The 71,879-nt window shown below is 39.0% G+C and overlaps 4 protein-coding genes across 4 annotated transcripts in view; 2 read left to right on the top strand and 2 right to left on the bottom strand.

The window, feature by feature from the left end:
- The window catches only part of LOC118563188 (gamma-adducin-like), a 109,259-nt gene extending 99,556 nt beyond the window's left edge, over positions 1-9,703 (bottom strand). The window contains exon 1 of the mRNA XM_036137328.1: positions 9,518-9,703. The gene's annotated coding sequence lies outside the window, so the exon portion shown is untranslated. The remainder of the gene's footprint in view (positions 1-9,517) is intronic.
- A 26,272-nt stretch (positions 9,704-35,975) lies between these two features.
- Positions 35,976-47,794, top strand: cusr (Copper-only SOD repeat protein). Its single transcript, XM_036137324.1, has 10 exons — positions 35,976-36,150; positions 39,168-41,238; positions 41,795-41,894; positions 42,810-42,881; positions 43,498-43,602; positions 44,190-44,322; positions 44,518-44,632; positions 45,685-45,809; positions 46,835-46,915; positions 47,316-47,794. Exons 1-10 carry the CDS (start codon positions 36,111-36,113, stop codon positions 47,408-47,410), a joined length of 2,937 nt encoding a protein of 978 aa, XP_035993217.1. The 5' UTR covers positions 35,976-36,110; the 3' UTR covers positions 47,411-47,794.
- A 3,033-nt stretch (positions 47,795-50,827) lies between these two features.
- Positions 50,828-64,870, top strand: xpnpep1 (X-prolyl aminopeptidase (aminopeptidase P) 1, soluble). The gene is made up of 20 exons (XM_036137323.1): positions 50,828-50,966; positions 52,781-52,905; positions 53,767-53,830; positions 54,231-54,335; positions 54,575-54,667; positions 56,989-57,132; positions 57,372-57,467; positions 57,859-57,940; positions 58,175-58,385; positions 59,250-59,339; positions 59,463-59,513; positions 59,869-59,927; positions 60,474-60,551; positions 60,638-60,709; positions 60,816-60,876; positions 60,999-61,068; positions 61,262-61,435; positions 62,714-62,790; positions 62,925-63,023; positions 64,490-64,870. The coding sequence occupies exons 2-20, from the start codon at positions 52,789-52,791 to the stop codon at positions 64,607-64,609; spliced, it is 1,863 nt and encodes a 620-aa protein (XP_035993216.1). The 5' UTR covers positions 50,828-50,966; positions 52,781-52,788; the 3' UTR covers positions 64,610-64,870.
- A 3,610-nt stretch (positions 64,871-68,480) lies between these two features.
- On the bottom strand, positions 68,481-70,821 carry si:dkey-246e1.3. The gene is made up of 3 exons (XM_036137322.1): positions 70,551-70,821; positions 70,354-70,450; positions 68,481-69,195 (listed from the first exon to the last, which is right to left on the bottom strand). The coding sequence occupies exons 1-3, from the start codon at positions 70,654-70,656 to the stop codon at positions 68,838-68,840; spliced, it is 561 nt and encodes a 186-aa protein (XP_035993215.1). The 5' UTR covers positions 70,657-70,821; the 3' UTR covers positions 68,481-68,837.
- Between the last annotated feature and the right edge of the window lie 1,058 nt (positions 70,822-71,879).

The raw sequence follows: 71,879 nt of genomic DNA, 5'->3' as shown, positions 1-71,879 counted from the left end.
TCACATCACATCTAAAAAAGAAAAGAAAAAATACAGTGAAGGTTTTGGTTATCATAAGGTAAAATGTAACAAAGTTCACAGATTTTGAATATTTTTGCAAGGTACTGTACATCCCACCTGTTCTTGGCTAATTTTCTCTACTTTTAGATTTTGGCAAACAAACTGACAGATGAGATATTTGAAACATTTCTAACAACAAATAACTCCAAACTAAAACTCCTGAGAGTCTTGGAAAAAGGACTAACAAGGAGAACTGAGCTCATTATACTAACAAACAAACTGTACTGAACAATTTTAGGGTGGATCTCTCTTGTAACAAACTGCTTTGTTGCGATCTGAATGCACAGGATGTAATGCAATGTTGCTCCTTGAGTAACTGGAACTTGTAACACATTGGCAACACTGGGTGTGGCAGCTTGAAATATGCTTCAGCTTGTTTATTTCTGCTTAATCTCACCAGGTTCCTATCTGTAATGAGGGGGGAAAAAAACGATGTGAGGGCAGAGTAGAGGAGGGTGAGAGGTAACCTGTGGGAATTGTGACAGATGGAGGTTCTGTATGTGAGCTCAGTACACTGTAACTAGCATTTGGCTGACATTTCAATACATGTTTTTTTTTAAGATTATTTGGAGAAAATAGATGGCTTTAGTGTGATCATGTAAAATATAACTATAAAATCAATTAGGTTTCTAATGCCAATACGACAACCAATGTAAGCCTAACAAGCACTATCGCATTGTAAATAACAGAGTGTAAAATTTTCAACAGCCACGAGGGAAATACACTCGGGCCTAATCAAAAGTCAACAGTCCAGTTAAATAAGCATGCAAATGTATTTATCATACACACACTATACAAAAAACACACACACACACACTATAGACATATATAGATTTGCATGCCAGGGGGCATTGCAAATGCAACATGCGGAACTAATAACCTGCAGCAAGCCTCTAGCAGGGGACATGCACAGCAATAAAATTACAACGCAGAGGCAGATGGCGCATACGCCTATACAATGTTACTGCTACAGGAACATTTATGTCAACACGAAACTAAGGCTTAAGCACAATGTGAGTTTGGTCATGGTTTTGAATTTTAGGCAGCACCAGATGCCACACACCTCAAAATAGCAGAATACAATATGGAGTAAAGCTGGAAATGGGAGGAAAGTTGACGATGATTGATGGCATTATGGATCAAGACTATTCAACTTGTTGTAAATTTGACTCTGTAAAGGCCTTTCGTCGTGTTGAAGATGACATGCTGTGATTCCTAATACACCTTTGACACTATGGAGTGTCTGTCCTGCATATCAATGGTGTGAAACAAAAGCTGCTTTCACAAAAATAATGCTTCAGCACTGTCTTTCTACCCTTCTCACACTCCAACATCTATAATGAGATCTCCAGCTAAGTGAGGCTGTCAAGGATTTTTCGGACCTGTTGAAACATTCCTTCACATATGTGTTGCAACTAAGAGACAGCAATGATGTTTCTTTATCTCATGCTATACTGTGCAGACGTTCTGTCTGCACTTACGAACATTCACTGACCTCGACATAACGAATGTTCTATTTGGAGACATGGCAAGAGACCTGGATTTATTTCCAACTAAACTTGGTGACTATTTGTGCACCCACAGCGTACATTAAAAAATTATCTGGGTTGGAACACTTGAGTATAAATATTAAGATTCAGGGTATATCATTACTAATCAGCGGTAGACAATTCCCAATGTGTCTAAAATTCCACATGAAGGCAAAGTGGACACAGCAAGCATAAAGTCCATTAACAGTTCACAGGCAGTAGTGTGTTTTGTTAAGGACTGAAGTAGATTTGCTTTAATCCTTTTCAGTTGGGTTTTATTTGTACATGTCCTTCTGTCCAATAACTTGGTGGGTTTATTGTATCTGCAAGGTCTCAATAACGCTGAGGGAGACAGTTCTGTAATGTCGAGCTGTTTCTAAGAAACTGTTTTATTTAACATCAACATGTAACCGTGGAGAATTCTGAATTTAAGTTTAACCATAAAGTAGAGAATACATTAAGAAATAAAAAAGGGGCTTAAAACCGACATCGCCACTTGACCATATTACTAACCTTAAATGAAACCTATCGTTTAAGGGCAGATGTTCCTACTTAATAAACAACAATACAAATGAGTAAGAAGTGATGTCTTAGAACCAGAAGATCAATGATAGCAGAGTGATGAGTCATGACGAAATTACCACTTTCATTGCAACCTAAATGTCAGCACTGACTTAAAAGATGACATTCAGGTTCACATCTCGTCAAATATCAGATGCAAATCCAGCTCACTGAACCGATGAAGCTCTTCACTGAGTCAGTCGGGACAACAAATAAATGCCAAAACGTCAAGGCTCAGCAGTGCTGACCCAGCAACTCATCTTTGTGGGGGGCATGATAATATCTCTGTAAACAAGCCGACCCAGGACAGTAAAGACAAGCAAATACAGTAGATATCCACAGTGACATCAGGACTCGGCACCTAGCTGAGCTCAGCGCTGCCAGCTGGGATTTGTTGCAGAGTGAGTGATTTAACAATAGCTTGGTGTGTGTGTATGCATGTGTGTTCATGCACACAAGCCGGAACAGATACAGGGGTGTGCCTGCCAGATGATTTGGTAAATGGAGGTGTTTGGACACGGAGGCAGCAGAGAGTGTTTCCTGGACACATGGAAGGTGAAAAAGAGTTCACAGAAAAAGCACTCACAAATTTTCATTTCCTCTTTTATAAGTATTTCTTGATGTTGTTTCCGGAGCTAACAGAAAAAACGTTCTGTCAAGCAGCTGAACACTAAACCGTTTTACTAAAATTACAAACATTGAATGCCTAACTAACTTTACTTTAAATAAACGTGACAATAACCAAAACTGTTTTATGTAACTACCCAGGCTAAGTATTAAAATAATGTGAGACAGGAGACGTATTTAAAGCACAAGACCATATTTTTGCTACAGTGTTAGAAATAAGTATTTGCTTGGATCTGTTATTTCAGGGTTGTCTAATTTAAATGTTTTAGGTCAAAAGGTGTCTTTTTGTCACGTCGGCAAAAACTGTCAAGTTAAAAGTACCCCAGGACCATACAAAAATTATAAGTAAAAAAATTAACTTCCCTAAAATTGTATTGACATTTAAAAAAGTTCTGAGTTCAATTCCCACAGACTCCCTGCCACTCTGTGCCCCTGAGCAAGACCCTTAGCCTCAGAATGCTCCCTAGACACTGCACAGCGGCAGCCCACTGCTCCCCAAGGGGATGGGTTAAATGTGGAGAAATTTTTTTTATTGTAATGTATGTTGTAATGGCAATAAAGAATATTGTTATTTTAGGCTGTATTGCTTTTTGGCTAAATTGGGAAACTTTTTGGTTAAAGCTATTTTGCTAAACCTTTGTTGTTTCTAAATCTACTATACAAATAAATTTAACATCGATGTTAGGTGTGAATATAAGGGGTGCTGTGTAAGGATTGCTGAACGTTTCCTTTTGTACTGCTTTGCCAAGAGTGGAAATTTCATTTGCTTTTAGTCAAATGTTTTTTTTTCCCCCCTTCAAAATAAACGTGTGATTCTCTGGTTCATGTTGTGACTCAACATGCCAGGCTGTTGTGCAATGGCGAAATGAGACTAGAGTATTCAAATATCATGCGTATGCATCCATGTAGTTGGACCTTTCTATGAATTGCAAAAATACAAACCCTACATGCATTCCCACACAGCGAGTGGAATAACACCCAGAAGCCAGACATCCATGAAATCTTCTCACAGGTCCAAAAATGCACCCAAACACGAAGCACAAGTGAACACTCCATGAAGAATGAACTCTTGACTAATGAGTCTCTCGTTTCGCAGACTTTACATGCAAGTAATTTAGCTCTGCTGGTAAATATGTGAAATGACAGGCAAATGAATGGAGTTGGTGACCTGGAAGTTTTCATCTAATCTGCATATTAATGGAGGCCCTCGGGGCACAGTAAAAGGCAAGGACACTCACCAACATGACAGGCAAGAAGCCCAGGCAAAACAGCACAGAGTCAGTGCCATTCCCTTCTCATTCAGGGTATTTTTTCATAATGATTCAACTGATCAAAGACTCAAGTTGTTATGGATCTAACCTTATAAAGAATGTGTAGATGGTTATATAATCCCAACCGTCTGAGCTTAAAAAAAAAAACAGACTGTTGGAGTTTTGACAAGAAAAAAAACTCCTGACTTTTAACCCATAATAGCTCAAGTTAATAAAGTATGCTGACTTGATAATAACTATAATTACAGATAAGATGCAATCAATCGTGACCACTCCACAAGATTAGGAAAAGTATAGCCTGGCCGAGTCAACATTCCCAAGTCAGCTTTTCATGATGAGAAATGTTTGAGTCATAGAGACACTTTAATAAGAAGACAACAGGGGAAGGGTGGGGGATGAAAAGAACCACTGTTTGTCTGAAAACCTCGTTTGGCCAAAAATCTGTCACCTCTCCCTCTTGCGTAGTAAGAAGTTGACCCTGTTTACCCCGGCTGCTCCACTCTTGTATTTATGCAAGACCCTCTAAGATGCATGGGAGGATCTGCTGACGTCTTGCGTACATTCATGTTAAATGTGACCTGTTTACATTTTAACTAGTGCATATGATAGAAGGGCAATCTTCTTCAGACAGGACAGCAGACCACTTCAGGAAGTCCGCTATCAAATGATAAGTTAGTAAGGTTTTAGACTTTGGCAGGACTGGACGATATAAGGAAAACAAAAAAGTTGCAATATTATTGTTGAATATTGTAATTATAATAAAACTGTCACTGCAAACACTAAACCCTATCCACCACTATTTTCCTTCGTCGTCTCCACCGAACTTATCAGATATTTCTAATCAGATCTCTATCTTTAGCCAGAAACAAAATAAATCGACCTTTAATACCTTTGATGCTCTTTGTTGGTTGATTTATCCTTTCACTGCCTTGTCCTGGTTTTTAATAGGGTGGCAGTGTCATAAACGGCACTTGTCTGCCACCTAATTTCTGTGTCTTGTTACAATCTGCCCTAGCCACTAACCTGTCCTAGTATTCAGTGGTTTCCTGCCTCCTACCAGTTTATTATTTAAAAAAAAAAACTGTAAAATGTACTCCTGGTCTGTTTGTCCTTTGAGTCTCTTGCTTAGTACATTACACTCCGGATCAGCAAGCCAAGGACCCAACCCTTGTCTTCCATCCAGCTCCCATTGAACAAGACCTTATGTCCTCTCCCCACAAGTGGCTAGCAAAGCCCTCGGACAACACGTCTCTCAGGACCACATTGGTGGTGAAATCCCTCGACTGCACTAAGGTGGTGATATAGGTCTTCTATGTTTAAGGACATGATTCTCAGCCATGAAAATGCTCATTATGCCCTTCACATTGAGGGTCAGGGATTTCTTCAGGTGGAATAGTTTAAGCATCTTGGTTTCTTGTTAATAAATGATGGTTGAAGAAAAATATGAACAGACAGAAGAGGGTGATAATACCGCCTTTCCTCTGTCTGTCTGGCATTAGAGCTGAGGTGAAAAGCTTCCCATATGGTCATGAGGTATGGATCGTGGCCCTACCTGCAATAATCGTTGCTAAATTTCATATGTTATATCACAATCACAAAGGAATGCTTAGAAGCAGCAATTGGTTGAGTATCAACTGTGATGCATTCCCACTCTGCTAGCAAATATTAATACTGGCTAGCGAGATGGTCAAAATGGATGGTATCTGCTCTTGTTTCACATCAAGAGTATTTGACTTTCAGTGGTTGAGATACAAAAGCTCACAGAAAGAGGTGGAGAAAATGTAATGATGAAAAAGAAGTTTGAAAACGTTTGTTAATTGTAATGGATATTGGTATAATTTCAAGTTTTAGCAATTGTCTGACAAGTACACATGTCCCTGTTATCCTACAGCTCTAGTTGCAATGCCCACCTTTATTTCAAATTATGGACAATGACGGTGGACAAAAAACAAAACACGAAAGATTCATCAGTACTGTCTGACCTCTTCAACCAAAAAGAACCACAACATTAAAAACAGTCAACAGACATGGACCATGATGCAAGTATTAAGGTATACCAAGATTTTAAAAAGGTAAGAGTTCAAAGACTGTGCTATCGTATAGAATTGCACAGCAGTAACCCTCATCCACTTGTCGTTGACCGAGGTAGGCTGAAAGAAGGCTCCTATGCTTTACGTCGTTTATTATTATTTTTAATATCACAAGTACTCTTTGAAACTTTTGAGATTCTGGAGTACAAGATGTTGTTGGGAGTATTACATGTGCAGATTTTGTAGCCATGAAGATGATATTATGTTAGTATTTTTGTTTAATATAAAAGAAAAACACCCTGAAAGCCACCATATGAGTGTTGAATCTGAAATGTCCAGACTGTGCTATTTCAGATCTAAAGCATTCCCCTGATCTTCATTTGGTCTTTTGGGTGTAAGAGGCAGTTAAACACATGTTTAACTCATTCCTCTCCTTTACTATCAGACTAAACCAAGAAAAATCTGACAAAATACACATGGTGAGCTAAGAACAGAGACAGGCAAGAATACGCAAGTCCGCTTGTTTGTGAACTCATGTCCTCTAACAAAGAAAACAGAGTCCAAGGCTTCATTAAATTGCACTGGGCAGGGAGAATGGAGCCACATGTTTTTGATAAGTCCTCTAACAGAGCAGGATGAGGTAATGATGAAGTCATCTGAGTCCTCTGGACAGGTTCAAATTCACAGTGTTGGGCGTATGTTAAATAGTTTTAGGCACACAGGCACACACATGCCTTTTTCTGTGGAATTATACTTAATGTAAAACAGTCTACAAATGTAGATTGCTCATCAATATAAGCCCCTTTACATCCCAGCTGATGGGATAAATCTTCTGTTCATTGGGTTGTAGTGTCTAAGTTGGGTACAACCAATCAGACCAGTTGATTGATACTGAAAGACCATATGCGATGCTGGCTACGTTGACATTTTATGATGTTCTTATTTTCGTATGAAGGCTGCACCTCTTGTTGATATGATATAGGATTTTTAGGCTATAAAACCTACCTGTTTGTCTGCTCTTTACAGAGTAGTAAAAGCTCATCTATTAGTTGAACTGTCTGCTCAGGTAGCCAGCCTACCATCAGCTGCTTAACAGATTATATAGGATATATAACTTATGTTATATATCTGTTGAAACTCTCTTCTTTAAAGGGGTTTTAAACCACAGGAACTCTTTGGTGAGACGTTTTATTGGTTTTAAAAGATTAAGAATTTGCCTCGAGGGTAGTATCTGAATATTTCTCGGTTTGTGATATGAAGAGTAATTTATCATTTGCCCAGCAAATGACCTCCTTTGGAACATTTTTCCAAATAAATACTGTTTAGATTTTTTTTTTTTTTTTGTTTGCTTATTTAATAGGAGTGTATTAGGTTTATTTTCAGAATGTTGTATTGTTTATTGGTAAAGGCTGTGTATGATAAAAGTTAAAAGGACCTCAAAGTAGAAAGACAGGGGTTTCGTTCTTTTAATAATCCAAGCAAAGCATAGAGAGGAGAGGTAAGTAAGGTGAGCAGGGACTGTGGCAATAGAACACGATTTAATATTAGACTAATCAAAGAAAAAAGTAGACATATTGAGAAAGGTGAATAGTGAGTGAAAGCAGGAGGTCTGATTACTGAGGACATCTAGAGGCAAATACAGTAATAACAACCAAATAACAAAACAATTCAGAATCTATTATAAGCTATAACAATAACAAAGATCAACAGAACAGATACAAAGACTGCCCCCCACAAAAAAACAAAAACAATAACCAACACAACACTGTTTTTGTATTTCCCACATCCAACTCCATAAATGTATCAAAACCTGACTAATCCCATGAAGCTCTTTCTACCCCCCGAGAATAAACATTGCCAGAGTTCCCTGAGATTTGAAACACTAAAAATATTCAAAAACAAAGCACAGCAAACCTTCTCGCTGTTTCTTGTCACTTGGCTGGCTAAGGCATCTAGCTTTTGTTTCAGTCTTCATCCTCCAGCTAAAGAGAAAACTTTTTAGGTCCTGCAGCCACATGTAGCATAGCCAATTCCCATGATTTTATTGACATGACTTTGATTCCCCACATCTGGATTTGCTTTGTGGATACCCGGAGACTAAAAGCACTGTGTCTACTGAGAATGGATATTTAGAAAAGTTTACTTTAACTTGTTAATAAAATCTCAGCACACATACTTGAAGCTGTGTAGCAAGACATTAGGTAATAAACCACAGATCTATTTGTCTTAGTGAAGACACTGGCAAGTAGGATTGCTTTACAAGAGTAAATTAACATTTTTCAAAACTTGCCTGAAAAGTATTTTTTCTCTGCAAACTCTAAACAAGCCTTCAAATCAGGAAAAAAATGAGTATATATATTTTTTCTTTTGTACTTTTTGAAACTGGAGTTGGGAACAGTCTGATCTGGACGTCATTCTTGGATCACATATTCGGCTGAGGCCACAGGTCCAGACTCAATGGCTCCAGGTAAAAAAAAAAAAAAAATGTCCATGTTAAACTATACATTGTAATTGTAAATAAACATAGACTTTATGTGCTGGAGATGTCATTTTCTCACATCCAAAGCAAAGTATTTTGCCGCTACTTTAAGCCAAGTTAAATTGTCTGACTAAAGTATTTTTTTTTTCATCAAATGCAATCCATCTAGTCTGCCTATTGCACTGTATTAAACCTTGTATTGTATGCCTTTAGGTCTAATTCAACACATGGACATTTGACAGCTATGTTTGAACATGTATTTGAAGATACAAAAACTGTTATGAGCTGCCTTAAATTCTTTAGAAAATTTGCTTATGCATAACTAATGCAGATGATTTGAGAATAGACCTTGAAATATCATTAAGGAAACTAAAGACTACCCAGATTAATAAATCTCGTCTCCAATAATTTGCCAAACCCTTTGTAAGGTCACAGTTTAGCTTCAGATTGCATTTCAAGCCGCAACTCATGAAAACATCTGAAAAAGCTAATTTTCTGATGATAATTGCCATGAACTGAGCAGTCAGTGGATTTAAATCTAAACCTGACCAACTGGAAGCCTTAATTGCAATGGTATTGGAATAAATTGGAACAAACTAGACTTCATGCAACAGGGTGTAATTGTTTTTTTTTTTTGTTGTTTGTTTGTTTTTGTTTTTTTGGCAGTCTGCAAAGTGCCTTTCCACAAATGACTTAAAACAAAAACCAAGGTTCTGTAGATACATTCAGTGTTCATGTCCAGGCTGACAATGCGTCTTTACATTTAAGTATTGACCAACTGCGACGGTTCCATCCTATTGATCACAGCTGTTATGATACTAAAGGTTCAATAAGATATTACTGAGTACAATGGCCAACCAAGCTTCCCCTGATATACCTTTAGACAACCTTCAGATTGCATGGATCCAGCTTCATGTTATCAAAACAGCAAAATTACATGATCATAACATTATTGATTACCTGCTGCAGTAGGCGGTCTTTGGAGGCGCACGCCAGCTGATGTGGACACTTTTTGCTGGGCCTTGTTTTAGTTAGAACCTGGTGTTTTTTTTTCCCCCTCACACCTATCACTGATATTCACTGAAAACTGTGGATTAAAGCAGCTGCCAGCGGGGCTCTGCAGCCCGTGAACATGCTGTAGAGATCTGCTGCACCAGCTGCAGAGGAATCGCTGGCTCACTATATGGCAGGAAGTAGCGTGGCTGTCGCACAAAGCGGCGGTGCACTATTTCGCAAATCCCTCGTTTCAAACGGCGTACACGTGATTCGGGCGGCATGCCAAAGTGCGGTTATTTGTGTTTGTCCTGATTGAGCCACATGGAGAACATAAAAACAGCCAAGTGGTTCAAGTTCACTCTTTGCATGCAATACACGTAAAATGACGTCAGAGACACGCTACAGCAAATGGCACAGTACGCAACGTTTACGTCGTTCTTACAAATACATTTTTTATTAATTGTGTACGCAGCAATAATATTGTTGAAATTTTAGCTTTAGTCTTATCAAAAACAATAGAAATATATATTTTGCACTGAGCTATATTATACACTGGAGTGCTGATTTTGCCAAAGAACTGAAGTCACTGGCCGCCATCTTGCTACTCCCTACTCTCACAGAATCCCATAGGATTTGGTTGCAACAACAAGCAGTTTTCTGGCTGAGTGACAAACGTTTCACAGGTAATTCTACAGTCAGTGGATGTACTAACACTGTCAACTACTAGGAAATTAGGTGCTGAGATATTTTACATGTTATTCATATTAAATATATATATGTATATATAAGTATGTGTATATGTATATATGTATATATATGTATACACATATGTAAATATATGTTTTTGTATATTGTTATGTATATATTTATAAATGTTAAACATATATATTTAAATGAATTAAATGCAAAATATTTCATCACATGACTTTCTCAGTACTTGATATTTTTTAGAACATAACATAAAACTATTTGGCATTTGACATTTTAAAAGTCTTAAGTCCCCCCTGAACATGAGAAAATCCTCGTTATTCGATGCTGTAGCGCACATCTTCCCTAGTTACTGAGGGGAAATAGGGAGTACCAATATGGCGGCTGGTGGCTTCAAAGCGACTCGTTCAAACAGACGGTGATTAGCACTCCAGTGTATTATATAGCTCAGTGATATTTTGACTACTGCAGATTCAAGAGGAAACTTGTGTGAATTGGTTAGGTTTATGCTGTGGTACGATGGCTCCATCTAGTGGTTAGGAAGATTTATGGGTTTTCCTGAGGCTTAGTCCTTTACCTAATTTATTTTCTGGGTTTTTTTGGGGGGGTTTTCCTGCAAAGCGCAGTTTTGGTCAGAATTGTTGTTCTTTATGGTATGGAACACAGTATCAGTTTATTATAACATTGTTTCTAGAAAAGAAAAATAACACACAAACTAATAGGCAAAGGCGGGCAGCAACTAGTTACATTTACTCAGTTACATTAACTTGAGTAACTTTTGGAATAACATGTACTTTTAAGAGTAGTTATACGGCACTGTACATTCCCCTTTTAGTTGAGTCATATTATTAAAAAATATCACTAATCTTACTTGAGAAAAAATTCTGTCTGCACCCTGGTCAATTCATTGAACAAAGAACATACTTGTTTAACCAGAAATGCACCAGATAGCGACACACCTGCAGTTTCTGTTAAAGTGATACTTCTAGTTTGAACACAAGCTTTGTTGTTTTAATGTTATTATCTATCTGCTGAGAGCATTGTGCCATTTGGAGGTCAAGTGAACATACAGTAGATGTTGTCATAGGAAGTAAGAAAAACAATCAGAATGGTGTGTGATTTTTAAAAAGTATTTAATAGTTATTTTTTGTGGGAATATTTTTTATTTCAATCTTTAAAATACTAAAATGTTTACTTTATATTTATCTATGTCCGATTACATCACTTCTAAATAGTAAATCAGATGTTATGATTAGGTACTCAGTATTTCAGTAGCCTTCCTACCAAATACTGTTTTGCTCTTACTTGAGTAACTTCTTGGTTGGCTACTTTTTACCTAAGTAAAAATATGTTGAAGTAGTGCTACTCTTACTTGAGTACAGTTTTTGTCTACTCTACCCACCTCTGCCACTGATGTACCTATTTAATGACTGATGCTCTCCAGACTTGAGACTTGACTTGGACATCTTTGTGTGTCCATTCCCAACACTGTATAGAGGTAAACATGTCAAGATGGCGTTGGGTCTCACATGAAAATGCACTTGCAAGAGATAAGTAAATGTCTGATTTAGTTATCATAAGTAAGTAATTTGAACAAATATGTAATTTAATCAGACAAATGATAATTTTGAGACTTTGAATTTTAAAATTAAATTAAAAGGTGTTTTTGCTTGCCAGAACATAGTGAATAAAACAATTCATACAAAAAAAGAGGTCCTTCACCAACTTTGATTCATCATTTGTTGTGTACGTGGTAATGCCTAAAGGAAGTTAAATGTTGTTGCCCTTCTGCTTTAGTTTTCAGGCCACATGTTGTCTTACCTCATATTCATTTCTCTTTGATCACTCTGCAGTCTGTGCAAGCGAAATAAATGATGAGCAATGTTTCTCCCTTCTCTTGTTAGATGTTGGGATTATGAAAATATACTAATAAATACTGTCTGGAAATGAATAAATCTTACTTAACCTGATTTAAGAAATGCATACGTGTCGCGTTATAAAGTACAGAGGATCATATGCAAAAATCTGGTTACATTACAGGCAATTGGCATCTCATAAATTTGCATGTGGAAAAACAAAACAGTTTTTAGCATAGTAGGGTTATTAAATCCAACTGAATAATTGCAGGCATTCTATTTTTTACACGATAATGAATGAATGAATTGAATTGAACTAAAATACTTTCCTCTCTCCAAGGGGCAATTCATTTGGAACAGAGTCCACAAAATTAACACACAATGAGCACTCGCCCTACTAAACCAAGATATTAAAACATTCAAACAACATTTACAGGATAATATCAGAACTCCAGGTAACACGATTTATCAGGAATGATTTAAAAATCAAATAGCTAAGGGAATAAAAGACTTTAGGTTGGATCTCTCCTAATGGGCATAAGTAAACCTCCTTCTTGACAGCAAGAGCCTAAACTCAACCAGCACACCCTTCCAAAAGTTAAAACAGATTCAATAAAAAAAAAAAAAAAATGTTTTAAGACTTTGATATACATGAAAACTATTGTCCAGGATAATGGCCAAATACCTATACTGGCTGACTATCTCAACAGCTGTAACATTAAGTCTTGGTAAAATTGTAGGCTGATTCTACGGAAATTAATCAGCATCTCTTTCGTTTCAGAAACATTTGGGTGCAACAATGAGTTGTTGTTGTGACGATTGAATGATCTCATCTAAAACTAGTCCAAGGCTAACAATCACAGAGTCATCTGCAAATTTAATGATGAACCTTCACTCCATCTGACTCTGACACTCGTTAGCGTAGAGCAGGGGTCACCAACATGGTGACCACGGGCACCGGGTAACCCCTAAGCACCGCATGCAGTGCCTTCAAGCCTGTTCAAAAAAATAGCACAATCATCCAGTAATCTGCATTTAAAATGCTATTTTATTCCTTTTTAATCATACTTGTATTTACATAGATTTAAAAATGACAAAAGCATTAAAAACATATTTATATAATGTATATAAATATGCTAAGACAAACCAGATGAGCACACTAGCGCCTTGGAAAAAGTGTTATTAACTTTTTTCTCTGAGACTTTCACGTCAGAAAGTCCACCATCCAACAAATGATGCCAAAGTCAACTAGTGACAAATCACCCAGGCTCCTGGCCAGGATTCATCAGTTAAATGGAACAGGTTTATTTGGTTTCACTACCACGGACTTGGAGCAACACACGGCATTTTGCAAAATATGTTTAAAAGCCAGCAATGCTGCATTTACGTCAAAGAAAATGTACTGTCGAAAAACTCTGAAGGGGGTAAGGTGTTTACCCCAAGATGAGGCACTTTTATTTATTCATTCAGTTATCAAGTTAGTTTGAAGTTACACCAGTAAAGGGAAGTCTGTTCTTAGATTCATGATAAAAACTAGCTCATTCTGTAATGCCACTAGCAGCAAACATTTAGAGTTATATTTTCATGGTTTACAATGGCAGGAACTGCCATCTTGTTTTACAAGCATGTTTCAGAGCTTTTATTTAGTTGCACTTTGAATTCAGGTTAACTCCCAGCTGGGATGATGGAAATAAAAGCTAATTAAAAATGATTTATGTGATTTGTTATTATGAAACAAAAGGGAGAAAAAAATGATTCATTGAATTTATTTTTTAAACCATATCACCCAGCCCTATTCTGACTCTTATTCCACTGCTCAGTAACACATCCCAAATGCACACCTTGTATAAGGAAACCACAACAACAAGAATATAGACCCCCAGAGAAAGAATGGCTGTTCTGTGGGTGAGCTACCTGTTTGACATTAAGAACAGGAAGGGATATTAAAACATATATTTTTTTGTTTTGTTTTATTATCATTGTTTTATTTGTTTTATTTTTTGTAAGACAAAAAAAAATCCTTATTTATTTGGGGAAGACACTGGGTTGATAATCCAGCACAAAGGTCACTAACCGTAGTGTCCATACAGCTTCTGGCAGCACTCATGTCACTGTCTCCAGGTCTGCAACCAATAACTGGTCTAAAATACTAACTTTGTGATGATTTAAAATCTTATTGACAGTGCCTGGATATTACAGTACTGAGTTATACTGCATAATAACCTATTCATTGTTTGTAGGATGAGGATGATGACTCAAAGGACAACAAAAGGCTTCAACAAAAGGAGAAAATATTGGCAAATGGCTGGAGGGTGCATAGCCAATTGGCTCAACGTCAGGTTAAATACCAACTGAACCATGCCAAACAGGTTTTTCCTTTGTAACACACTTTGTGTTCGGTGTATGATATCAAATCATTTGATGGCAAAGGAGGTCAAGTTGAAGTGAAGTCATGACTCATTAGTGTGAAAAGTCCAGGTCAAGTCCAAGGTCTTTTATGACTTTACCAAGTCAAGTCAAAAGTCATTACATTTGTTACTTGCGTCTGACTCGATTCTACGTCACACGACTCAAGTCTAAACCTTTGCTGATCCCTAATAAAAGTTGTTAAAAATGGTTTAAAACACTCACAATTGTGAGCTTTTGGCTTTGTTTCAACAAATGAGTTTAGCTACTTATATTTGAATGTTCTGTTTGCTGTTATCTTATTTCATTGGTCATGCACAAATATAGTGCAGCATCACCTCTACTCATGAATAAAAAGAGTTAACTCAGCATTTGTAATTTATAGGCAATTATAGTAATCATAGTAATTACACTAAGTAATTTCCCTCTGGGATTATTAAAGTATGTCTGATTCTGATTTGATTTGAAAGCATCAATATCAGTATGTCTTTGACAACCTGGGAATATCTCAAGATAATGCCTGTGCAAATTCTCAGTTCTCTGGGTCATCGCAACAGAAAACAGGCTTATATCGGAGGCAACCGCTCAGTTCTTTCTGAAAACATTTCGACACCTATCCAGGAGTCTTTGTCAGTTCTGGTGGCTTGTATTTGAGCAACCTGCAGTTGGTGCACTGCTGTTTTTTAAAAGACTTGGAGGCCCATCCTCCTAGGCACATTCTAAGTTAGATGATCTCAAGATAATGGGGAAATCCTACAAAATAGAAGGGCTTGAAGGCAGAGTTGCACTTGCAAGGGCCTGCAGTTCCTGGGGTTGTGGTTGGGTTAGGGGTCTCTGGGTCCTGGGCTGCTGGCATGAAAAAAAGAGACCATCCATGATGGCGCAGCAGAGGCCAGCCTCTGTACTTCACACTCTTGAACTTTGTGTGATTTTGTGCCTTTATTCTCGTCTCTGCCACCGTGCTGTGGTCACTTTCACTAGAGAGGAGTTCTTACACATCACACCGTCTACGACCCTCTGTTTCACAAAAACTTGGCTCAGTGAGCACAGTCTGGACTGGGCACTTACAGCGCAGTGCCCTCTGGGAAAAGGGGAGGAGGTAGAATCTGCTTTTACATAAATACATGTTGGTATATTGATGATTTTCATACATGGTTTTAGATTACAGTTTACATTGTGGTAAGATTATTGTGCATATGCCATCACACAGATGAAGGTACTGTATGCTAGAGTCCAGCTGAAGCTACTCCATCAAGCAGGCTAACTGGTAAAGGGGGCCAGAAACCACTGCCTTCTTTTGCTTGCAACGGACTCTACAAAATCATGGTGGATCCAGTGCAGAGCTGGTTGAAAATAAGTAGCAGTTAAGAGTGAGTGCACTTTCTCGCAGTGAGATAAATGCTTTTAGACAAATAAGGCGGAAAAGAGGCCACCACTGTCCAAGAAAATATCAAGGACAAGCTGACATTTCACAGGAAGTACAAGGATGGAAGCCAGACAACTAGTCTAAAGTGAATGTGTCTGATTCATTCTTCTTTTAAACCAAGAGCAAATTCCTCCAACAGTTCACACATAATTTGAGATAGTCTGCATATTTCATGCTGTATTAGAGGATAAGGCCTCAAGACCCCAGTGGTAACAATACAGCTAAAAGATGAGGACACAAACTGCGCACTCCACAAAGCAGTGCAGTCTCTTGCATTTATTGCGGCGGTTTTGCACACGCTATTTGATTTATTCAACTTTGGATTCCCAAAGCGGATAGCACCAAAAACACGTGGCCACACACAAAGTTATTGGAGCTTTTAGCAGCCATCTGGGCATCACGTAGCAGTTGTACTACATTCAGTCACAAAGACAGTAGATACGATAAAATGATAATAGATAAGAAAAAAAAAAGAAGGTCAAACTCCTGACCTGACCTGTCAAGGCACTGCTTAAACCTTTAAGAGTAACATCTGACTCTGGAAATCATGTTACATGATTACAAGTAATATTACATATTACATTATTACATTACATATTACATGTCAAATTTAAAAAAACCAACACGGGAATGATGCCTCCTTTTAACTGGTCCATTCAAAGATAAAAGACAAATTTAGTCAATAAAAATTTACTGTGCCAATTTGTACAAGGATAAATTTTATTACCACAAAAAATAAGAACAAACAAAGAAATAACCCCCACACGTCTGACAACTAAACTGGAAAGTTGGGAATCATACCTTTTGCCAAGGTTAATATATATACCAGAAACCATTTGCCCACGTTTGCATCAAGTGCAGGATATACCAAGGATTGCTCTGACTCTGCCACTGTTCTGCCAAGGTCTGTACCCCCTTAGTCAAATCATCATAAAGAGCAAATATGAATACCGATTTAAAGGTGGAGGCTCCATCAATCACATCCTCTACATGGATGACTTGTGGCTGCATGCTAATAATGAGTGAGACCTTGATCCACCTTACCAAGATAAGGCATTCGGAATGTCATTCAGATTAATTTATAGTGGATCTGCCAGAAAAGCAACATCAAATGTATTTTACCGAGATTGATCTTAAAGTTAGTTCCAAGAAGGAAGCAGGAAGCTGAAGCCTGTTCCAAGAACAGATAAAACAGCAATCGTTTCAATCAACACAGACAGGTTTTCATTGGCCGTTGCTCTGGGTTTGTTAGTTCAGTGGATACATAAAAACATGCTGAACTTCATACTTGAATACCTCTCTGTTTCCTGAAACGTTGTATTGTTTCAGAAACGCCCAGCAGTCAATGGAGACTTTATTTATTGTGAACAAATCAGGCATAAGTTTCCAGTCAGCATCCTGGCTTTAAAATGCTATCTTACCTGTCCTCGTAGGTGGGGTTGAAGCAGAGGTGTGTTGTTTAGGCCTCTCTTTAAAGAATGAACTTAGCAAAGAAAAAAGTAAATCAGCTATTCTAAATCCATCCATCCATCCATTGTCTAAATGTGTTTTTCCGTGCAGATGGCAGGGAGGCTGGTGCCCATCTCCAGTAGTCATTGGGCAAGGGGCATGGTACAATCACAGACCTATTGTAATTATATATAGAGAAATTATGTTTGTGTAGTTTTCAGTTTATACTCAATGTAAAAAGTAGTCTTTATCGAACGTACTGCCAAAAAATATATATAATTTTTAACAAATCACTTTCTTTTTTTAATTTTTGATCAGAAACTCTTCAATACTCTTAATTTAGTGATTTGGGCTTTTGACTTGCGATAATATGGGGGTTGCAAAAGTGTCAGATAAAATTTCTTCTGCAGCCTTAAATAATTTAACTGTACTACACAAGGTGATGTGAGTTAGAAAAGCCAGAGGGATCCTAACGAATTCAGATCACCCACAGCACCATTAGTTCAAGTCAAATCAGCTGCCAAGATGTAGGACTAATAAGACTGAAAAACAAATTTGTTCCTTGGATTTTTGAATGAGATGTTGTGATTTCTTGTAAAATGTTTTTTTTTTTTTTTTTACATGTTGTTTTTGTTTCTAAACCTTTGCTGTGAAATCAAATACCTTTAGTGGATAATGGGGATTGTTAAACTTCTTGAAAGGCTGGAGAACACATAGAAAGAAAATCCCATGCAGTTTTCAGCTCAACTCAGATGTTTTTTCTAGACGTTAAGAACTACAGAGTGCTGTGAACTGATCAAGTCTTGGAACAAGATTGACTCAAATCTGGTGAAACCTTTTTTTTTTTTTTTTTAACCAATTTGACCATATTTTTTGGGTCATGATCCATCCTAAAGACCTATGACACATTTTCGGTTTACTGCAGAGGTCACCTGATTTTCATTTAGAAAGTGCTGGCATTCCTAAGGGACCATGATGCTTTGTATTTTAGGTGTTCTCTGGGCCTTTAAAATGGGAAACAGCCCCATAGTATCAAAAATCTCCCACCAGAGTTAAATTGAGGCATTAAGTGTTTTCCCTGAAATCACTTGTGAAAGAGATTCTAATTCTGAACAGTATTTTATGCCAAAGAGATCAATCTTTGTCTCAAGCAGTTTATTTTTTGTGATGGAAGGACAGAGATTTTTTTCTAACATTTAGATAACGTCTAAATTGTTTTGGCACCATGATGACCCCAAGATGTCACTGTATGAATATGAGGTATGAATAAAGTCTGTAAAACAGGCCTTATTCGTACCTCCCAGGTCAATTTAAAGTCCACCCAACAGAAAAGCCGGTAGGATGAAAAAGTCCTCATTTGTGCCCCCAACAATGTTCTGCTAGGGATCAGATGACAGCATACAGGCTTGGGTTTTGTGACCATGTTGCTTGTGCGTGCCAACAGGTAATACGCAATGTCAGAAATTGGTGCCAAACACAATCTGATGAAAACAATTGTCAGATCATTAACTGGAAAATAACAACAACGCTTTTTTTCTTTGGCCAGATATGCTGTTTTCCGACTGAGTATCATTTTCTCCGGGGGTCAAAGGCAAACAAAAATGGGGCTGATTATGTTGAGAAATTAAATTTTTTCTGGTTCTTTTCTTCCTTTCCTTTTTGGTGTAGACTGTACTCAAAACCAATCCATTGTCACTTCCTTAGGGGGTTTATATGTCCGAGTGAAAGGCAGTCGCTAAGATGCACTAAACATAAATAGGAATAGGCCCTTGTCTATGAAGTCCAAGAGGCTCCCAAACAAGGACACGGAGGGGTATTTCAAGACCTTAACACTAAGGTTCAGATATTCTCTTGCGTCTCGTATAACCCTATTTACTGTGACTAGTTTCAAGATAAACCTGGGTTCACATTCAGCCTTGTGGCTTAGACTATGTGAAATGGACCCCTGTGTCTCGACATTTTTACATTCAGGGGCAGCATGTGGTCAAAGACGACTAATTAGAAGAACTTAGAAATTAAAATCTACTGTATTATTGTGGAATCCCTCTCAACCCCAACTAAACAAATATGCTTAATTTAAAGGTTAAAATCTTTTATAAATGTTCAGTAACATTTTATACTACTCCCAGCAGCTGCTAACCGTCACTGCTCTCAAAACCCTCAATAAGTGTTTATCAATCCTGTCGTTTTTGCAGTTTTTTGATTCTTGTAAACAGTCTTTCTGTGTTTATGCATAAATGCTCATACTTATTTTGCACATCTGAAAACAAAATCCCTCTACTCAGTGGCACACTTCTTTGATTTTACGGTATTGTATGGTATTCTATTCTATTATATTCTAAAATCTTAATTTAATTCAACAGATTAAAAATATGATAAATATGGAGGGCTCTTTATGCAACTAAATGATCGCTAATGATTTCTTGCAAATTCTTGTTATTTAAATTGCCTATAACATAAAATGTAGAGCTAAAACTTATCCCTATAATTAAAACATTTTTCCTATTCAGACGTCTCTGCAAATGCTTTAGCAGCGTGTAATGATCTTCACAAGGGCATGACTCATCTAAACTTCTCTTTCATGACTCATTGTTTTTCCACTTCCTAAGTCATATGTGTCAATTTCTTTCTTTATAGGTTGGATTCATAAGGGTCCATATTGTTTTCTTAGAATGCTCAACATTTTTATCAACGTAACACTGTGTAGTAATCCAAAAAGAGCCCTAGCCTAATATGCGATCCAAGTAAGACTATTTTTATTATTAAAAAGACTACTCAAGTACTAAGTAAACTGCAAAAACATGACAAAAAATAATTAAAGCTTTCTTGAAATGAGTATGTCTGTGCTTTATGTGAGCAGGCAAGTTTAAATGATCTGCCATTGGAATAAGATTTTTAAACTTAAAATAGGAACAACTCATCTCCATCATCTTATTTCAAGTGCTTTATATCTAATTATCTTATTTTAGGGGTCAAAATATTCATTCCATTGGCAGATAATCCTATTTACCTGCTGAAATTAAGGCAAGGCAAGCCAAGTCAAATGCAAGTTTATTTATAAAGCACTTTTCAGTAGTAAAAAAGTTCAAACTGTTGTACATAAACAAAAAGATTAAACAAAAGACAAACAGAGGAAAGAAAACATTACATTGACAGAAAAAAACATAGCAGAGGCAAGCACTTTGCAGTGGAACAGTAGCAGTAGGTCAGATATATAAGACAGGTTGGACTATAAACCTCAACATTAATATTTAAAGACTACTCTAAACAAATGTTTTTTTAACCTTGATTTAAAAGAACACAGGTTTTCAGCACTTTTACAGTTTTCTGGAAGTTTGTTCCAGATAAGTGGACCATAAAAACTAAATGCTGCTTCTCCATGTTTGGTTCTGGTTCTGGGTATGCAGGGTAGGTCAGATATATGAGACAATAAAGATCTTAGGAGAAGACCGTTTATAGCGAAGGTTGTTGTAATATCTTTGATTGCTGTCAGGAGAAGGATTATTTTCCAGGATGCAACATTGAAGTGGAGCAGATCTGTCATGGAGTGGAATTCGAACGTTTCCAGCTGGTTCACTCCTGATAACGGCACATTTTTCCTTTTCCCTGGGACAACGGGAGCATTTCTCTGTAATATTGGCCAGTTCTTTGACTAGTTGTGGGGTTCTTCCCTGATTCCTTGGCCTTATACCCAGGGTGTTCCACGGTGGGCTGCAGGTGGGTTTAATCCCATTTCCATTGGTGATCAGTAAATTGGGGTTGCTGGGCTGGTTGTCACTGTTCAGAATCATGGGCAGAGAGAGTTGTGTCATTACCAAATCCATTTACCTCCAAATTTACTTCAAGTTGAAGAATTTTCGTTTCCATTACAGCAATTTTTGTATAAGATTGTTATAAAGTCCTCTCAGGTGAAGGAAGGCATCTTGTGCTGATTGGCTGGTATCAACTGGCCTTTCCCAGAGTCCAAAAAGGAAAAATAAACAAATAAATAAATAAAATACATAAATCCTTGAGTTACTTATCTGAAATAGTTTGTCCAACTTTTCCGTAGTTTTGGCTAGGAGATAAAAGTTAAAGGTAACAAAAAATCCAAGCGAACAAGCAGCTGCAGTTTGTTTCCAAGATGTTATAATACCACTCACAGTTGACTGTGGATTATTTGGGAGCAAGAAAATCTCACAACTCCTTTTCACAAAGATGGCATCCTATCACAGTATCACACTGGGATTCACTGAGCTCCAGAGGGCAATGCACTCTTTCACAGGTAGTTTGCAGAAACAATCTACGTGTCCGGATTTTATTCACTTGTGGCAATGGAAGTGATTGGAACACATGGTTTTGATTATTTGGATGAGTTAGACAATGTATACTCTTTATTGTGTATTCACGTCCCTCCAAACGGCAAAGCAGGCTAAGCAGATAAAGTAACATTGCAATAAAATGAAGCTTCTTGCACAAACAAGAAGTCTTTAGTATAAGCATTACAGGTTTGCATCTGGTGTATCTATGGTTAAAACATTCTTCCTATTTATTCAGTAACGTAACGAAAGGGAGTAGAAATTGCATCCAGTTAAAAATAAGACATATGGAGCAGTAAAATTACTGACAGAAGTAGTTTTTTTTTTTCTTCAGCTAAATGTAATGTAAATGTAACTGCACAACCGTAACTAGTAACTACATACCTCTGGTTAATACAGTTTATTGAGCTCAGTCTTAATTTGCTTTTGAACTCAAAGCTCTAATTAGGACATGGACAAAGAAAATGGTAAATGGCTTGTACTTGTACAGCACTTTTAACTAGTCTTGACGACCTCCAAAGCGCTTCACACTACAGTCTTAGTCATTCGCCCATTCACACACACATTCACACCCTGACGGTGGTGAGCTATGTTAGTAGCTACAGCTGTCCTGGGGCAGGCTGACAGAAAACACCGTTTGTGGTGTCCTGGTGTGTCAGTACCAGGTCTGAGTCGAAGTGGATTGGAGCCGCTATTAAACTCACATACATAAATGGAGAATACTACCTGGAAACATGTTCGAAGTGGCAGAATCAGTTTTTAAGATTTCAATGTGTATATTTACCAATGTTAATTATTGTATCCCATAAACCAAACACACAGCAAAAAATATAAATCTGATTTGTTTCACTTTATCCTACTAAGTACGGCTAACTTAAACTCTTAAACGAGCATAATTGTGTTTCAAGCATTTTACAGACCTTTTTTGCAACATATAACCCCTAACATCCATGTTATTGAAAGTACCAACTCAAGTCTAAATAAACTGACTTTTACTGCTTCCAATAAAAGGACAGAATTGGTTATTAAATCTTGTCACTTATATTAAAGGATTTTAATTAGGTTAGAATGCTTGAAGGAAATGGAAGTTGGATGTTTGAAATATGAGCTCACATTTAGTCAACAGATCTTTTTCAATGCACTCAAGAAAGAAAGTAGCACAGGTATTTACAAACGGGTTTTTGATTTACGGTCACTGGGTGTTAATAATAACAACAGGCGTGAGTCCTTATCTTTACACTTTTGTTTCCTGGAGCTTCTGCTCTAGAAAACAGAGAAAACTTTCTTGCACAACCAAGATAAATAAAACAGCCCTGCATGTTTACATTAACACCCCATGCCCGTTTGGAGTGTCCGATTTACCTTTCAGGCTTGTTGTTTACAATACTGTTGTTTAAAGCCTATGTACCAAGATTTGAAAGCAAGGACGTTTTGTTGAGAGGAGTTAGAGCAGGGGTGTCAAACATACGGCCTACCCAACAATTTAGTCTGGCCCGGTGGATAAATGCATTGTCATTATAAAAACAAAACAAAAAAAACCAACTTTTTTTTCAGTGTCCTGTCTGACAATGTCGCAATCAGAATTGTTGTCTTAATGCCAAAAAGAGCTCATCAGATTTGACTTTCACAAGTGGAGCAGTACTGCTTTTGCCATAGTGCTCCACTTGATTTATGAATGTGAATAGTTTTATTATGATTCATGCGGGAATATCTCAAATGATATGGACACTACAATGGGAAAGTAGGAGAGGAAAAGAAGAACAAGAAGAAAAAAAGAAAAGATGAAAGAAAGAGTAGATAAAAGGAAGAGAATGATAAAACAATTATTGAAAAAAACATGTACTTTGTTTAATTGAAAATCTGCAGTTCCTATATTGTCCACGAGCTGTGTTTTAATCAGCAGATTAAGCTTCAGGTGTGGAAAAATTTAAATCATTTCTTAATTTTTATCTGTTTGACGTATTTTGTCATGTAGGGCAGTGTTTTTAAAATGTGAATAAATGTTTTTCAACATTGTACAATCACTGTGATCAGTTCTTATGCATAATGCACAAGTAAATGTTTAACTGAGTAAAAGTATTGTTGAAATTGCACATACTTTTCTTAAAAACGCTGAGGTTATTCATTATATATTGTGTAAAAGTGAAATTAATTTAATATAAAAATCAACAACAAGTCCACATTTATTAGTTATATTTAATCTTGCAATGAGTTTACTCGTGTGGCCCTCTTAAAATCAGATTAAGCTGTATGCGGCCCATAAACCAAAATGAGTTTGACACCCCTGAGCTAGAGTGTCATGCAAAAGTGAACTTGTGCAGATGTTATGCTACGTTCCAACCGCAGATTTCAGTGCATTTTGTCGGGACTTTGTGAAACAGAACATCCCAAAGTTGTGTTTTTCATTGTAAACTGATACATTGTTTTCAAACTTTTTTTACAGATAAAAATCTGCAAAGTGTTGCATGCTAGCATTTTTATTCATCCTTGTTTTTTATGATACCACTTGACAAAAGGCCCAACCAAGACTTGTATTGAAAGGTCACCTCATTTGCAAACTGAGTCAAAACCGACAGACTTGGAAAGGACAGTTTTAATCAGAGAAGGAGCCATAGAGCCTGTGATAACCCTGGAGGAACAGCAGAAAGAACAGCTATTAGTGTACATGGCACAAATTGACCCCTTATGGAAGAGAAAGAAAGCTGAAGCTGAAAGAAAGCCATAAGAAGTTTTGCCTGCAGTTTGCAAATATTTAGAGAAGGATATTCTCTTCAACAAGATAAAAAAATATATACATTGTTTTTGACTTCCATGCACAACACTGTGTGTGGTTTAAATATAATCCTGCACATCACCCTGCATGAACCATACCCATGGTGAAACATAGTGGAAGCAGCATCACACTGTGGGATTGCTTTTTTCCAACAGGGGTAGAAGAACAGGTCAGAGTTGATGGGATGAAAGGAGATAAATACTTGGTTCTACTGGATGAAAACCTGTTAGAGGTGGCTCGGAATTTGAGGTGGTTCACTTTCCTGCAGGGCAACAACACTTGTCCTTCCACCTATGTGCCTCTCAAATGCACATTCCCGCTCAGGGTTTGAGCGCGTCGTGTGTCCCGATGCTCCAGAGAGGTCCTCCGTTCCGCCCCCTTTGGCGAAGTCCGGACTGATGCAGGCTTTCCCGAGCTGTATTACCCACAATTCATTACTGCATGTGACGTTTTGAGCAAAAAGAGGGGAAAATATGTCAATTATACAGGTTATAAAACAACATATTTTGGTTATATTTTAGAGTGTAAAAAGACATACTCTACATTTAAAGCACACTGCCACCTTAATTAATTGACTAATCAACAACTTTGGTCTCTTAAAATTAACATGGTAGTTATTTTTACTCATAACGAGTTTTATGTTAGTGAAGCAGCTGTAAACAATTTAAACATATTTTAGGCAAGCATATATATATATATATATATATATATATATATATATATATATATATATATATATATATATAGCAGTGAACTAATAAAAATTATGGAATTGGAGGGAAAAGGTAGAGAAACAGAGATGAGAGTGCAGAAAAGGACTTTAGGGAATGGTGAGGGAACGTGGAGAGGAAGCAAAAAGGGAAGGATGACCAGGACTGAGCCTGGCTGGACAATTCTCAGGGACAAATGGATCAAATGCTAAATCTGTTTGGGCAACTTGTTGACCACCTTATCAGGTAAAACGTTTTCACTATGTAGTAGCAGCCAGTTTAGTTTTATTCTATCTGCTTTATTGAATTAGTTTGATCTAATTGCCCTTTAAAATGAGTGAAAGCAGCAAGTAAAGTGTGTATATTAGTTGAATTTGTTTTATCTCAAAGTTGCTGTTTCCAAAAAAATTTAAACAACCAGTAGCAGCAGACATTCTTAAAAATACAATAATTATGTTATTATTATAATTTTCAAATTTTCTGCATCACAAGAAAACAATGTCACATCAAAGTGCTATCATTAATTAAAGGCACACAAGATATATGTTTTTGGGTATATGTTAGTTGAACTTTATTGATTTCACAATGGAGAGATTCACTTCTGCATTTTAACCATCCCCTTGGGGAGCAATCTGGGGTTAAGAGTCTTGCTCAGGGACCCAGAGTGGCAGTCTGTGGGACCGAAGCGCAGTGCTCTAACCACTAGGCCACCACTGCCCAACCAATCCTCTCAAATTTCAGTTCCTGCACTTTATTCAAAACAATCACTTGTTACAATTTCAATAACAAATTGTTGATGACATAACTCTTAGCTTCCCAATTCTTCCATTTTTCACACTTATAACCTGCGCACTCGAACCTTTCAGTGCACTTCCACCAGTTTCACACTTCATAAAGGAGTGTAGGGTGTAGTGTGAGCAGGGCTTTGAACCGATTCTTTCCCCCAATCGGTTCGTTCCGAACAGAAACGGAATTATAACGTTTCCGGTTATGAGTTCCACCAATAAATTGACGTTCCCGAACCGGTTAGAACAAAAAAAATACTGTTCCCGGAACGGTTAATGTCGTTCCTTTCGTTTGACAAATATAGCTATTGATATTGTGTTTGGAATGAGCGTTTTACTTAACGATGGATCGTAATTTACCTCTTATTTAAGATTTGTAGCTCTAGTGGAGACACCGCTCTCTCTCCATTCAGTCAGCGAATGTGTGATGTGATGTCACACAGGAAGTGAACCTCAGCCGTCATGAGCGACATACAGCTGGCGGAGTCAGGTTAAACGTGCGCAGGAAAATAATTACTTAATAATTACGAAATAAAACCAGTATTAACCGGTTACCATTATTTTTAAATAAGTGTTCCAGTTCCAGAACATAAAAAATAATAACGTTTCCGGTTTCGTTTCTGTTCCCTGTAAAGAACAAAAAGTTCCCGGTTTACGTTTTCGTTCCTTGAACCGGTTCAAAGCCCTGAGTGTGAGTACTGGGACAACGCCTAAGAGTACATCCAGAGGTACAATGGAAAGGTTCAGATCAAAATAAATGTATGTCTTAGAATAGCCCACTTAAATCCAATTGAAAACCAGTGACAGTAGTTTACAATAAGGAGAAGCTTTGAGTCTCTAAATGTGCAAAGGTATTCTTGTAGAATACACACAGACACAATAGTTAGAGTTTTGTCTCTGAAAAAGCAAATAAATAAAAGGAATGTGGTGTATCTTGCATGTAAGCACAAGGACAGGAGTAGAATGTGGAAAGAAGCTGTATTTTAATGTGAAAAAAATCTATTCAGTACTTACAGAAACTCTGAAAAAGACTTTAGAACCAGTAAAACAGAGATTAAAGCTGAAAATCCAGTAAGGACAGAAAGAAGCAAACGATCTGATAACTGCTGGGGAGTTGACTGTTAACATGGAAATCAAGAGACACTTAAAATGGAAATGTGGTGCAGCTGGGCGAGGGCAAAAACAGAGGAACTGAGGAAGAATCACTAACGGACACAGAAAAGAACACAGAGGGATCTAACAGGACACAAAAGTAATCCCACTAAAACAAAAGTAATGATTTACTCTAAAATAAGAAGCAAAGAAGGAACCAAGAATCTCAACACAAAGACTTCTGGCCCATTTTACCCAGGGTACCAATAAATGTGGATGACAGTACATCACCTTGTTCTCTTATTTAAAAATCTAATAGCAACAGATTGAGTCTTTTTATATTGCATGCATAAAACTATGCAGTAAATTCTTACACTTAAACACTTTAAAACCAACCAAAAATAATTCTAGTAAAGTATTCACAGTCATATCCAGTGAATTTGAATATGTGTTCCAACCTGACTCTTTTGTCAAATTAAATACTACCTGTTAAATATTTCAATCTTTAAACAAGTATTAAACACACTTTTTATTAAGCTCTCATTTCTCTATGCCTTGAGATGACATGTTTCATGATTTGGCGCTATATAAATAAAATTGAATTGAATTGAATTATCTAAAATATTTTTTTTATTGCTCTGATGTAATATTTTAATCTTAAATGCCATGTTTTCATTAGCTGAGAGCAGAAAATCTCCAGAATTAACAGAAATAAAGCCTTGAAAACAATCTCAACATGATGTCAGCAGTTTGTAACAAGATAGGGCAAAACCATATCATAAAGCCTTTCCCCTTGCAGAGAGTGATTTATTAGTCATCACAATAACAGCAACAAAAATAGATCCAAATAGTTTAGGAATCAGGAAACACTGAGGTGTGTTGTCAAACCTGTGAGAAAGTCTGAACATTTTAACATGTTCTAAATAAAGACGGGCGTTGACGTTCGGACTTGATGATCTGATGTCAGATCTTTCTGCTGAGTCACTTCTTAGGTTTACTGCATTCATTTTTTGAGAGTAAGTCTAAAGAAGATATAAATAAATTATCGAATGTGAGGAATCACCAAATTGGTCAAATTAAGTTTGTGGATTATTTCTGAGATAATCCTCTGTGATGATAGGTTTCAATTACCTCAGAACATAAGTCATTGATCCTCAGTATGTTTGTTTTGTTGTATTTATATTTTGTTTTGAATGCGAAAAGTACAAACTATGACGCATACGTGAATACTTGTATTTTAGAAAACAGCCTATTTTCTGGAGGAGTCTACATTTGAACTATTCTTTCTTTCCAGTGCATGCACTATAAGATCTAAAAGTAAAATAAAGATTGTAATCTTAGTTTATGAACTAGTTTGATGGATGTTATGTTCAAAAAAGAGAGGGTCTTGATATTTTGCTGCTTCTTTTTTTTTGCTCTTCTTGCATGTCAAGGGAATTAACAATTACTTTTCATGAATGATGCTCTACATCATCTTCTGATTAACACTTCAGCATCCATTGCCATTCTCCTGAGTATTTAAGTCCTCTGTTGGTCATTGTTCTCTGCTGGATCCTCCTGTTAACATGCCTGTGTTCCCTGTAACTCTCCCTTTGCTGTGCCTGTGACGCTGCCTGTGTTTCACGTCCTGTTCTCCTTGTGTTTCTGTAAGAGTTATCATCCATCCATCCATTTTCCGACACGTTTATCCCTTGTGGGGTCGCGAGGGGTGCTAGTTCCTATCTCCAGCTGTCAACGGGCGAAAGGCAAGGTAGAACCCTGGACAGGTCGCCAGTCCATTGCAGAAGAGTTATTATGAAATCCTCACAATGTTTTTTCTGTGTTTCTGTCTGTGCTTTGGACCTTCTCCAAGCCCGCACATCACGACAATTTTGTTTTGAGTCACTAAACTGGGCTGACAAATTAAAGCCCAGTTCACTCATTTGCGAGTGTTTCAGGAGCATTTTTTCTCAGGTCCAGTCTGGGTTTCTCTGGCTCTGCCAAACAGCAGGGTCAAACCGAGCGGACTCGAGAGGAGTTTTGAGTCAACACTCTGCTTTTCATTGATTGGCCCAAGGGTGAGGAGAAATTAGAAAGTTTTCTCCAAGTAAGTCCAGAAGAACCAAAGTGCGACACATTGATACTTAGGACTACTGTGAGCAGAGTGGGTCAAACCGAAATATCGTTTTATTATTCACAAACCATGAACCACACCTGAAAGGCTAGGTTCACATGGCAGGGAAATGTGACCCAAACCAACCTTTTTGCCCATATACAATCCGATCTCCCCCCCCCTGCCCCACCAAAAAAAAAAACAATCGGTGCCACTTCCATTTGTGTTACTAATTCGGATATGTGTCAGATTTTTTTTCAAACCGTCTGCAGTCTGAACGGTCTTGTCGCATGTTATCAGTCTTTCATGTCACTCTACTGTCTCTCCTTGAAGTCTCCATCCGTCCACCTCATGCGGTAGAAGGCAGCGGCTGTCTGCCTTTGAGTCTCAGAGCACCCGGCTGCTTTCGCAGGGTGCCCAATGAAAGCAGCTCGAGCACGGTCAAAGCCTGATGCTCTCTCCGCTGCCTGGGAGTCAGCACGAAATCAAACCTATGAAAATAATTTCACTGTGATTAAAAATCTTTCAAGTTATTAATGTCCTCTCCTCGCTCCTGACATGGCTGAGGAACTCCTGGACAGACCAGGAGTTCAGCTGGACGCCAACAAGCTAGGAGGAGCTTGGTTGACCGGAGTTCCAGGAAGGCTCAACGGATTCGGTACTTTCAGAGGACCGGAGTGAAGATGACTGGAGAGAGAATGGACTGAAGGGGTCTATGGAGGTAAGAAGAAGAGTTTGATGAGAGTAAAGGCATGGAACCAGGAACAACGAGGAGCAAGGTTCAAGTCAGGTACAGCTCAGGTGAGCTAATGTTCTGACGCCTTCCTTTTGTCTCCAGCTGCCTTAAATGCTCCTTGCGATTGGCGATGATGGAAAGGACCTGCTGCCAGCGTCCACCTGAACTTAACAACCACACCTGTGCTGCCCTGAACCACATACCTGACACATTATTGTTTTTTTATTCTCCTTTTATTTACGTTTCATAATTATGTAATTTATTGTCATTAATCATTTCTTGCAGATTATTTTAAAGTGTCATTGTCGCAAACAGGGCTTGGGGCGCATAGGACAGAGGCTAAAGCAACACCCAGGAGGCGTTTCCCTCTTCCAGGCATTTCTCAGCAGCCACCCAAATCACAAACTGCCCAAAGATAAACCCAGTAGAGAAGAGCCGAGCTGGGCGAGCTACAATGAATAGGGTCGGTGGAATGCGTCCAACCCGACTTGATGGCATGTAGTGTTGCTCCATGCCATGAAGTGTGAAGGGTGTGGTAGGAAGTTGCCTAGTTATGAACCCGAGTCATACTGAATACCATGAACTTCTCACAGACTTCATTTAGACAGGGATAATGTACAGCTCAAAGCTAAATGTCAACATTTGATGCCCCAAACCAGATTATTGCTTGCAGCTATTTCTGCAGCTCCTTGCCAGATCAAGATAGGAATGAAAAGATTAAGAAAAGCAATTAATCAGGGTAGGAATAATCAGTAAAATATACAGTAGAATCACTAAACACAAGTGTATTAATCAGAATCAGCTTCATTTGGCCATTCAAGAAATTTAACTTTGATTACAGCACTAGCAGCATACAGATATGAGGTAGAAATATATACACATGTTGGTTATTTATGTGTTTTGGTAATGTGTAAAAGAAAAACAATGTTTTAAGTTGTGATAAATAAACACAAACAAATATTTTGTTTCACAGCAGTGAAGCTAAGACTTGTTAGGTGTTCATTAGGTTCACAAGATAAACAGTCTGCAGGAGGAAACTGTTTCTGTAGCTGCTGCTTTTTGCAACTAGCGCTCTGTAGCAACGACCTGGAGGAAAAAGTTTAAACAGTTGGTGTGCTGGAGATGTGGGGTCTGTAGAGATGTCAGCTTCCCATTTTTCTTCTAATGTGCAGCAATAGAAGATGAATCCTGCTGTTATTTTACATTTTGTTATTTTTTTTTAACAACCTAAGGATTGTTTAAGTCTTGTCCGTATTGCATGTCCCCAGAGAAGAACAGGTGATATAAGATAATGGAAGAATGCCCCTTTTACATAGAACAAAGAACAGCAGGACATGCAGCAGCGAAGTTTAATTGAAAGGAAGGGTTTTAAACACATTTAAAGGACAATGGATGCCTGTTTCTGTTCTTTATGGTTTAGTGCTACTCTGTTGCGATGTGTTTTTAGTTCACTTGTTTTATGAACTGTGCTGACTATGTTCTATTTTGCCATACTGTTGTTTTGCACGTCTATTTAAAACAGGTTATTTTAATTTTCCTATTTGCGTGCAGCGGAAACTTTTGGCCGCACAGGGGGGCGTGGTAGCCAAGTGATTTAATATGGCTGCATAGACCTTGCGGATGCGTCTGTTAAAAATGTTGCTTTCTTGTTACTTCAAGTGTCGCTGGAGTCCTCTTATTACCATGTCTTTGTCCCTATCGATGCACTTTTCAGGTGGCTTAAAACACAGAGACGTTTGGATCTTAGTCCATCTCAAATCCACTGAAGGGCAATTTAGAGAGGCAAGCTAACACTACAGGCAAGTTTGCAGACTGTGGAAGCAAGCTGCAGTAAACAGAGAAAATTCATTTGAAGAATATGTAAACCCAACAGAGTAGGGCTCCAGCTGGGACTCAAACCCAGGACTTCCTTGCTAGGAAGCAGCAGGGCCAACATCTGCAACACCTGTGCAGCCTGGAAATGTATCTCAGTTGCACAAGCAATTTAAGAGAAGATCGGAGTAGTATCCAAAGACGTTGCTGGCACGTTTGCAGTTAGGAACAGTTTTTAATGACTTGCTGGGAAGACTTTTGATTGGCCTGCCTGTAAGCTTCCCAACACAATCCTCACAGTTACAAAGAAATGGCATGGTACTTTCATTTCTCCAAAATCAGATAGAGACTTCCTCATTCAGGTAGGTCTTACAACATTACAAAGGTATGCTTAACAAAAGATATAAAGTATGCTGTGTGTGTTTGGATGATTGCCACGTCCGCTTACTGCAATTTACTGTGAATTATGAAGGAAGCAGAAGCAATGCTAAGATTGCTTAATGTGGACTAGTATAATTGGTCTTTTCTCCTATGAAACAACTCTAAAAAAGCATGAGCAAAGATGCCCTAGACCTTCTGGTATCAGGACATTGATCATGGAGTCCTTGTGCCATGCAGATAATAGCATGTTAGCTCTCCGTTTTTAGGAGAGATTTGCATGTCCTGCAAAAAGCACTAAAACTATTTAGGCTGAAATTCCTTTAAAAAAGCAACAAATCATCGATAATTTGCCACGTTTACCTGAAGTACACAGAATTAAATACCATTGAGGACTCTCTTTGCTCTATATGTGCCTATATGTGCAGACGACACACGGCTCTACATCACCATGTTACCAGGTGACTATGAACCCATTCAAGCTCTGAGTAAATGCCTAGAAAAAAAATCAATGCATGAATGTGCCAAAATTTTCTTCAATTGAATAGAAACAAAACTGAAGTAATAATTTTTGGACCAACAGAGGAGCGAGCAAAAATTAGCACAAAGCTTCAGTTGCTTCAGGAACCTCTGATCAGGCCTCTGGCTTTTCAAAGACTGCAGGCCTGATCAGATGAAACACAGAAACTAAAACAGAGCAGCACATTTTATGCAATCAAAGCATTATGCAGCAAAGAGTGGTCGGATCTTTGTAAGGGAGACGTAAAATAGCAACAAAACGCATGCCTCAGCACAGGAGAGCCCATCTTCCATCGAGACTCGGCTGTTTGTCTACATCTAACATGTCAAACACAAGGGACTCTCTCTTTAGGTCAGCAACAGTATCGTTTTTAGACGATGAAAGAAATCTCTTATCGAATAGCGTCACTAAACGGTGTTGGTTATCAAACACCTAAAATGGAGCTTGAGCTCTACTCCTCAGAGGTTTCACAAACTTTCACACCTTGGTTGAAACGCTTTGCATGATGGCCTTGTTAGGAAACATTTCACAAGTGGTAACAACCCAGACAGGATGGATGGGCAGAATGACCGAGAAGCTGCCTAAAATACAGCCTTTCAGATCAACAGTTTCTCATTTACAAAGAACGAAGAGAAAAAGTCATTTGCTGTAGATGTTAAACACACACACAATTATTTAAAAGCCCCATACAAACACATTCTAAATAATCAGTGAGAAAATTGCCTTCATCTTTGTTTGACCTGGAAGAATCTGTTGTGTGATGTTCTGATCTCTTGTGGTCAGTTTTAGAACCTGTTCAATTTCCTCTTCATTTTACCATAACTGTACACAGTGCTGTGCAAAAAAGGATCCAGACTTTATTTTTACCTTAAAGCAGGTTTGACTAAAATCATTCATGCTTTTTAAAGCTCTTTAAACGTATTTTGTTGAACATAATCTGGATACTTTTAGAAACAGTGACTATTTTTCTCCATTCTCCTTCTCCTTTCTTGCTTTGTCACACTAAAGCTAATGTACGGGCTATAATGGGAACAACAACCTGAGCAGTGGAAAAACATCATGGACTATGGCTTCATGTTTCTGAAATGAGAACTTGGAGTTGTTTCCAAAAATATGCTAAAGGTCTCTGAGCTTCCCTCCAAGGTGTTTGGATTAATTCATTTAATTTATAACGAGTAATCCCAAAGATGCCTAAAATTATTGTTCTAGTTACTTTATACAGTTTACTTAACTAAACTAAAACTATGATTCTCTAGAACAGCAGCATCTAACATTGTTTTAACTTAATTCAGTTTACGCGTTTGGGAAAGGAATAATTCTCAACAGGATCCAACGGGTTTGTTTGGGGATGCTGGAAATTTTCACAGAAATTCTTCAAAACCATCTTAGAAAAATGTCAGTCTCTTTTCTTAGTTTGGCATTTTTTATAATACTGCCTTTTACTGTCATATAAAATCCTCAAAACAGGAACACGTGAGACACCATTTTCTTTTTTTTAGATATTAGTTGTTGGTCAGTAACCATCAGGACACTCAGCATGCGGCACACAGATAACATGTTTCACTGGGTTTTTTCCATCCCCAGCTCAACATCCTGCAGTTAGGGTTGACCAACATTCTCTGGTCTGTTTTTTTTTTTTTTTACCTGCAAGAGCAAACAGAACACCTCTTTCTGAGAAGACAACCACCCACATTCAGGTTCTTATCTCACTGGATGCAGAAACAGTCAGCATCTGGCAAGAGATGCAGAAACAGTCCTTCCTTTGGTCAGGGATTTGCATAAAAGACACTTGACCGCATGAGATGAACACTTCTCTAAAACAGAATGCTAGCAGTATATTAATTTGAAATTATATCACAGCAGTTTTGATTTTCAATGCTGGCCTTGCCTAAAATTAAGTTGTCCCATTTCTTCATGACTCTTCTGCGGAAAAATAATAAATTAGAAAGGTAGGCTCAGCGATGGTTTCAGATTCTCCTGACAACAATGTTGAGTCAAAGCAGACAGCTCGGTAACACATCTAAAGACGTTTATGGTTATGGTTATGAAACAATATCTCAAGCTCTGACAGCCTCACTAACTACTCTTCAATCCATCATCTGAACATGGAAAGAGTAGAACTGCAAGCTTGCAAAGACACAGCGGTACAACTGAACAGATAAGTTGGATAAGAGCATTATTCAGAGATGCAACCTAGAGACCCACAATAACTCTGGAGGTGCGTAATAGATGCACAGCTCTGGTGGGAGAATATGCTGAATCTCAATAAATCTGGCCTTTATAGAATAGGGAAAACCGTTGTTGAGACAAAGCTATAGGAAGTGCTGATCGCTGCAAGCCATGTAAGGGACACAGCAAACGTGGAAGAATGTGATCTGGTCTGATCAGGTCAAGAATCTGGTGTGAAACCTGAAAACTCGTGTAAGCTGTCTCTCCTCCATTTAAATCCGACTGGTCTGGGGCTAATTTGCAAAAGAAAACTGGCAAATGTCCGTCTGTAGATGTCTGAGGTTGATAAAGATAAACTACAAAAGGTTGGCAGTTGTAACTGCAGTGAAAGGTGGTTATATGCTTCCTTGTCTTGGTCTGTGACGTGACAAAATGGGAACAAGCCATTTGCATTGCACTGTAAATACAGAACACCTTATATAAGGTTTTATTTTATTTGCCCTCAAGTATGCTTCTTCGATGTGAAGAAACCTCTGTGTTACACTCGAAATTTCACATGACTGGAATAAACTGTGTTGCACTTAACTCTATTTTTAGGGCACTAGTAGTCTTCAGCCCATCGGTCACACCTGTTTGTAGACCAAGTAGTAGAGGTGGGGTTCTTTAGCATCAAAACTGCACCTCAAGTGTGAAATTAGCTTCCTTTTTTTGTTCTTGTTCTGAGTTTTTTTTTTTTCTTTTCTCACAAAATACATACTAGAAAACCATGCAGTGTCATGGGGGACTGGAGCCTATCTCCAGCAGCCCTTTGGTGAGAGTCAGGGTACACCCTGGACAGGTCACCAGTCCCTAACAGAACTAAATAGTCTTTAATGTATTAACTTCTTATACACATTTAAGTATAAATCTACTGTAGCATTACTACAGAATAAAAAAAAAAAAAAACATGATTCAGCTTTTGGCAAAGGATGATGCTCTTGGGAAATGTTGAAGTCATTCAACAGGTTTTTCCTTCACCTCTATTTTGACTGGATCACATGCATGCCATATTCAGCTAGAGAGAGAGGGCTGCCAGTTTCTCTTCCTCCCCTCTCTGCCCTCCCTCCACTCATGAGGCATTGTAACCAAGCAGGCCTATCACAAGCTGTCACAGCAAAAAAAAAAAAAAAAAAAACAGAAGCAAAGAGTGCTTAAATACAGCCACAGATAATCTGTTTTTTACAGAGACCCACACACAGCTTCTGCATCACCCTGGCCTCTTCGGACGTCCCACTTTCCATGTCTACAGAGACTTTTTGATTCAAAGTGCTTAGGTTTTCTTTTCTTTTTTTTACCTTGCCTGCCAAAATGTCCCTTCTCACAGCTGCCCTGCTGTTTGCTGCACTGGGTGAGTCATTTAAAAATATATTTTTCAAACAAACCACAGCGGTGATTCAAACTCCAAGAACTGTTTACTGTGAGGGTTTTAAATCTTGTTGCATAGTCAAAAAAAAAAAAAAAAAAAGCTGGCATGCATTTCACCACTGTCACGTACAAAGCAACTTTCTTTGCTCGCTTATCACCCAACAGCACGAGTGCAGTGACTTTTGGTTTAAAACTGTGTACGGTTATTTGTAATGTTTAACTTTTGCTGAGATTCATGCATCTGTTGCGTCACCCCTTTGGGTGTGAGGATGAAAACCGGCTGCTTGGAATGAGGATTGCTGCAGCTCAATATGATACTGCAGTGAAACTCTAATCTTCTGTAACTAATACCTTCTTCCATATCACTTAAATTTCAAAGGGTGAACAAAAGGATCTGGGTCACGTTGTGAAAGTAGCATTTCCATTAACTGTGGCTTGAAATGTTCTGCAGGCGGATTTGGTGTCAAAGAAATGAAAGTTTCAGATGTAACATTTCTTTTACATGAGAAACTGCTCAACACTGGAGTCAACTCTGTCATGTTGCAAACAACTTCATTTGTCGGATTTATTCTGATATTAATAATATTAAGTATTAGCAAATGATCATCTTCTTATAAATACCTTAGTTTGCACATATTAATATTTCATTACTGGATAATGTGGCTAATTATCTGGTTTATGATATAAAAAAATAACATCACAATGCTAAAAACTTGTTTTATCCAACGTATAAACATGAATGTGTTGTTTTTATTTTCTAAACAAACTAAGAAGAAGAGGAAGCAAGAAAAGTTTTAAACTAAATTAAGATCTGGCTCAAACTTAATTTTCCTCTTCATCCATCATTGCCAAACCTCAGTGACTTGCTGTCTTATTAACAGTGCTGTGAAAAGGTGCCTAGATTGTTTAAGGTTTACGTCACCTGTTTCAGAGAATCTGACATATTATAAAGTCAGAGAAGATGAGATACAAAAAACAGTTTTCAAATGAAAGCTTTTGCTTATTGAGTGGAAAAAATAGCAGACTGAATGGTTTCAGCAAGTTGCCGACGCCCTGGAGTTGCAAAGCAGCCTTAGACCATCACTCTTCAGCCACCATGTTTGACTGGCAGTATGACCCCTTTTTTGGTCACCAGTTTTCCCCATTGAAGTCTCCCATAGATGCCATTGTTACCCAGTTTCTATCTTTTTGTGAAACAAATAACAGTGACCTTAAATTAACCAAGGGAAGTCTTCATGATGTCATTATGGGTTCGTTTCTGACCCCCTGGAGGATCTGTTGATACTGTGTAGAAGTATTGTTGGTAGGGCAGCCACTGCATTGAGGTTTGTCAAAGTTCCCTGTTTCCTCCATGATTCTCTCTGTGCTTCACTGGAGTACAAAATCCTTAGAAATGTCATTGTTACCCATTTACGACAGATATATTCCAAGGGCTTTGTTTTTTCTTTGGTCTTGAATTTTCTGTAGATGGGGGCATGCTGTGGTGAGTCTTTTAGCGCAATGAATGCTGTCAGGCAGGCTCTGTTTATGTGATTTCCTCATTCTAGAGGTCTGGTGGTAATCAGTCCTAATCAATGCTGCTTCTAGCTTTTACAATATAAATGCAATGGTAATTAACAGACTGAGCATGCTGAGATGCGTCAATGTATTTTTTTGGTTATAATGTATGCTGACATTTGGACTCCACGGCATAACCTTTACTAAGGTTTTAATAACCTGGAGTCGAAATGTCTTTATTTATGTATTTTGGATAAAAAGCATAAAAGTAGATTTGTTTAAACTCAAAATCAAAATCATGTGCTTGGTATGTTTTGTTGTATTTAACTTTCCCATAAATCACAAAAAATCTTCTTAAAAATCTAAATAATTAATTTTTGTACCGCTGCTGTTGTTTTTTTTTTTTTTTTACAACAGTGGTGTTGAATTTTAGTCCTCAGGGGCCAATATTCTAGATATTTTGGATGTTGCCCTGGTTCTGCAGCCCTGATTTAAATGAATGGGTCCTTATCAGGATTCTGGGAAATGCCTGGGAGGTGATTCAGGTGTGTTGAAGAAGGAAAACGCCTAATACATGCAGGACACTGGGCCTCAAGGACTGAAATTGGAACCCTGTGTTTTACTCTGTGTCACTTCAGATAAGAGATGAATGAAGCAAAAGCTTTGTTTCTATGTCTGCCTGATCATTTCAGCTTCTGGTTTGAAATCCCACATTTCCCAGACATGAATTCCATTTAAATCCACCAAAAAATATATGTAATTAACTAAATGAGAATCACAATTTAGACAGATATTTGCAGACTTTATTTTTTGATGTTATGTCTTTGAAAAGGGTAAACGTGCTTATATTAGTGTTTTTCATGGATAACTTCATATTCTGCTGTTGAATGAAGAATGTTTATTTACATAGTTTAAAATTTAAAAAGAAATCAGTATGTTTAAGAAAAAATATTTTCTCATTCAGAAAGTAGTTGTGGTCCAGCCTTCAGCTTGTGCAAGGCAGATGGAGAAACTTTAAGTTTTCTTTAGATAGATACTGAAAACTAAAATAAACTTCTCATTATGGGAAATGCTAAAGGCTTTATCTATTACATTTTTATTTCTTTGAATGTCAATGTTGAAGTTTACTATTCCACTGCCTCTGTAATGTGTTCTGTTCCGCTGTAATGTTTTTCTGTTCTTCTGCTACTGAAAAGTGCTACATAAATAAACTTGCCTTGCCTAAAACGTGTAGGGAATGTAGAAACATTTTCAGTTAAAATAGTTCAGTCAAAAGAAACCAGTGTATTATGATATATATTTATATCAATAGATTCCATATTTTATTGCCACAAACCAATTGGAACACTAACTGAACAGATCTTGAACAGGTAATCATTAAAAATAGTATGTCATGGCAAATTAAGCAATACTCATTGAATTAGGTTACTTTGATATTTAAAGTAGTAGGACTCTTATTGTTATCATTATTAATCGGTTGCCTCATCATCTTGTCTGTTTCAGATGTCATTTCCTGTGCCAAATTTCTGGCGCCTTTAAACATGGAAGGAGTCACGGGTCAAGTGGAGTTTGACTCAGACACCAAGCTGGCCACTGTAAATGTAACTGGTGCAGGATCCTGCAGCGCATTAAACATTTCCCTCACCATGTTCCCCGTTATGTACGGCCACTTTGAGCAACCCTGCTCTGAGGCCAACATTGGCGCCAGTGTCTTCACCTTCACTACTGATTCTTCCTCAATGTCCTCCATCGACGTGTCACGCCTCTTTGAACAAATGCCAAACTTGGATGACTTTTCGCTGTCTTTGGAGACATGCAGTGGCACCAAAGTATGCACAGTTGTAAGTCAAGGTCAGACATCATTGACTCGTCAGGCTAGGTTCACAGAGTCTATTGCTGGTAACATTTACATACGTGCTAATCAAGACAATGCCAACCCCAGGCTTCTTGCAGATCTGCTGACTATTGGCCAGGTGAATGCCTCAGAAACCAATGTCACAGTCTCTGGGTCTACAAGTACAGCAACTAATTGCAGCATTCTGCTTGGAAACCTAGATCCTGCATCTTTGACAGATCTGGGTGTTGTGAAAGTTGGAAGCCCAGAGATGCCTCAAAAATTCCGTCTGAACCTTACCAGCTTACAAGCATACACTTATCTTCTCCTCGACTTGGGGTCGAGTTACAAGTGTGCAAAGATATACACCATGTCAGGGAAGGAGGTTAGAGCTGTTGTGAACATGGCAGGAATCATGGGATACTTCAACTTTCGTCAGGCTTCACCGTTTGATGTGACACAGTTCAGTGTGAATCTGACAAACTTAGCCCTAAAAGTCGGTCCCTATCACGTCCATCACTTCCCTGTCCCTTCAGTCAGGTCAACCCAGTGCTCTAATGATAATGTGGGTGGTCACTGGAATCCGTTTGGAGCCAACACATCTTCCTCAACATATCCTGCAGGACCTGGATCCACTCATGACATGTATGAGATAGGTGACCTGAGTGCCAAACATATGAGTCTTAACAACAGTGATGCAGTGGACATGACATTCACCGACTTCAACCTTCCTCTGTTTGGAAAGAACAGCATTGTTGGTCGCTCAGTTGTGATTCACCAGAATGACGGCGCCAGGTTTGCTTGTGCCAGCATTGGCTATCCTGGTGAGGTGATTGTAGGAAGTGCCACATTTCAGACTCCCGTGGTTGGAAAGATCAGGTTTACCCAGTTAGTGAACAATCCCCTGTCAGATGTGTCCATCTTTGCGGATTTGTCGTATGGAGTTCCCACAACAAGTCCGACCGAAAAACATAACTGGCACGTTCACGTATTCCCCATCAGCTCAGAGAGAGACGATGACCAAGGGCATTGCAGCACGACAGGCGGCCACTGGAATCCTTTTGGCATCAGCACATCTGATATCAGTTACGCTCTTCACTGCTCCCCATCCTGTCCCCTGTGTTGTGAAGTCGGAGACCTCGCCAGCAAACACAGCACCATTGATCTCGACACCAACGTAGGCAAAGTCCAGTCCAAGCACTTTTTCACCGATGTCACTTCCTGGTTAGAGGTATCCGGCATTATTGGGCGTTCTGTGGTCATCCATGAACCACAAAGGGGAGGCCCAAGAATCGCGTGTGCCAATGTTACCATGGAGCGGGTTCCTGAAGCCAGTTTAGGGAGTTGGTTTGGCCCTGAGATGTCTAACGGCCAGGTGAAATTCTCTCAAGCTGTCCCACAAGGCCCCACGAAAATCAGTGTGTCCTTAACCAACCTGCAGTCCTTAGCTGGAGGCTACCATGTCCACATCTTGCCGATTATAGTAGGCAGCAGGGATCCCTGCTCAAATGCAAACATCCTGGGCCACTTTAACCCGCTGAACTGGAACATAAGCAATTCGCCTTCACCTGGAACGGGCACCGTGGACCTGTATGAGATAGGAGACATCAGTGGGAAGTTTGGGATGCTTACTAACCAAACTGACTTTAATGCCGTGTACCAGGACCCCAACATGCCTCTTACTGGACCCTACAGCATCGTGGGAAGATCTGTCGTGGTCCACTACACCAATGGATCAAGGTGAGAACCAACAAGAATCCAAGTTGATATACAGAAACAGAAAGATGACAGGCGTTAAAAATGCAAGACAGAAGTGAAAGATATGTTTTACATAGAATTACCACAGGTTCCTTTATGTTAAGAAGAACCTGGTAGTAACATTTTCCCCCTCTAACCAAGGATACTTGCGTAAGGATCAATACTTAAAAGTTCTTCCAAAGAAGAGGAAGTACTTGTCTTTCTGAAAGCTTTTTATGTAATAGAGATGCACAAAAGTGGCAAAAAGGTGTGAAAGAACACGCTACCTCTGCCGATGAAACTGAAAACCAAGCTTCAACACTGTCTAACCTTAGCAGCAGACTTTGCCAATATATCCAGGGTACTCATGTAAATTCTTAGTCATAATCATATCCTCCTGAGTGTTTTGTGTTATTATACTGAGATATGTTCCTCTTTCAGAGAAAACTAGTGAACAGAATATTGTGACAGAAAAGAAATCCTGTTTTTTTTTTTAGCCTGCTAGGCTTGGTCATCTTGAGCCATTCCCTTTAAGGTGTCTGTGTGTTTTTTTCTACAGGATGAGGTGTGCAAATGTCTTAGCAGACAGAAATATGGGAGGACAATGGACCATCGCCAACGCTACATTTAACGGAACAGTGAATGGGACAATCACACTGGTAGAAACCACAAAAATACCTTTACCTAATCTGCTCTTTGTTTGTTGCAGGATGTTTTCCTCTGACTTTAGACAGCTTAGTAACATTAATACACTTATACAAGAGTGTCTTAATTTGAGAATCACATGCTAAACCACAAACAAAGCCTTACTGCATGGACATTAAGCTTTTGCTGCATCAGAAAAGAGAAAATGTGCTACCTGTGGCTAATGTAGCTTGGGTCTTAGAGATAGGAGCTGCTCAGTGGAGATTCAGTGTGTGCACACACCCTGGTATTTTGTGACTCCTAAACCCAAACCACAGCCTCTGTTCAGTCATGTTGCAAGGTCAAAACACTTAAAACTGTAATTATGTAAAATGAAGAAGCAGTTATCTTGCATAAAGAAAATAGAAGATATGCTTCTACATTGTTGTCTTAAAGACACCAAGGAAAGTATCTAGACTAACAGGGTGTAAAATTTCAAAGACGGGCGATAGAGGGAAGTTGATAAGAGGCACTCAAAGAGCGTCCTGAAGCAAAAAAAAAAGACAATAAACAGACAGTTTATTGCCTGCAAACATGGGAACCTGGGGTAAGCGCTTTAGCTTAGCATCTATCTGCTGGTTAACTGTAAATGTGTTTTCACTAAACTACGAGGCTCACTGTGGTATCAGCTGTTTCTGTCAGCTGCCATCCAGCGGCCCCATACTGAGTCCTGCATTACACCTAAACCTCTAAAGAGCTATCAAGGAGCAAATGACAACATGGGCTTATTTTGATTTGGCAGAAATATTTTGGGGAGTGCCTCAGCAGTTACTAGAAAAACACAAATATTCACACAATAAATTGACCTTTCAGTATCAATCTCTGTATTAAGTTGATGTCAGTCTGTCTGCACTTCTATTAATATGACACTTGGTTTTCTCTTTTTTAAGCGCCAGCAGGTATTTCCTGACGGGAGTAGAGGCGATGTCACTCTAGAAGTGGACCTTAAGTCGTCTGAAGTTGTAAGTACAGTATCAAAGATTGAGATGCATGCATAAGATTAAAAAATGTAGCACTTTGTTGACTGGCTGGGTATACCCGATCAACACGTATGGGGTCCTAAGATTCTCTTCAAAAATGAAAGTAAATATCCAAAATTAAAAACATATTTATGCTATAGGTTTTATGAGGTAAAAGTATTTGATGCCGTTCGTGTTGTCATTTTACCTTTTTTAATTAAATTACTACTCATGCTTTTTATGTGCAACCAATTAGGCAAGATCACAAATCTCTGCCCCTGATATCTCTGGGGTCTGACGCTGAAAGTTTTGGAAACACAAAAAATTTCAAAATCCTACAACAACAACAAAAGTTTTTAAAATGTGTGATAATAGGTAAATTGAGAAGAAAAAAAAGTGAACAATGTAAAAGAGAACAACATGAAAGATGGATTTAAAAACAAGAGAGCACCAAATAGTGTGCAAGTTGTTTATTGCCACTGACAAGAAGCATTGTGAAAGGAATTTAACCAGGTGTTTGGTTGCTTTCTCAAACTATTCATGAATTTGTTCCTCTTTCCATCTATTAATGCAATCAAAAAAGGATGCAGACATATATCTTGTGTTTTAAATCTTACAGACTTCTACGGCCGCCCTATCTATTACAACCAACCGTGTGAATGCCACGGTCGGCCTGTGCAACACAGCGGGAAACACGTTCAATCCCTTCAACATGACGCTACAGGTGAGACTGGTGCTGTTGAGTAGAGACACATCATCAAATCCAAAATTTGTTCAGTCCGAGGAAAATTTGAGGAACACTTTAGCAGGAACTGATCAAAAGGCACAGCAGCAAACTAAGGAAACTGCAGACCAGAAATAGGTCTCATACGCCCAGTTTACACGATCCTATACATTGAAAATGGGATTGTTGTTTTCTTTTTGGTAACACATCTACAATTTTAATGTCTCAGTTACAACCTCGGTGCACTTGGCACTAGTAGAAATGTTACAAACGGTGTAATATTCCTGCCACACAGTAACTTTTCAGTTTAAAAAAAATAATAAATACGTTGTGTAAACGGGGATATAGCTAAATTGTTATTGGCTTACTTTTAATAAATAAATAAACACTTCCCTGGAAACCAGTATTGAATACCTAGACTACTGTTGGCTTATCTGCAGAAGACAAAACATTTGAAACAATTATACCAGGAAGGCCCTGATAAAATGGTATCTTATATCAGATAACAGGTATACACAGTCTTAATCCCATATTGCTTCGCTCTTTTTTGTTGTAATTCCACTTCCTCATTTCTATTCCTCTTTCAGAGCTCCAGCTGTTCATTACAAAACCACCTGAGCTGTGTGGTGGGGGACATTTCCCTGAGGCAAGGCAGCGTCACCCTGACTGGGAGAGAAGTCTTCACTGACAGCAACATCCAGCTGACAGGAGACCACACAGGTGAGAAGGACTGGAAATGAGTATCTGTAGCAGCTGGAAGCATTAGGGGTTTAAGCAGCAAAGCTGTTTTTTACAGTCCCCTGCACAAAAAAAACAACATTTTCTGCCATTCACTACATCATCTTCCAATGGCTTTGAATCATTTTGTTTGAGTTTAATGAAATGTAGGACTTAATATTCTGTATATGATTCAAGTCGTCCACAGATCTCTTGTGCTGAAGAGGGGTGACAGCATCCTTGCATGTGCTGAAATACTCCCAGAATCCCCGTCTGCAGCGCAAACCTTTCCCAATGTGAGCTCCTTCAGCCGGTGAGTGAGAAGCAATATTTCTCTCAGAATTCATCTTCGCACTGAAACTGCTCATAATGCTAAATCTGTGTAAACTCAGCTAAATCAGTCCAGATACAGGGACATTTAGCTGTAAATGTTCGGGCTAAGCACCGCTTGAAGTTGAACAATTACCTAACAAGAGTTTCATACCTTATTCTTAAGATGGATTTTTGTAAAGATGGTTGCATTTGTACTGTTCATTTACACAACAACGGCAAATATATTTTCTCAAGACGGGAACAGTTTGAAAAATGGGTTCCAGAGCGTAATGGTTCGAAAACGTCCTGGTTTCTGCGGCAAACCTTTCTTACAGGGGAATATCTGGCTCAAGCACAGTATGACAGTAATCAATAGAAATTAATGCACACGGGCAGGCACAACATAATGGCTGCCTAAAATTTGAAAAACCACAGAAGAAGAAAAGAAAAGGCGGATAAAGAACTGATTGCTGACTCTTCTGAATGTAACCACAGCTAGTTTAGGCTATAATTCAATGTCGCCCTAAGCAATAGTTGAACCTCATCGTCTGTCCATAGGAAAACTTCTCTGCCATTTCAAACATTTATTAGTTGGGCGGCTTTTAGGTAGTATGCATGCACATATTGAGTTTCGGAAAACATAGCACCACCAGTGGCATGATGTTCGAATTACACCGTTTTGAAGTTTCTACTGTTGTAAACAGATTGTAATGTAAACGTGTTAACAGAAACTGAATAAAAGTCCCGTGTTCAATAGTGCAGAGACAGGCAGAGTGGAATATGCAACCTTTTTAGGGTTTTTATTCCAAGCACCAATCTGGAAATTAAAAGTTAGGTGTCATGTTGTTGGGACACATCAATAATTGTACGTTAAACCACTCCTACATTTAGCTGATCTAGAAAAAAACAAACAACAAAAACACAACAATGTGACAATCCAGTTTAGAGCTGAGCTTAACAATTCAGCAGAAATTCCATCACTGCTCTTTGAGTTTGAATTTAGTTATTTGTTCTCCCAAGACTAATACTTATCTTTTGTTTTTTTACACCCAGATTTGATTTCCGAAGGAGAGTCGCAGACGTTCTGAAGGTGGGAATGGCGATGGTAACCATCTTGCCAGGCTCTCCTCTCTCTGCAGCAGGTGGCGAGTGCCAAACGGTCAACTTCATGGTCTCGGGTAAGGCAGAAAACACATAACTGGCCAAAATCATCAGTTCACAACGAAAATACACTCCATGACATATGGTTGAAATGATGGTTATTATGGTCTGCAAGAAATGTGGGAAACTTTGCAGTTAACCGTTAAAGCAGTTTAATAATGGTGGCTTAGTGGTGCAAGAAACTATGTAAGATGAACCGACTGATTGCCTTATAGTTCCTGTGATGGTATTACACCAAGCAACCAGTCCCTGTTGATAGCAGAAAGCATGTTTTTTTTTTATATCTGAAATCTGTCTGAACTGAAAACAGTGACATTGCAGCAGTCAATAAATAAATGAGACATCATAAACTGGCTCAAAAACTAACAATGGAAGTAAACTGTAACTTGGAAAAATGCAGCATTCAGGAGAATGTATGTTGTATTCACTTCCAAATACTTTGACTAAAAATATTACTTCATCCGTTTTTTTTGTTGTTGTTTTTTTTAAGTCTAAAAGTGCCCAAGGCTTCTAACAATACACTGGGTAGGTTGTAAGTCCTAAAATCAGGACAATGAACAATTGCAGGCATTGAAAATCTTTAGAAATCCTCCAAAAACTGCTCAGTAACCCGACGCCGGAGTTGAATGTCTGTGCGTCTCATTTGCTGCCCCTTCCTCTTTCCCAGGGGTGAACAGAGGGGTATGTGTAAAGAGGTTTTATACAGTGTAAGCACAGGACGGGTAATTATACCCTCAAGTCTCTCACAAGGAGGGTCTCATTGCAATGCCCCTTTCCCTCCTTTTTTTTTTTTTTTTTTTTTTTAAAAGAGCACAAGTAAAGCTGCAGGTAAATCATCTCTAAATGAGTGATGTTCCCACTCTCAGCGTTTAGGGGAAATATCTGGATTTTTTACAAACAATGTGATTCGCCTTCCATGTAAACATCTGGTGGGCTTTCATCTAGCGGCGGCGATTATTCAGTAAAACAAATCTTCATGCGCTTTCTTGTCGAATGGAATAGCAGTGACTGTAAACTCATCGTGATTTTGTGTATTTCAAAGGTGATGTCAGCGCAGATCTGCTTCGTTCTGTCAAAACCAGTGAGTTGATGGGCCCGTTCAGGGAGAGTGACTCATGTACAAGTAAGTACACTCCATGCTGCCACTTATGCTCCGCTTCTGCCTTCACGCTTATGTTAGCTTATTTAGACACCCTTTGAGGTGAGATACTTTGACTTTTATGGACAGAATAAGTGGAAGAGAGCTCTAATGTACGGCATATTACAGGTCATTGTGGGACAGGTTTGCGGGAGCCTTAGAATTAAGGTTATATCTATCATGGGCTTCAAATTACTGATAATGGCACTTCACACCTAGCACTTAGGTTTCCTATTAAGCTAATAGTTTTCATGGCCCTGCTGTCTGAACATGATATAGTTTTAAAGGAGGCAATCAGAGTCCACAGAGTTTGAACCATACCCTCAGCTAAAGGAGTTTCATTCTTCTCTTGAATAACCTGCATGCTCCTGTCTGATTTCTTCAGGAATGTCTGCGGGACAGCTGCTGGTGCCACAAATCGTCCCACTCTTCCTGATGTTTGCCGCTGCCTTCCTGCTGCCATCTGCAGTTTCTTTATAGAAATCTGAGCCCCGGCTGCACCATGCAATAATCAGCGGAGACACACGGATCCTAATGTTGTACTACTGAGAATCTGCCATGTCACTCAGCAAATGTTACACTGGTCACCGAGCGAATAATGTGCATCTCTGTACAAACCTTACGTGCAAATAAAGATCTTCCAGGTTTTTAATCGACGAACCAGTTTAGGTCAAACATATATTTATAAGCTAGCTGGTATGCCTGCTTTTATTTCTTTATTGTTTTTTTTGCAGACGTGTCATGTTTAGGTAACTGGTATTGTTACTCATTTGGGGGGAGGGGGGATCTATTACTGTTTGTTGAACCTCTGTTTAAAATATTGCAAATACTTCACATTGTTCAATAAATTTTTTCAGAATTTTATGTTTTCCCCTCCTGCTTGACAAAGGAAGACGATAATTTGATGAATGACAAGAAAAGAGAACAACAAAAGTTATTTTAACATCCAAATGCTTATTTGGTTCATTAGCCAGGGGTCAATAACATGAGCATCAGCAGCTTCGTTTAAAAACGAAAATGTTATCGTAATAAAACAGCAAAGAATTTGGACTTTTGGAGAATTTGGATTTGTTCTTCAAAAACAGATCATATTAGGGAAGTTTCAGTATATTATCTAGGTTGTCCATCTATGAATAGTGATGACAGGTTTTCACAATGTAAATATCATAGACAGTTATTAATTAATTTAAACATGAATTTATTACTGACTCTTGGTCTCAAGCTTATTTTTTAATGATCGTCAACAAAATAATATATTGTAATATGAAAACACAAAACAATATTTAAGGTATTGGAATTACTAACCTTACTCCGCCAGATGGATTTGCTCCACATATCCATCTGGAAACCTTCCGTTGAAGTAATTTTGGGAAGGGGCGAAAATACTGGTTAGCTGATTGGCCTATGTTGGTGATAGATGGACCAAATAAACCAATCAGATCAACGAAGCATATGACGTACTAATAGCGACGACGAAAACACAATCACAAGCTCTTGGTGAAACCAGTCGGGAGAAGAGCAAAAACATCTTTTCCTCTGAGAAAAGCCTCCAGAGCAGTGTTTGCTCTTCTTTCCGTGAAGAAATACTCTGTAATTCCGATAAAACTTGCTTGATAGCCACGCTAACGCTAGTTTCATCGGCTGAAGCCGCCATGTTCTTTAGACTGAACTGTTGCGCTTCTCGTTGCGTCACACCTCAACTCGCCTCAAAGCCAACGCTGATTGGACGTTCGTTTGGTGAACGGCTCCAAATTTTCTTTAACGGAGAGTAGCCAGACTGATCTGCGAGTGAAACCTTGAAAGCTCGCGAGATCAGGATGGTCTCACGAGGCTATGGAATTACTGCTGTATAAAATAATTATTTTTTTGCTTCCTTACACTAAAAAATAAATGTTAAAATTGTGTCAAAATGCAGAGAAATAAAATAACTGACAATGCTTTATTTCAATGAGACACTCTCTGGAAATAATAACAATATGAGGAGAAAAATAGACTTATACATCTCATATGACTTATACATCTGGAAAATCTCATTGGAGCATCTTTAGCTATTTTTTCTTAATGAAATACAGAACTTTGAAAGATACTACAAACATTTGACATGAATATGGCCAAAATCTGACTACATATTTAGATTGTTTTGGAAAGAATTGGACTAATAGGAATTAAATTTTCTGCATTGAGTAAGGACTTTGATGGATGTGGCAGTGGCGCGATGGCAGGATATGCAATCTTGACACAGTTGTCACAGGTTCGAGTCCTGAGAGACCTTTGCTGCATGTAATTCCCTTTCTCTCTTCATTAATCTACTCTCAACCAACTGTTGAATAAAGGCCACTAGAGCCACAAAATAGAAAAAAAGACAGTGTTGTTACTTTTATAGTAAGTTTATACATTTAAAAGTTACAATATTTATGAGACTTATTTTGTTTCTGGTAAAAAGAGATAGACATGTCGGATCAAGAAGCTTTTATTTAGCAGCCTAAGCAAGAAGCAATGAGCTGTGCAGGGGGAGACAGAATCCAAATCTGGTGAATCCAAAGCAGTCCTTCATGAAAATCCTTCAGAAAGCAATGGCTCTTCGCTCTTTACGATGTCATCTTGTGCTATTTGTTGTGCTCAAAGAAATTAAAGGCACAAGCAGGGTCCCCTTTAAGGCACTAGAAAGGAATTTGCCCAGCTTAATATTTTTTTATTTACTTTTTTTTACTATTGAAAAAACATGAAGAACTACACAATGCTCACACACGTAAATATAAAAAAAGAAATGATGTCTTCACATTTTCAAGTCCAAATTAGATAGCACATATATGCTTCTTTAACTAATTAAAACAAAAAAAACTAAAGATTTGTTACCACTGCTTCACTTCAAAAGCGAATTCAGAAAAAATGCATAAAACTAACAAACATAAATAGAGAAATATGAACACTTCTGCATCTTATAATTTAAGCATTTAAGTCAAAAGCATATAGGATCAAAGAAAAATATTAAAGAAGTAATGCTGCTCTTATATTTATGTTAACACTTTGGAAGTATAACACATAGAGTGAGTAGTAAAACATTGCTTCTTGAGATTAACTTTATATGAATTTGTGAGCCATTTTATACATCATCTGGCAAAAGATACTATGTTAAAGGAAATAACATTTTGTCTTTTTTTTTTTTTAGAGTTCAGACCGTTTTGGAGGAAAAACATATAGTTACTGCTGAAATAACTGTGTGGTCTTTTCCTAAGTAATTTGTAGTACTGCTGGGGAAGATTCTCAGTCATCCAGGTCATGGTCATTCCAAAAAAAAAGTAAAAAAAACAAAGCAACTGGACTTGTTTTCTGTAGTTGAAGACGTTTCGCTTCCTCTCCCGGAAGCTTTCTTAAATTAAAAAAGTCTGGAGTAATGCGGAGTAACAAGCTTTATACCATTGCCCAACAAAGGCCTTGCAATGGCTTAGATAACATGCAAATTCAATCGAAAACATGCATGTTATCTAAGCCATTGCAAGGCCTTTGTGGGGCAATTGTATAAAGCTTGTTACTCCGCATTACTCCAGACTTTTTTAATTGAGAAAGCTTCCGGGAGAGGAAGCGAAACGTCTTCAACTACGGAAAACAAGTCCAGTTGCTTTGTTTTTTTTTTTTTACTTTTTTTTGGAATTTGTAATACTGTTTTATTATTATATTATCATCATCGTTATAGCTGACTTTTTTCCACAATCTTGGTATGCAAAATCTATACAAGGGGAGTCCTATGGAGATAGAGTCCCCAAAAAATCTCTCTTGTCCAAAATCTTAAACGACACTGAAATGCAGGGAAAGAAAAGCTGAATACATGCCGTTTAAAGCCGAATATTCTCAGAGGAAGAGGCGAGTCTGGATCCCTCCGCGCCTATTGGCAGAAGCCTTGGTCATGTGACCTGCGACGTCAGCAACGACATGGCAGCCTCCTTGTTTAGTAAACTGACACAAGGTTCGAGTTGGTAAACAAAAAGTACGCGTCGATTTGTCTCCCGGGAGCCACATTTGAAAGGCGGAGGAGCGGGTGTGTATTCAACGTTTCCCCGACGGACTGCGGCGGGGCTTTAGCTAGCGGCGGTTTCGGAGGGCTGACGCTTTTCCCCACGTAGACGCTGCGGACCTTACCCTGTTTTCACATCGATTATAATCAGACCGTGACCCACTGCAACGCTTTAAAGCATTTTGAAAGACAGCTCTCAATCGATCGGCTTAACTTAGAGAAACGCCCGCGTCTTTATTACAGCCACGAGCCACCACACCCACCACCTAATCCATAAATGAGTTATTGTTATCATCGGCCTGTTGATCCACTGCTGCAAAAGAGAGATAGAAACGTTCACTGGGCCTTCGGTCTTTAAACAACGTGTTTATAAGGCACAATATGCGTGTTTATTTATGTTGCACACGATGTGCAATAGATGCTATGTTACAAACTGGGTTGGGACGATTCATTTTTTATTAATTCCACGAAGTTGTAAACAACAATCGCATGCGGAGCTTTCAGCCAATGGGAGAGCTCATCGATGAAGGAGATTGTGATGTGATTGGTCGGTTCGTGGCCGTTTGTTGACGAGGTGAAACAATTGTTTTTAGCAGGTTGTTGCATGAGAGGAGGCTGACGAACGACTGCAACGCTATAAAACGAGATTATTAAGGAAAAGGGAGCTTATTTGAGTAATTAACTAAATAATGTCACGGTTTGTATAACAGAGTGAAAAAAACAATGTTTAAAAACGTTAAATCCCCCAATATAGAAAGTAGCAATGTGACAAAACAACAATAAATGTTATCTTTATAACAGAAACGTAATGTTATGGCTTAAAAATTCTTGGGGAAGACTTTCAATTTGACAGTTATCCAGCAGAGAGTCAGTGACTGCTTCCACAAGTAGGGTAAGCTAGAAAAAGTCATTGCCAAAGTAGCTTGCTTTTTGCTGTATCCAAGGATATTTATGGAAAGTTAGGTGCTAGGAAACCACGTGGTAAAAAGGTTTATTTTAATACAAAAATGTTGGCCTTCTCAAAGCTATGTTGATGTGCTGAACAGTGTATACACTCACTATTTGGTCAGGGCTCCTTTTGGATGAATTACTGGATCAATGCTGAAGGTTTGATAAAACCCAGGTTTGCCTTTCAGGTCGTCTGCTTTATTTGATCTGGTGACTCTCATTTTTGTTCACAATCCTCTAAATCCTCTAAAGGCTCTTCCTTCCACTTAGTTTTCCAAATAATATGTTTGAGGCAGCAATCTGTGAACTGCCAGCTTCCTCAGCAATGACCTTTGGTCTATGCTCCTTGTGAAGGGTGTCATAAGCAGCCTTTCTTATGATTGCGTAGGCCATAATATAATAATAGTTCAAAAAAACTTTTTATTGGTGGAATGTAAGATTTAGATTTTCAAAGAAAGTGCAATTTTGGATTTTTTATTAGTTGTATGCCAAAAATATTAAATTTGAGTGTAAGTAATCTATATAATACAGGACTGTCACTTTATGAATTTATTAACTGATTTGTTGTGATGCACCTTTAAGAAGCCACTTTAATTTGTGGCTGTTTCTATGTAATGTTTAACCCTGACTATCGTCATAGTTGCTGAATCGGCACATTATGGCAGGTTAAAGATCCAGGTGTGGATTGTGACTTTGAGCTCCACGTACAGTTAGTTAGGCTGTGTGCAGCTGCAGTCAACATGGCTTCCCAAAAGTCAGGTAACATTTAGCTAGTTAGTAAAATCCAATGAAAGATGACAAGACTGCAGCTATTTAAACTAACATACTACTTTTTAACTTGTAACCGTGTACTTGAATTTGATCAGGTTTTTGTTTTGCTTTTAATGCAGAAACAGCTATGTCTCCAAAGATCACAGGGGAGCTTCTCCGGCTTCTTCGGCAGGCAATGAAGAATTGTAAATATTTTTCAGAGCCGATCCATGCCTACATAGTCCCATCTGGAGATGCACATCAGGTAAATCCAAATCATGCTCATAACTTAAGTCTTAATTTAAACATATCTTTACAATATATCCATTGGTTAAAAGTTTTCTAAGAGTATTTTTTTACGGTATAGTTTGCTGCATTGAGTAAAGTAGAACATTTAGTCACAAAACCGGTTGTTCTCTATGCTCCTTTAGTTTAATATGACATAATCATCTGGCAACAAAGCCTGGTGTCTCATGCATTCTCTCTCCTAAGCCTGGTTTGCATTTGTGTATTGCTCATTTTAAAACATAGTCTGTCTCCACAGTTTTTGTTTCCCCTGTTTATTTGAGACCATAGAAGCTCATACAAGGTTCTGCAAAAGTATTCATACATCTTGAACTTTTCCACGTTTTGTCACTTTTTAATCACAAACCTAAATGTATTTTAATTGGATGGTGGATTGCTTGCTTTAGGTGTCTCAGTAAATGTGGCCATCTGGTTTCCAAAGTCCATTTGGAAAAAAATAATAAAAAATAAAGAAATAAAAATAGGAAAGTCTACATTGCAAGTAGGTGGCAGGCTAGATACAGACTGAAGCAGCTAAATGTCAGCCTGCAGGTAATGCTTGCTTTCTAAGCAGTAGAAAGCATTACCACTAGTCCATTGAGCACCTTAGAAATTCAGTGTAGAAAGTGCTGCATGAAGAAAAATGTCCTGTTGTAACTTTAAGTTAGGCAACTTTTTTTATTTATTTTTTTACTTTTTGATAGTAAAATCCTATCAATTGTATTTCTGCCCCTCTATTGAACATTTATGTTGCACATGACGAGAAAAGAAAAGCAAACGTGTGGGGCATGAAGGATTCATAAGCCACATCCCACTGACTTTAACTTTTTTTGACTTCCAGAGTGAATATATTGCACCCTGTGACTGCAGACGGGAATTCATCTGTGGATTCAATGGTTCTGCAGGTATACTCGTTTTAGTGTGAACAGAGGGAACCAGTGATTCTAAGCAGCAGCTTAGGATTTGGTCTTTTGATACTATGTTATTACAACCTTTCAGGATTACACCTATTCTCATCTTCATTTTCCTTAATAGAGCACCCAATGTCACTGATTTTATCGCAGCAATCCTCACCTTCCACTCAAAAATAAGCATCTTTTGTAATGAAGCGGAGACGAGCTTGCCTGCTCTCAAACTGGTCATTATCTGTTGTAATCTGAGATTTTGCATTTTAAAAGTGTGTACCATGGCTTCTCAGAACAGGCCAAGCTGAATATGACCCTGGCTGTAACTGTATTGAAACATCAGCTGTGTAACAAATACCCGCGGGGGTGAAAAGCTCATTTGTTCGGCTTCATTATTCAGGAACAGCCATTATCACAGAGCAGCACGCTGCCATGTGGACGGACGGGCGATATTTCCTCCAGGCCAGCCAGCAGATGGACAACAACTGGACTCTTATGAAGATGGGTGAGGTCCTCATGGGTGTTTTGGTTAAACAGAACCGTATAAAGCAGGGTGCACTTAATGGGATTTAAGCAATGGCAACAATTAACATTACAACACAGGTGTTGTTTAAAACCTAAAATAAACACCTAGCCTTTAAAGTTTTGTTGCAGGCAAAAAGGAGACAAGCCAAAGGGCAGTTGAAACCTCGGTAGTCATTGTCCTCGGCTTAAAAGTGACGTTTTGTGTTTGAATATGTTCAGGACTGAAGGAGACGCCATCACAGGAAGACTGGCTGATCAGCGTCTTGCCGGAAAACTCCAAAGTGGGCGTAGATCCCTGGATCATTGCTGCTGGTATGAGATGGTGCTTTATTTCCTCAGTGAATCAGCCTTCTATTGTATTTCTTGTAATAATGACATTTCTTTATAGAAAATGATGCATCTAGCTTCCCCAGGCCCCTCTCAGACAAAATTAACACCAACGTCAGGGGCAGTCTTTAATCCTACGGTCTCCAAGATCTCCAAGATGAACATTGGTGGCTGGGGAAATTTAGGACAAATGGTCTTCAGTGTAAAGGCAGTCATGACACTGCTGCTCAGCGCAGGTTTCTTGCACATTATATTACAATGCTAACGCCCAAGGTATGACCCGCGCTCCCAGGTTTGCTTAGCATCTATGGCTATTCCGTATTCATAAATACTGTAGCTGCTCAGCACCTCCAGCACTGTTTTTGCTCCTTTTTTCCTCCGCCTTACTCATTGGCTAAGACAACAAAGTTTTTTTTTTTTTTTTTTAACAGCGTCGTGGATGCATTTTCATTTCAAATGCAGTGTGACAAACCTAAAGTTTCCCTTGGCCTCCAACCAACTGGCTGTTACAGTAATCTCAATTTGGAGGTTTGTGCTGTTCTCTCCACCAGGGAGCCCAGGACAAAAGCATTTTCCAGGTGCAGGGGGCCTCATCATAGCGCCGTGTTTATTGGCATGCAGGTTGTGGAGCGTTAGCATTGAGCTGCTAAATGACATCCTTTGTCTTGCAGCCAGAGTTATTGGAAGACATCTTACACACAAACAAAAGCCCCAAGAAAAAATAAGCTTGTTAGAGCACTACCATGCGGATACATAATAATAATAATCATAGGGCTGGGCAACGATTAAAATATTTAATCGCGATTAATCGCACTGATTAATCGCGATTAATCGCAATTAATCGCATTGTATTTACAAACTCCAAGAATGAATTCAAAAGTAGTGTAAAGAGCACTTTTATTTTAATGTTCTGCTGCCATATGAACAAAAGTGTTGTAACATTTGTAGCACTTATCAGTAACACATATTTAGTGTAAAGCTCAACTTAAACATGTAAAACAAAAAATAGCAATAATAATAAATTAAAGCTTATTGCCACTGACAGGGAATTCTCTTTATGGGGAAAAAATCTACCAAAAACAGGCAATTTCTGAGGTAACAGCAGGGAGCAGCATTACCATTTTATGTTCAATACCAAAGTTTAACTTGGCAGTGGTTCCAACTAACTTGTTTCTGTCATATTCCATGCTGGAAGAACTTTAAACTGAAATGCTTGCTAACTCGATATGCTTGCGTTTATTTGACGTTGACACGCGGTTTTTTGTTGTTGCTTTCTCGCGCGCATATAGTGAATGGCAGGGGGAAAACAGGCAAAAATACATGGATACTTTGAAACGAGAAGCGACTTCACCGACGGCGTCGATGCAGACCCCCCCGCTCCGCTCCGCTCCGCTCCGCACAAAACTTGTTCCGGCCGCCAACTCACCGCCTCGCCTCGCCTAAGCTCGCTCGCGGTACCTGCGGGAAACACCGCCTTCCGCATGTCAGCTGTGTTTTTTTCCGGCCAGCACCTTTCTTCCTCTTTGAATCCGAGGCTTGGCTGACAGCGAGGTTATTGGCGCATTATCGCCACTTACTGTTCTGATTCAAACCCCTACACCGCAGCAACAGACCTTCACAAAATAAAAGCATGTGACCAACATGCGTTAACGCGCGTTAAAGAAAATATCGCCGTTAATAGTCTAATGAGTTAACGCGAAATTAACGCGTTAACTTGCCCAGCCCTAAATAATCATCTTTATTTTAAATTTCCCCTGCATTTAAACTATCGCTGTTTTTTAGCTCAGGGACCCAGAAAGGCAATCTGTGGGAATCGCCCTGCTCTAACCACTCCCCCACATCGTTAGCTGGTAGCCACATGTTAAGCGTGTCCGCTCTTCCCTAAAAGTCTCTGATAAATAGGCCAAACTCGTGTTGGTTGGCGACGTGTCTTTAAACGATCCACCCCTGACGCCACCAGACTCTTCCTTGCAGTAGCTGGACCGTGACGGGTGTTCACTACAGTGATTAACCACCACAGTCTCACTTCTGAAATTGCATGTACAGTCCTAGTGAACCGTCTTGCTCTGTCGCGTGTAATAGGGAGCGCTCGCCGTTCTTGCCGCACCTCCGAACTTCTCTCCAGAGAAACCTGCCGGGTTCTTGTTGATTTAATTTAATGTCATGGGGCTGTTTTAGTCTGGGTGTGCCTCACACAATAAACAGTCATTTGGAAAAGGTAAAATCAAAAGATAAAACCCAGTGGCGGTAATACGGCTTCGCGGATGGATACCTGGATATATAAAACGTATAATGTTGTGTTTCAGACCAGTGGAAGAACATGTCCAAGGCGCTGACCAGTGCCGGCCACTCGCTGGTGGCGGTGCAGGACAACCTGATCGACGTGGTCTGGATGGACCGGCCGGAACGACCGAGCACGCAGCTCCTCACCCTTGGACTGGAATACACCGGTCAGGCATCAACACTGCGGCTGCATGTGGATTTGGTTTAGAATGATAGAACGTTATGTTTGAGTCTCTAAACTAGTATGCTTTACAAGAATGTTCCATCTGAGTTAGTCTATGTAATCTCTTGTTGGTTGGTTGGTTTAAGAAATTCTAGAGAAACCAAAGGTTCTGATCAGCTTTCTCCACGCGTGTTGATAGCTGTGAACTCAGTCCTTTGGGTTGTTGATGCTGTCTGCCCGCAGGTATCTCCTGGCAGGACAAGATCAAGACACTGCGAGCCAAGATGACAGAAAGGAAGATCAGCTGGTTTGTCGCCACAGCTCTGGACGAGATTGCATGTACGTTAAGTTCACAGGACTGAATCAGGTTTTGGTACAAAACCAGCCAGTAGCCACGGCAAAGGAGTAGTTTTACTGCTTGAGTCATTTAGTGAATGTAGCAATCAAAGATCCCAGCAATGCACATTTGTCTCACATAGGCTCTTGTTAGGGAGTGCTGTATCTGAGTGATGGAGCCACCAAGTAAAATGCTGACTTTACTGGAGTTTTATAGAAAATGACAGTTTCATAACAAGTCTTATGATTAAACCAAATCACTTTTATCCATTTTCTGACCACGATGGATTACAACAGAATAAATGCAAAGAGTGCCTATTGTTACGTGATAGATCTTGTTTCTTCGCAGACTTTTGTATTATTAAATTTATTGTATTTTTTTTGTTTTCTTTAGGGCTTTTCAACCTGCGAGGCGCAGACATTAATTACAACCCAGTGTTCTTTGCGTATGCCATCGTGGGAATGAACTCCATAAGGTAACAGCTGAAAACTTTCAAATGTTAAAATAAAGTAGAAAAAGAAGAAATCTGCAGGGGACAAATTCCTTTTTCACATCACTGTACATATAGCTTAATTTTCCCTTTGCAATTACGTATTATTTTGTTAAACCCCACCCAGAAAAATTTATCTAAACCAGTGCATTGTTCTCTTAATAATCTTTCTTTTCTGTAATTAATGCTTACACCCCACCCTACATCCCATCCTTTCAGGCTTTTTGTGGACCTGAAGCGCCTTTCTAACCCAGCAGTGAGGGACCACCTGCAGCTGGACTCCCCTAGCCGGCCGGAGCTGAGCATCCAGACGTTCCCGTACGAGTCGGTCTACACGGAGCTCCAGGCGATCTGCGCCGCTCTCGGACCCAAAGATAAAGTGTGGATCTGTGACAAGGCCAGCTGCGCTCTTACGCAGGTCATCCCCAAGGTGAGAAGACTCTGCCACATCCCTTTAGTTTGCTCTGGACTACATGAGAAAGGGAGGCAACTTGTTATCTGAACGCAATCTTTGCTAAGCAGGAAAAACTGCTTGCTCACCTCCTCATACCGGTTGGTACAAGTCATTTGTGTCACAGGTTTGAAATATGTCGTAAAAACAAACCCATACACATAATTTCTGAGGCGTCAGTTTTGACCTTATTTTAGATGCACAACAGTTATTATGGGAGCTAAAAAAAAACATTTATTTGACAATAAATGACATGTGTTGTGATATTTTGATCTTATTTTATCTATCCAACCTAACCTAGAAATGTATTTAGTGGGTTTAGCATTCCTCTTGTCAATAAATTTGCTCAGATTTTGGGTTGGCGTGTAGATTAACCAATCAGATGCTATGGTCTATATGATGAGCAACAGTGATGCTTTAAATTAATGCATTCATGTGGTGCAGTCTAGCTCAGCAATCATCAGAATCAGGTCAATTATAACCATCCAAAGTGTAATTATTAGAATAAATAAATCTGGAGATGATCACATAGGAATGGATCTTTTAACTACTTTGAATTTTAAGTAATGGATTCTATATTATCTATTGTTATGTAAAAAAAAATTACATATACATGACATGAATTTTTTCCCCAAGTCGTTTTGTGTATGGGACATATAAATAATAAATCAATACATAACTCATTGGAGCAACTTTGGCTCTTTGCAAATAAAGATCAGTTTACATGTTAAAACACCAGAATTGTCAGAAGGTGCACTTTCCTTTCCTTTTTTTTGGTTAAAATAAACAAGCCAGAGGCTGTGATTTGTGTCACCTCCTACTAATTTTATTTTCATCATTTAGGTTCACAGGTCCCCAATTCCCTACACCCCGCTCTGCCTGGCTAAGGCCGTGAAGAACGCCACCGAGATCAAAGGCATGAAAATGGCCCACGTAAGCGCTTCTGAGCCTTGAAATATGTGATTAATTTAAAGCTTGAGTCTTTTTAATTTCTTCAGTAATCCTGTTCTGTTTGAAATTAAATGCAGATTGTTTTTTTTTTACTTCTACCTACAGATCAAGGATGCTGTTGCTCTTTGTGAACTCTTCGCATGGTTGGAAAAGGAGGTATTTCAAGAAGACATCAAATATCCCAGACTTAAACAAGGAATTAAAACAGGAAACATACATATATAGGGACGGGAACCTAAACCCGGTATCAAAAGAGCTCTGGCCATAGTGGACCGACAAGCTTCAGCCTTATCTGTCCTCTTAATGTTATTATTAAGGTCGCACTCAATTTTTCAGGGAGACTTCAACCCAAACAACATGATTTTGCCGATCATCTCTTTTAGTTTTCTGCAACTGAGGACACTTTAGTTCAAGTAGATGATTTACATACCATAGCGCCACTTAAGCTTTAAAGTGAGCCAGTGTTGTTTTTTTAACCCCACTTGTCTTTGCTTCGGTGGTTGTTTCCTAGATTCCCAAAGGCAACGTGACTGAGATCTCTGCCGCTGATAAGGCCGAGGAACTCCGCAGGTGAATTTTAGTTTTCCTTGTTCAGTTCATGAGGCCACTCATTAGGTTCCCTTCATGTCTCCTTTGATGTCACAGCAGCCTGGAGTCATTTGGAAAATAAAAAAAAAATGTTCCAGGTCTGAATAAATGCGGTAGAAGGAAAAGAGTGGGGGGAAATATTTGCTTGTCAAAATTATTTATCTTTCTTCCCACCATTTTTTTTCTTTCCACTCTAGTTGACGGATATATAAATATCTCCTCTAAGTTTATTGCAAACATTTGTATGCAGACTTTTTCATTTATCTATGAAGAGATTTGTCTGTTGAAAGTGTGAAATTTTAACCTGAAAAATGCACATATGAACCCTGATTTCTGCAAAGGCTGTTTCTAAGAAGTGTGATATCCACCTATCAGAAGAAATAGCGCCCTCTAGTGGATTTTGGAGTTAGACCAGTGTTCACTGAAGGTCTGAAAATAATAACTTTAGTGGTTTAGATAGTTAAAAGTTTGGACATTTTAAATCACAGTGTGCAGGATGTGCTGGATTAATTTTCTTTATCTTTTCAGCCATCAGAAAGACTTTGTCGGCCTCAGCTTCCCCACAATCTCCAGCATGGGTCCGAACGGAGCCATCATACATTACAGGTCAGTCGGAAGATGAAACATGCAAACAAAAGGTATTTGTGTAATTCTGATCTTTAAAATAGTTACCCTGCCGTTCCCTCTTGCAGACCCCTTCCTGAAACCAACAGAACTCTCACAGTGAACGAAGTTTATTTGATCGACTCTGGAGCTCAGTACATGTAAATGCTGCACTGTTGTTATATCTCAGCTATTATTCCCTTCCCGGCCATTTTTACATGCTGTTGCTTATACAGTATGGGAATTTCTGTTGTGTGTTGTTTACAGCGATGGAACCACAGACGTCACACGCACCATGCACTTTGGGACGCCCTCTGCTTTTGAGAAGGTAAACCTGTTTATTGTTTTGCCAAAATGAGTTTAATATGTTTTTTTTTTACTGACTGAATCTGTTATACTTACCGTAGACAATGTTGCATTTATTCCTTTTGCCCGATTTTGTCCCTGTAGGAATGCTTCACTTATGTGCTGAAGGGACACATAGCTGTCAGTGCTGCCATTTTCCCCAATGGAACTAAAGGTGACCACTACCTCTCAATTAGAGATTGCTCTTTAAGTGGATTTATCAGTGTTAATTTATACTTTAGGAATAATATCAGTATTATTCTGCCAAATGATTTCACTCGTTTTTGAGTTTCTAATTGTAGTTTCTGGAAACCATGCTGGTTATTTTCTCCCGTCTTCCTATGACCATCTGCTTCCCTGTGTTCCAGGCCACCTCCTGGACTCGTTTGCCCGTGCGGCGCTGTGGGAATCCGGACTGGACTACCTTCACGGAACGGGTCACGGCGTGGGATGCTTCCTCAACGTCCACGAGGGGCCCTGTGGCATCAGCTACAAAACCTTCGCCGACGAACCTCTGGAGGCTGGCATGATCGTCAGCGATGGTACGACACAGGCTGGGGGAGGGGGATCAACACCACTGAACTCAGAGAGCACAGGAATTACCACAATTTTATTGTATTATTTGGGTTTGCACTGTTTGAGTTACTATATTCAGGAGTAGTCTTGGGAAATATCTGGAAAAATATTAAACGTTGTTTATAATATGTTCTAGTTTTAGAAGTATAGAGAATAGGAAAATGGAATATCCCAAAAATCTAGGAGTTTCTAGACTGCAGTTTTAACATTTAAGCCATCAGTTTATTATTCTTATTTGCGAGTTTCTCAATGAGAACCCACACATTAATGCTCACTAGTTGAAAGATCTAGATAAAGGTGGCTTTACAATACATTATCTTGTTCTCTATGAGGTTCGTAAACCTGTGCGGACATCGAACAAAGCTTTAAAACAGGTTAATTGTCAAATCTTTAAATCTAGAATAAAAGCATAAAAGATTAGAAACATTGCCTTAAAAAGACTACTGATTTGAGAAGTCGAAGCATTAGAAATCACGAATGACAGCGGATCTCACTGCTGAATCAGAAAACAACTTCAGCGGCGTGTTATTCCATGATTTGAGAAAATTCCAAACTTTTCTAAGAAGTTTTGTAATCAGATCTCTGCGGTGTTATACAAAGCAATGCAATTTTAATCTAGAAAAGGGTGGATATTTTTTTATTGGAAAAGAATGTCTCTTAACAGCATTGCTGGTGAATGCCTTGATTTTTACTGACGAGTGGGTAAAAGTAAAAGGATTTATATTCAGGCATCATTTGTTTTGCTTCTGTCCTTCAAACTTAATTTACCCTAGCTTTGTCTTCCAAGTTAAATTGAAACGATACTGGTGAAAAAAGACACAGGAGAGGTTATTTCAGATATATTTAGGATATTTCTGTTGATGTTATAATTTATAACCCTGATTTTCAATAACTCAATTTACACCACTGCCCTCCCAAGGTGGCGTATGCAACTAATGCCTGTTGATGCAAATTCAACACGTTCCAGGGATCGTATTGGAAGCTTGTTTGTGCTACATAAAAAAAATCTTTACAGGATTTAGAGTGCTGACTGATAAAACACAAACAGCATTTTTTTTAAATAAGTGTAAATAATTTATATTTTAGCTTGTCTGGAACATTTATATTTGTAGTTTCTATATCTCTGGTGTAATTTATGTGAAGAGTACATAAAATATTTTGCACCTTGTTGTTAATTGATATATGAGATATTTGTCTATATTCTCCAAAAGAAATACATGATTCTTTCTTTGTGTTTTCTCTAGAGCCTGGATACTATGAAGATGGATCGTTTGGCATTCGTCTTGAAAATGTGGTCCTTGTTGTTCCTGCTAAACCCAAAGTAAAAACACTTTCAGAAATAAATAACATCCCAAAAAGCCATTAAACACACCCAGAGTCCATCATGTGGTGTAATTTAATTTTTAATTTAATTTAATTTAATTTAATTTTTCTTTCTTCCGTGTGTGCTTGAAGTACAACTACAGAAACCGGGGAAGTCTGACGTTTGAGCCTCTGACTTTGGTCCCCATCCAAGTGAAAATGATGAACACAGAGTTGCTTACTAAGAAGGAGGTGAGAGACATCCAGCTAATCATACAGTTCTCTTCAGGTCTATTAATTTTTTTTTCTACTGTTTTTTATAGTGAAAGAATAAAACGGCTTTAAAAGGTTTGAAAACAAGACTTTAATTTATTGTGGATTTTCCCTAATCCATCTGTTGTCCAAATTGCACGTACAGTACAGTATCAAAGATATTCATAATCTTTTACTAGTATCTGGTTAGATATGCCTCAGCAGACTACAGCTTGAGCATAAGGTCCATGTTGGGATCAGAAAGCCGCTTCATTCTGGCTTCATGTTTGACTGCTTTTCTGCAACGTACTTGACCTTAAATCAGGGGTCACCAACCTTTTTGAAACTGAGAGCTACTTCATTGGTGTTGTGTCATACAAAGAGCCACCAGTACTTACCTTTCAACTAGAAGAGTCAGAGTTCACCTTAACTTTATTTAAAATAAATACAATTTTCAGGCTTTGTTATAGATATTGGTGTTTTTAAATCTATATAAATGCAAGTGTGAATAAAACAGGAAGAGTAACTGAATAAAATAAAGTTGCAGCTCACTGGTGGATTGTGCTTTTTCTTTTAAGAACAGGCTCATGGGCACCACACGTGGTCCTCGGGGGGGCTACTTGTTGCCCGCGGGCACCATGTTGGTGACCCCTGCCTTAAATCATACCCCATAGATCTTCGGTAAGGCTGAGGTTGGGCCATTCCAGAGGCCTGATGGAAGCCACCTTAATGCCTTAGTAAACCAGCTCTGATTTTTGAACATGGCCAGGAATCGGCGAGCCTGGACTGCCCACTCTGAAATCCACATCTTCAGGCATGAGTGAAATTTGCAGCTTACCGCACGAGAAAAGCTTAATGGTCATATAAGGCAAAGAGCGATAGCTAGATATTTGGGAGTCAAAGTCATGCTTTCAAGCTGTATAATAGTGTAGCAACTAAAATGGATAAAGAAAGCTTACATTAGGCTTAGGGAATGGCCTTACCAAAACACCACCCTAAACCCTATTAAAAATGTGTGAACTATGCTAAAAACCTGGGTTTGTGTCTGGAAACTAAGCAATTATTAATGAACCAAACCTCAGAGGTAGAGCTGTCAAATGTTCTGCCGGAGTCGTACCAAGAACTTGTTGGTGTGTGTAACCTAGATCTAGTTCTGTAAGACGCGTTGATCCCAACATGGTCTGGGGTGTATTTATATATTTGAGCCTGAATGTGTAATATAGACCCTGTGTGAATTAGAGAAAATCCCGATAAATTCAAAACCCGTGAAGCCAGTTCTTGCTTTTAAAAATCCTCACCGCTCATATCCACGACGAGTGTATGTGAACTGACCAGAACTTGTACTGTATGAAATTGCGTAATCAAACACGAAGGCGGTGCTGTAAGCGTTCTTTGTAATTTTTAGAAATGGGTTCTTGTCCCAGTGTCCTCATGGGTTCTCCACCCTCCATGTTTGCTTCCTGCAGAAGGACTGGGTGAACGAGTACCACCGGATGTGCAGGGAGGTGGTCGGAGCGGAGCTGGAGAGGCAGGGCAGGATGGAGGCTCTGCAGTGGCTCATCCGGGAGACGCAGCCCATCGCCTGAAGCGTCCGATGGCCGCCGCGTTCCTCCGCACTCCGGTCACTCAGCGATTTGCTCTGCAGTGATAGTTGTTTGACTTCTTCTCATCTCGGTCGGTGATCCACAGTCTGCTTCTTTTCTAAACAACGTCGGTTTTCTTAAAACTTGTTAATAGTCAAACACTTCTTATTCTTTTCTATTTTATGTCTCAAAAAAAAAATCGACAGTGATGTTTTTAAAGGTTTCGTCAATGCTTTCCATTAAAGGAACAACGTGTACAATTGACTGAAGTTTGTCTTCGATTATGTTTGAGGAAAACTGAGCATAATTTCCCCGCTTTTAGTTTGTGGCATGTTAATTTATTTATTAGTTCATCCATTTACTCAAATCGATCGATTTTAACCTGCATCATAGGCAGATTTCTGAAGTTAATTCAAAACAAAATAAGATTCAGCTTTCTAAAAGGAAAGAGAAAGGAGAGGTACATAACAGTCCAGATAAAATAATTAGTTTTCTTTCCATCTTTGTTGACTTTGGACTTGATAAGACAGAGTGGAGCTGCACCAGCAGATGACAGGAATCCTCATCCACTGTGGAAACCTGGATTCTGTTCCTATCCACTCTTCCTCCTTTTCTACTTTTGTTCCCAAATGAAATGCAAAATTCTCCTTCATCTGAAAGCAGGATTTTGGACCACTTTGTCACTCCTGACTTCTCTGGTTCAAGATTTATTTTACAACAGGAAGGCTGCTGTTGTCGTTCGTGTCCTGAATGCATGTGTTGGCTCTTGAATTGGTGATTCCAACTAGATTCACCTCTTTTGAATCTACTTCTAAACTCTTGAAACATTTTGCCTTTTAGCGGCAGTATCGAAGGCTACAATTATCCTTGTATGATTTCTTTTTTTTTTTCAACTTTCTTTACCCCACTTCATCCTTTCACTCAACTTTCCATTATTATACTTAAATGCAGCATATAGTGAAACTCCAGCTTCATTAGTAATGACCTTTTTGTGGCTTACCCTCTTGTTCTTAACCTCTCTGCATTAAAAAAAAAATCCTTTATTTGGTCGTCAGTAATATCAGTTTCTGGAAAACTGAATTTTGAGATTTCAGTAACCGTAAGAGACAAACATCAAAATGAACAGATTTAAACATGTAAAATGCATGGCTGTGTTTTGTATCACCTTTGAGCAGAATTACTAAAATCAATCAGCTTTTTGATGATGTTCTGATGTGTTGCGATGCACCAGTGAAACAGTCTTTGGGGATTATAAACGTGGTGACGGGTCACAAGCAGTCATGTGGTTCCACCTCACGGTCTCCTGATAAAAATAACTCCCAGCTGTGTGTGTATCAGGTTAAAGTCATAGACAGCACCAGGGTGTCAGTTCTGAGCTGACAGATTAAGACAATTCTTTGTTTTGTTTTTCCCCTTTTAAATTATGTTAACCTAATCTAAGCTCTTTTGAACAACAACATATTAATATTACATGTTTCATTAATATTTACAAAGTATTTGCTCTAAGGCACTTCAACAAAGGTTTATTTTATAGCAATACGAGCCTAAAACTATTGTTCACGTCAAAAAAGGACCAACTTTTAATGCCTTACAGGTCAAAAGTCCTAAAGCCCTGATCAACATTGAAAAAGACTGGGTGGATCCGCAAAAAATAAAAACTTTAAAGAAAAGAGATGTAAGAAATTGTATTTTGGTATTGCATATACTGTCCATTTCAAAATAGGAAAAGTCCATATATAGTGCATGAATGGGTGTCTTAGGCGTCATTAAGGCCTGTAATTATTTTATACCCAGGTTCTGGAGTCAGGAAAATCAATCAAAGCTACTATTACGGCAACTATGAGATCAGATAGTCCAAAAACATGCAGATTAGATGAACTGGAAATTGTCCTTGGAGAGTCTCTGTCCTGAGTCAACAGGGTTCAGAGAGGACTTGTGACGTCTCTGTATGTGGGGCCAGTGGGGCCTGGCCCCACCAGGTGTCACTGTGGAGCTCTGTGTTTGCAATAATCAGCGGGACAGGATCGTTCTTTATAGAGCAATATTGTTAAAAAGACAGATTCCCTTACCAATATTATGTTGTAAACATTTGTGTATATATATCTAAGTCTGCCAGAATACTGACAAGCTCAGAGGGCAAAATCCTCTTGAGGCGCCGTGATATTGGGGCCGGCCCACCAACGTTTGTTTGAATACCGAACATCTGAAATCGCAGGGCGCATGCCTAACACGCTCTCAGTAGACAGCTGTGGGGCACAAATCCTCTGGCCCCAAGCTTGGACCGTCCAATAAAAATACTAGAAATGCCAGATAGTGTGCGATCATCAAGAAAAGACAAATTTATTTGTATACCACAATTCAGTACAAGGACAATGCAAAGTGCTTTACATCATTAAAACATTGGAAAATAAAAACAGAATAAAAGCAAGTAAAAAAACGATTGCAATAGAATGTAGGTAAATTTAACAAAAACAAAAATTGGAAAACGGAAACTAAACGCAAATATTGAATCTGCAAATCAGCAATCTAGTGTTGCTGCTAATAGGTGTTGAGTTATTGTGCCCCACTTAGGTTATCGTGCCAGAGACGTATCTGGATAGGACCATAATCATTCATTCCTCTGGTACATTTAGGATGAAAGAAACCTAATTTTGACAACATATTCCTCTGATTGGAAGTAATATAAATCATTTAGCGTGGCCCAGCCAGTGTCCTGACTTCAATCTATAAAGTCAAAAATACCAATGGAGACCAGCTAAACACTTGGCAGCAACTTTAAAGGGGCAATGTCAACAAATGTAATTTTTCTGAAGTTTTTGGGGGTATAATAGGATCTGTTGTGCACTGATGAGGCCGTGTGAATGTCAAAAGTGAATACCGAAGGACCTGCTCACGGGTGGCCGGCTGTGTTAATATGCTCAAAAACGGCCAGATTAGAAAACGGGTTACCTTTCTTTGCAGGTTGTCTTTCTACGTAATTCATATTCTCCAATCAGAGCACACCATCAAGCAAACAGCCTCCTCCCTCCTCCCCCCAGCTGATGCACCGGCCGTGAGTCGCACTAGCATGTCTGACTGCTCCACTGGAGAGGAGGAAGCAGCCACAGATCAGCCTCCCTGTATCAACTCTAACAGGAGGCAGGCGGCGCTGAAGCCGCGGAGCACAAATGTCCGCTATCCAACCCAGAACTAACTTTCCCGCAGTTACTGTGAACTTCCCTCTCTAGATCAACCGTGCTTCGTGTCCACATTACAAATGAATAATGATGCGCAAAGCTGCCGGTGATCCTGCCTGGATTACAGAGCAGGACATAAATATAATATATAACTGGACCGATCCTGTCCTCCATTGCCTCTGCAGCATCGGATTCAGGCTTCACTGAGTCAGCGCCTTGAGCCAGCAGCACAAAGGTGAAAATGCTCAGCCCCGCTGGGCTCCACAAGCCTCCCTCAACCTCCGGGGACGAGGGGGATGAAAAATCCTCCACCTAAAAAGACCAAAACTACCAGCATAACTGTTCACTCTCCATGATTCAATATGCCAAATCAAGCCCCCCCCCCCATCCTGAATACAGGCCCCTCCTCTCCTGTTCTACGCTCACTTTGATGGAATTTTTCAAATTTGTCTGGGGGCGGGAATATGCTTTTACATGGAGGTGAGTTACATTTTTATCAGCCATTTTACTGAGGAGGGACATTTGGCCTGGCACCTTTAAGAAGTATTTGATGGCTGTAATATCAATAAAGTAATTTCCATTGATCATTGAGGGGTTATTGTGCTCCAACATGACAGTTTGTGTAAAAACGTAAGTAAAGGCAGAGCTTTTTAATCCAAAAATGACACTTCTTGGATTTGATTTGTAGTTATTTTACCTCTGCTCTGTTGGTTCAAATGGAATTCAAATTGTTGTTTGTTTGTCAAGAACCTTTTTATTTTGTCCAGTTTGAAGAATTATATTTGAGTAGGCACTTAACAGATTTAAATGTTCACTCAGGAAAATGTTCTCTGTACAAACTCGGCTTAAGCCGATTGCCAGTACAACCAGACGTGGTATTTTTTCTCTAGGTTACCATAAAGTTAAAATCCCATCCTGTCCCTTGGCTCATGCCAACCTAATTTCATTGCATGAACAAAACAGATGAAGAAACAGACCATCCATGCCTCTGGAAGTGGCAGGGGTCAAACTACAGACCACAGACTTGACTTCAGAGCAAATAATCTTCTAATTGTTTAAAGCTGCAGGTAAAATATGGGAGGGTCCAGGACGAATCCACTGCTGGGGTCACGGGTATACTCATGTAACGACGGTGGCATGGTCAGCACAGGCTGCTCCTGTGGTCTGCTGCTGCTGCTGCAGCTGCTGGTGGCTTTTTTGTGTTCCTCCTCCTCTTCCTCGTTTAATCCCACAGGCAGAGGGTTGCTGTAGATGTAGTAGACCCTGGAGTTGTCCTTCGCGGCGTCTGGTCTCCTGAAGAAAGCCAGAGGGTTGATGAAGCTGGTGGACCGCTTCACAGCTTTCACCGCAACAGGAGTGTCCGGCTCGCCACGCGTCACGGCGCTCTCGTAAACGTGGGCTCTCTTTGACTGCCTGGAGAAAAAATAAATAAATCACATTTTAAGTTCACGTTACATCTTAGGCGAAAAAGTAACCGCCCCCTTTTGTTAAAACGTAAAGCATCCGTAATTAATGCAAAGGCTGACTTCTATTCTAGGAGCAAGATGAAAGTCAGACTTGTAGGAAAATTAAATCACTCAAATCAGGGGTCTCAAATTAAAACCCTCGAGGGCTGGGACCCTGCAGCTTTTAGGTGTCTCGTGTAAAGCATGCTTGTTGATCTGTAACATTTAAGTGCAACGAAGTGGCTGAAAGCAGAGGAAATCTATAAGGGGGCACATACTTTTATACTATGAAATTCCCTTGTACCTAAATTAACTATTCCTGCACAAGTAAATTGGTTTGTCCCCTTTATAAAACGAGATTCGGATAAAGGTTAGAATCATTAACCTGACCCTAGCCAAATGAATTTCGCTCCGACTAGCTCCACTCACATCCATCTGGAACAGATCCATAGGAATGGCGTTTCAGGAGGCTGGGCCTTATCAAAATTCCTTGCATATGATTGGATAAGCCACTTGTCTGTCATCTTTATCGACGTGCTATTTCAACCACTCACACCGACGGCAACCCGAGCGACGCAGGAAAAAACAAAACTTGCCAAATCCGGTCGGAGAAGGGCGAAAACATGGTTTCCACCAACAAAAGCCTTCAGAGGCGTTCTCTGATGTTCTTTTAATGAAACAATATTAGGCAGATTGGACAACACGGAAGAAATAGCAGCATCAATGTTAACGCTTGCTTCCTCGATGCGAGCCGCCATTGTTGTCTGAATCAAAACAGTCTCACGTCACGGTCGCTTCTCCACTACGTCACATCTATGAAACTCCAGCCCTGCGTCCTGATTGGCTGGACAATAAAATTGGTTGAAGAAATCACTCTCTATGGGAGAGGTCCCAGATGGATGTGAGTGAAGCTAGGCGGAGCGACATCCATCTGGCTCGTCAGGTTATAGAATCATATCTTTTCAGCATAAATTGTCTAAACTTTACATTTAAATACGTGCGTATCAGATCTTTAAAAGAGGAAGGTGGCGCTGCAGATACAGCAGCATCGGCGTATTATTCTTAAACAAATGTAGAATTTGGAGTTTAACGTTTAAAACATGTGGAAGACATGTGTTGTGCTGACCTGCTGCGGCTGTAGCAGATGCTGATGCAGTAGAGGCCAGTAACGATGAGGACGGTCAAGGCCAGGCCGAGGATGACGATGTTAAACACTCTGATCTCTGGGGTAGCACAGAACACGGGGGAAAAAAAACTAAACAGCTCTGAACATTTTACAATAACTGCTGTGTTTGAAGTAATTTAAATATAAGAGTTACCCACCAAACATGGGCACGTTCACCTCCCCGTCCTGATGTTCAAAAGCTGCCGTGCTGTTCAGACGGAGTCTCTCTGCCACCAGGGCTCGGTCCTGCTGGGCTTCACTCATTCTGCTGCCATTGGCATCCAAAAAGTGGGAATAAAGACTCCTCCAAGCCTCCTCTTTCCAGATTCAAGAGAGCTCCCCAACCATGTGACCCAAACGGTTTGACCGCTGCCATGGTGACACCCACCATCTTTTGTCAGTCCTTGTTGGACACCCCCCATTTCTGGCCGTCTGCTTCCCTGGCTTGTTTACAGCTCATTATTCGGTGGAGCCTTCTGGGGGTACGCAGAGGGTTGGGAGTTGCTATGCTTGTTACTGTAATAAGATCAGAGTGCTGACCCAGAATTAGAGATTTTGCGTGCTTCCATCCACCAAAACAACAAAAACCATGTCATAGAAAGTCATGCACAGCAGTAAAACCCGACAACGTGCATTGATACTATATGCATTCTAGAAAGGTTTGTAATGCAGATGCATTTAAGTTTCCCGGTATTTGTTCCATGAAAGGTAAGACAAAAACAAAACAGCATGGTTCTAGAACCACAAATCAAGCATTTTCTTTTTATGTATATAAAAATTAATTTTCTACTCTCAGGACAATTATGAAGTTATATTATTAATGCTACACAGCCTATGCAAAGTATCTGAATTTACCGCCAAAGTACTTGAAACTTGTGGTTCGGATCAGAATTTCACACTTATTTATTTTTTTATTGATGTTTGCCCTGCTATTGTGGGTTTTGAGGAGAGCAGCTCAAAATTAAAACCAGAGTTTCACAAACTCTCAGGATCTATGGTTCAATGGCTCCAAAAATCTGGTTGAACCAAGCCGGCTATAAGCCAACAAAGACAGCCTTCTCGTTTTTTTTTTTCTCTCTCTCTCTCCGCTTCTCGTCATGCTGCACCATGACAGGCATTATGTAACTCAAAGTGTCTAATCAAACGGGTTTTATTGTTCTGTTTTAGAGGAGCAGCTGCCAAACAAACCAAAGGAGGACAAAGTTTTAGATGCGTTATCTGTGTGTCCAGGAAAAAGTGATAAAAAAGTTGTCAAAATATGGGTTTAAGTAAAGCAGAACCTGAGTTAGTTCTAGCATTTTAAGGTATGGATGATTTGGTCAATACTGGATTCTAATATTGTTTAAATCTAAGATCAAATGCGAAAGCATACACACCGCTCCAATGGGTTAAATCACAGCTAAAAACGCATCTGTTCAGAAAGGCCTTTCACTCCTAGCTGTTCAACTGTGGATAACCTTTGTTTATTTTTTGGCTTTGCTTTTTCT

This window comes from Fundulus heteroclitus, chromosome 5, assembly GCF_011125445.2.
Source record: "Fundulus heteroclitus isolate FHET01 chromosome 5, MU-UCD_Fhet_4.1, whole genome shotgun sequence".
NCBI lineage: Eukaryota > Metazoa > Chordata > Actinopteri > Cyprinodontiformes > Fundulidae > Fundulus > Fundulus heteroclitus.
This window is presented reverse-complemented; position numbering and strand designations above follow the sequence as displayed.

Bases quoted from the DNA above. Each gene is read 5' to 3' on its own strand.
- cusr (XM_036137324.1), top strand. From the start codon at position 36,111: ATGTCCCTTCTCACAGCTGCCCTGCTGTTTGCTGCACTGG. The intron at 41,239-41,794 runs GTGAGAACCAAC...TTTTTTCTACAG, and splicing joins CACTACACCAATGGATCAAG to GATGAGGTGTGCAAATGTCT. The intron at 45,810-46,834 runs GTAAGGCAGAAA...TGTATTTCAAAG, and splicing joins GGTCAACTTCATGGTCTCGG to GTGATGTCAGCGCAGATCTG.
- xpnpep1 (XM_036137323.1), top strand. From the start codon at position 52,789: ATGTCTCCAAAGATCACAGGGGAGCTTCTCCGGCTTCTTCGGCAGGCA. The intron at 57,133-57,371 runs GTCAGGCATCAA...GTCTGCCCGCAG, and splicing joins CCTTGGACTGGAATACACCG to GTATCTCCTGGCAGGACAAG. The intron at 57,468-57,858 runs GTACGTTAAGTT...TGTTTTCTTTAG, and splicing joins AGCTCTGGACGAGATTGCAT to GGCTTTTCAACCTGCGAGGC.
- si:dkey-246e1.3 (XM_036137322.1), bottom strand. From the start codon at position 70,656: ATGAGTGAAGCCCAGCAGGACCGAGCCCTGGTGGCAGAGAGACTCCGT. The intron at 70,451-70,550 runs GTGGGTAACTCT...GTGCTACCCCAG, and splicing joins GGTGAACGTGCCCATGTTTG to AGATCAGAGTGTTTAACATC. The intron at 69,196-70,353 runs GTCAGCACAACA...TTTTTTCTCCAG, and splicing joins ATCTGCTACAGCCGCAGCAG to GCAGTCAAAGAGAGCCCACG.